The 72,089-nt window shown below is 50.1% G+C and overlaps 1 protein-coding gene across 5 annotated transcripts; it reads right to left on the reverse strand.

The window, feature by feature from the left end:
- Nucleotides 1-3,741: 3,741 nt before the first annotated feature.
- LOC132388592 (NACHT, LRR and PYD domains-containing protein 12-like) lies at nt 3,742-56,369 on the reverse strand. Of its 5 annotated transcripts, XM_059960962.1 has the most exons (11): nt 55,691-56,369; nt 51,350-51,516; nt 45,673-45,844; nt 45,499-45,564; nt 30,270-32,007; nt 6,346-6,432; nt 6,020-6,190; nt 5,694-5,864; nt 5,334-5,504; nt 5,011-5,178; nt 3,742-4,846 (listed from the first exon to the last, which is right to left on the reverse strand). In XM_059960962.1, the coding sequence occupies exons 1-11, from the start codon at nt 55,698-55,700 to the stop codon at nt 4,759-4,761; spliced, it is 3,009 nt and encodes a 1,002-aa protein (XP_059816945.1). In that variant the 5' UTR covers nt 55,701-56,369; the 3' UTR covers nt 3,742-4,758. The 5 variants fall into 5 exon arrangements, with proteins under 5 accessions (XP_059816945.1, XP_059816946.1, XP_059816948.1 ...); XM_059960963.1 differs by lacking the exon at nt 5,334-5,504 and having other exon boundaries at nt 55,691-56,368; XM_059960965.1 differs by lacking the exons at nt 5,694-5,864; nt 6,020-6,190 and having other exon boundaries at nt 55,691-56,366.
- Nucleotides 56,370-72,089: the final 15,720 nt, after the last annotated feature.

Raw genomic sequence — 72,089 nt, forward strand, 5'->3', positions numbered from 1 at the left:
GAATTTGTGGACGTCCCCAGACAGAGGGGTTGGCGTAGTTGCGGATGTCCCCTGTTTGAGTAATGGATCTTTCTGGCTGCTCATTTTTTAAGGGCGGGGGAACTTGTGATGCCCCCGTACTTAACGGGAGGGGGTGACTTTTCTGAAGCCCCCAAGGCGAAGGGTTATCAATTCTGAGTTGCCTCCATCTGGGACGTGAATGTCAGCACTCCCTGATCTGCCAGGGAAATTCGGTCGCTGCATAACTCACAGGAAATTGGGGGCACTCCCTCGCTATCAGGGTGATAACAGGACATAAATCTTTTTCAATCCCCTCACTCTTTTCACCTTCTTCCCGCTCCCCTCCACTCTTGTCCCCCCAGGCTGAAGGGAGCGCTACGGCGGGGCGACTGGTACAAGACGAAGGAGATCCTGCTGAAGGGGGCGGACTGGATCCTCGGGGAGGTGAAGACGTCCGGGCTGAGGGGTCAGGGAGGGGCCGGGTTTCCGACCGTCATGAGGTGGGGCTTCATGAACAAGCCTTCAGATGGCAGGTGAGGAGGGAGCTTCACTCTGTGTCTGAACCCGGGAGTGTGTGATCGGACGGTGTGGAGGGAGATTCACTCTGTGTCTGACCCTGGGAGTGTGTGATGGGACGGTGTGGAGGGAGATTCACTCTGTGTCTGACCCCGGGATTGTGTGATGGGACGGTGTGGAGGGAGATTCACTCTGTGTCTGACCCCGGGAGTGTGTGTTCGGACGGTGTGGAGGGAGATTCACTCTGTGTCTGACCCTGGGAGTGTGTGATGGGACGGTGTGGAGGGAGATTCACTCTGTGTCTGACCCCGGGTGTGTGTGATGGGATGGTGTGGAGGGAGATTCACTCTGTGTCTGACCCCGGGATTGTGTGATGGGACGGTGTGGAGGGAGATTCACTCTGTGTCTGACACCGGGAGTGTCTGATGGGACGGTGTGGAGGGCGATTCGCTCTGCGTCTGACCCCGGGTGTGTGTGATGGGATGGTGTGGAGGGAGATTCACTCTGTGTCTGAACCCGGGATTGTGTGATGGGACGGTGTGGAGGGAGATTCACTCTGTGTCTGACCCCGGGAGTGTGTGATGGGACGGTGTGGAGGGAGCTTCACTCTGTGTCTGACCCCGGGAGTGTGTGATCGGACGGTGTGGAGGGAGCTTCACTCTGTGTCTGACCCCGGGAGTGTGTGATGGGACGGTGTGGAGGGAGATTCACTCTGTGTCTGACACCGGGAGTGTCTGATGAGACGGTGTGTAGGGCGATTCGCTCTGCGTCTGACCCCGGGTGTGTGTGATGGGATGGTGTGGAGGGAGATTCACTCTGTGTCTGATGCTGGGAGTGTGTGATGGGACGGTGTGGAGAGAGATTCACTATGTGTCTGACCCCGAGAGTGTGTGATGGGACAGTGCGGAGGGAGAGTCACTCTGCGTCTGACCCCGGGAGTGTGCGATGGGACGGTGTGGAGGGAGATTCACTCTGTGTCTGACCCCGGGAGTGTGTGAGGGGACGGTGTGGTGGGAGATTCACTCTGTGTCTGACCCCGGGAGAGTGTGATGGGATGGTGTGGAGGGAGATTAACTCTGTGTCTGACCCCGGAAGTGAGTGATGGGATGGTGTAAAGGGAGATTCACTCAGTGTCTGACCCCGGGAGTGTGTGATGGGATGGTGTGGAGGGAGATTCACTCTGTGTCTGACCCCGGGAGTGTGTGAGGGGACGGTGTGGTGGGAGATTCACTCTGTGTCTGACCCCGGGAGAGTGTGATGGGATGGTGTGGAGGGAGATTAACTCTGTGTCTGACCCCGGAAGTGAGTGATGGGATGGTGTAAAGGGAGATTCACTCTGTGTCTGACCCCGGGAGTGTGTGATGGGATGGTGTGGAGGGAGATTCACTCTGTGTCTGACCCCGGGAGTGTGTGATGGGATGGTGTGGAGGGAGATTCACTCTGTGTCTGACCCCGGGAGTGTGTGATTGGACGGTGTAAAGGGAGTTTCACTCTGTGTCTGACCCCGAGAGAGTGTGATGGGACGGTGTGGAGGGAGATTCACTCTGTGTCTGACCCCAGGAGTGTGTGAGGGGACGGTGTGGTGGGAGATTCACTCTGTGTCTGACCCCGGGAGAGTGTGATGGGATGGTGTGGAGGGAGATTAACTCTGTGTCTGACCCCGGGAGTGTGTGATGGGATGGTGTAAAAGGAGATTCACTCTGTGTCTGACCCCGGGAGTGTGTGATGGGATGGTGTGGAGGGAGATTCACTCTGTGTCTGACCCCGGGAGTGTGTGATGGGATGGGGTGGAGGGAGATTCACTCTGTGTCTGATCCCGGGAGTGTGTGAGGGGACGGTGTGGAGTGAGTTTCCCTCTGTGTCTGACCCCGGGAGAGTGTGATGGGATGGTGTGGAGGGAGATTCACTCTGTGTCTGACCCCGGGAGTGTGTGATGGGATGGTGTGGAGGGAGATTCACTCTGTGTCTGACCCCGGGAGTGTGTGAGGGGACGGTGTGGAGTGAGATTCACTCTGTGTCTGACCCCGGGAGTGTGTGATGGGACGGTGTGGAGGGAGATTCACTCTGAGTCTGACCCCGGGAGAGTGTGATGGGACGGTGTGGAGGGAGATTCATTCTCTGTCTGACCCCGGGAGTGTGCGATGGGACGGTGCAGAGGGAGATTCACCCTGTGTCTGACCCCGGGATTGTTTGATGGAACGGTGTGGAGGGAGACTCACTCTGTGTCTGACCCCGGGAGAGTGTGATGGGACGGTGTGGAGGGAGATTCACTCTCTGTCTGACCCCGGGAGTGTGTGATTGGACGGTGCGGAGGGAGATTCACTCTGTCTGACCCCGGGAGTGTGTGATGGGACGGTGTGGAGGGAGATTCACTCTGTGTCAGACCCCGGGAGTGTGTGATGGGACGGTGTGGAGGGAGATTCACTCTGAGTCTGTCCCCGGGAGAGTGTGATGGGACGGTGTGGAGGGAGATTCACTCTCTTTCTGACCCCGGGATTGTGTGATGGGACGGTGCGGAGGGAGATTCACTCTGTGTCTGACCCCGGAATTGTTTGATGGGACGGTGTGGAGGGAGATTCACTCTGAGTCTGACCCCGGGAGAGTGTGATGGGACGGTGTGGAGGGAGATTCACTCTGAGTCTGACCCCGGGAGAGTGTGATGGGACGGTGTGGAGGGATATTCACTCTGTGTCAGACCCCGGGAGTGTGTGATGGGACGGTGAGGAGGGTGATTCACTCTGTGTCTGACCCCGGGAGTGTGTGACGGGACGGTGTGGAGGGAGATTCACTCTGAGTCTGACCCCGGGAGAGTGTGATGGGACGGTGTGGAGGGAGATTCACTCTGTGTCAGACCCCGGGAGTGTGTGATGGGACGGTGTGGAGGGAGATTCACTCTGTGTCTGACACCGGGAGTGTCTGATGGGACGGTGTGGAGGGAGATTCACTCTGTGTCTGACGCCGGTTTTCCACCCCCTTCAGTCTCTTACTCGGGACCTCAGTGGATTCACGTCGATTTTAACTGCGGGGGTCAATTTGCCAGAAATGGGCTTTGGTGGAGATGAGATCCGGGGCTCCAAGACTCTGCTTGTCCAACCTCCCTCAGCCTGGAGCTGAGACGCTACTGTGTCAGTGTGAGGAGCTCCGACCCACTGTTGCAGTGCACAGGGTGTGGAGGGCAATAGAAACTTCAAATAAAACTCGAGTCCGACAAAAGACAGGAAGATAGTGGTTTATTGATTTTTATGAGAAATATCAATGAAACAATGTGTGAGCTGCTAACGTGCGGTAATAAATAATCTGCTGACAGTCACACACAATTAACTGACCGGCGACAAGGGGTGACCGGTTGAATAATAACCAGTCCCGTTTCTCACCGTCACTCTGCATCGGGGAACTGATTATAAAATTATAAAACTGATTATAAAATCACACTTCGGGGCCGTGACCGGGATCGCTGCAGATCCAGGGTCACTGCCGAGGGATTTGTCCATTTAACATCATTATATCGGCCAGGCTGCCGAATCCTCCGTCCTCAGCAAAGGGGGCAAAAGGATTCTCTCCCGGGATCATCCCCCCCACCCCGGGACACCGGTGTCCCAGACTGAGCCCCGGACCCCGGGCTCTTCCTGTCCGGGTAATTCCCCGGGGAGTCACGTGGGGAGTCTCCTCCACGCACTTCCGGCGGATGCTGCCTCGCCGGACAGCAGGCGGAAACACGTCACTGCGGGACCGCTGCGAGCGACGCACACAGCGCGAGGCCCGAGCCGGTTCCGTTAAAACCATTGGGAATCAGTCCCGGCGCGCGGCCGTTAAAGGTAAGGGCGGGAGTTAAAGGGGAGGGCGGGGAGTCGGCCAAATGTCCCCAACCCACAGATCCACCATCAGTCCGGGTCTGGGTTCCTGTAGAGATCTCAGTTCCTTCATCCCGGTCTCACTGAACCGATTCCCCACATTCAGATGTTCACAGATCCACCATCAGTCCGGGTCTGGGTTCCTGTAGAGATCTCAGTTCCTTCATCCCGGTCTCACTGAACCGATTCCCCACATTCAGATGTTCACAGATCCACCATCAGTCCGGGTCTGGGTTCCTGTAGAGATCTCAGTTCCTTCATCCCGGTCTCACTGAACCGATTCTCCACATTCAGATGTTCACAGATCCACCATCAGTCCGGGTCTGGGTTCCTGTAGAGATCTCAGTTCCTTCTCCCGGTCTCACTGAACCGATTCCCCACATTCAGATGTTCACAGATCTACTCTCAGTCCGGGTCTGACTCCCTGTAGAGATCTCAGTTCCTTCATCCCGGTCTCACTGAACCGATTCATACCCAGCCTGAAACAGATGGGAGAATAAAGATGAAATAAACAGATCACACAACAGTGTCAGTAACAGGGGACCGGGGTTAATGTTTCAACAACACTCACAGACAAATATCACCAGAAAACCCGCGGATCCGCTGACATTTTATCACATTGAACATTAACACAAACACTCACCGGATCCGCTCCAGACTCGGGAGGGTCAGTATGAGGCGGCGGAGAGCGGGGACAGATCGGTCTGTCAGAGAGTTTGATCTCAGGTCCAGATCCGTCAGTGATGGTTTTGTACTGAGAGCGGAGACGAGATCCTCGGCACCAGAATCTGTGAGACCGACACGGTTCAACCTGGAGATGAGAGAGAGTGAGGGTGAAGGACACAGAGAGACAGGAGACGGTACAAATCCCCAGTGTTTATCAGTAACACAATTACTGATCACATTAATGTTCAGTGTCAGACACCCAGTGACTGTAAACACAATCCCCCACAGTCTGGTACTTACCCCAGTCTCTGTATTTTACACTCCGGGTTCCTCAGAGCCGCAGACACCAGTTTCACTCCTGAATCTCCCAGTTTATTACCACTTAGGTTCAGCCCCGTCAGTGATGGGTTTGTACTGAGACCGGAGACGAGATCCTCGGCACCAGAATCTGTGAGACCGACATTGTACAGCCTGGAGATGAGAGAGAGTGAGGGTGAAGGACAGAGAGAGAGAGAGAGTGAGGGTGAAGGACAGAGAGAGAGAGACAGGAGACGGTACAAATCCCCAGTGTTTATCAGTAACACCATTACTGATCACATTGATGTTCAGTGTCAGACACCCAGTGACTGTAAACACAATCTCCCACAGTCTGGTACTTACTCCAGTCTCTGTATTTTACACTCCGGGTTCCTCAGAGCCGCAGACACCAGTTTCACACCTGAATCTCCCAGTTTATTTTCACTCAGGTTCAGCCCCGTCAGTGATGGTTTTGTACTGAGAGCGGAGACGAGATCCTCGGCACCAGAATCTGTGAGACCGACTTTGTACAGCCTGGATATGAGAGAGAGTGAGGGTGAAGGACACATAGAGACAGGAGACGGTACAAATCCCCAGTGTTTATCAGTAACACAATTACTGATCACATTAATGTTCAGTGTCAGACACCCAGTGACTGTAAACACAATCTCCCACAGTCTGGTACTTACCACAGTGTCTGTATTTTACACTCAGGGTTCCTCAGAGCCGCAGACACCAGTTTCACTCCTGAATCTCCCAGTTTATTAAAACTCAGGTCCAGATCCGTCAGTGATGGTTTTGTATTGAGAACGGAGGCGAGATCCTCGACACCAGAATCTGTGAGACCGACATTCCCCAGCCTGGAGATGAGAGAGAGTGAGGGTGAAGGACACAGAGAAACAGGAGATGGTACAAATCCCCAGTGTTTATCAGTAACACAATTACTGATCACATTAATGTTCAGTGTCAGACACCCAGTGACTGTAAACACAATCTCCCACAGTCTGGTACTTACCACAGTCTCTGTATTTTACACTCCGGGTTCCTCAGAGCCGCAGACACCAGTTTCACTCCTGAATCCCCCAGTTTATTATCGTTCAGGCTAAACACAAACAGACAAATTGATGAACATTGTGATTAAAATCGTCCGTCTGAGGGCATTTCTCTCACCCGGATATTTCAGGGAACATTAAACCCTTCAGTAATTCACTGATCGTAGATCCCATCACTGTCAATGTCCCTCACTGCCCAGCTCCAATGAATTCACCGAATGTCAGTAATTTCGTCTGTCGGTGTGACCCTGTAAACTCCACATATTCTCTCTCATTCCCGAATGGTTAGAAAAGTGTTCCTGACGTGAGACAGTCGGAAAGGGCAGGTGTGAAGGGGAGAAGTCAAACAGTGAGGAAGATTTGAGAATCGGGAAATGTCGATGGGAGATGGAGGAAGAGACATCACCTAAGGTAAAGGATGGAAAGACACAGAAGGAAGCGGATGTGGAAGAAAGATCCCAGTAGAGGAGGGGGATGAGGAAGAGAAATCCCACAAGAGGAAGGGGGATGGGTCAGAGAGATCCCACACGAGGAAGGGGGATGAGGAAGAGAAATCCCACAGGAGGAAGGGGCACGGGGGAGGGAGATACCACAGGAGGAAGGGGGATAGGTCAGAGAGATCCCACAGGAGAAAGGGGGACGGGGGAGGGGGATCCCACAGGGGGAAGGGGGACGGGGCAGAGATCCCACAGGAGAAAGGGGAACGGGGTAGAGGGATCCCACAGGAGGAAGGGGGACGGGGGAGGGGGATCCCACAGGGGGAAGGGGGACGGGGCAGAGAGATCCCACAGGAGAAAGGGGAACGGGGTAGAGGGATCCCACAGGAGAAAGGGGGACGGGGGAGGGAGATACAACAGGAGGAAGGGGGACGGGGGAGGGGGATCCCACAGGAGGAAGGGGGACGGGGGAGGGAGATACCACAGGAGAAAGGGGGACGCGGGAGGTAGATCCGACGAGGAAGGGTTTCGGGGGAGGGTGATCCCACAGGAGGACGGGGGAGAGGGATCCCACAGGGTGGAAGGGGGACGGGGAGAGGGATCCCAAAGGAAAAAGGGGCACGGGGGAGGAAGTTGCCACAAGAGGAAGGGGGACGGGGGAGGGGGATCCCACAGGTGGACGGGAGACAGGGCAGAGAGATCCCACACGAGGAAGGGGGACGGGGAAGAGAGATCCCACAGGAGGAAGGGGGACTGGGAAGAGAGATCCCTAAGGAGGAAGGGGGACGGGGGAGGGTGATCCCACTGGAGGAAGGGGGGCGGGGGAGAGGGATCCCACAGGGGGGTAGGTGGACGGGGAAGGGGATCCCACACGGTGGAAGGGGGAGGCGGGAGGGAGAACCCACAGGGAGGAAGAGGGACGGGGGAGCAGGATCCCACAGGGGGAAGGGGGACTGTGGAGCGGGATTCCACAGGGGTGAAGGGGGACACGGGAGGGAGAACCCACAGGGGGGAAGGGGGACGGGGATCCCAAAATGTGGAAGGGGGAAGGGGAGGGGGATCCCACAGGGGGGAAGGTGGACGGCGGAGGGGGATCCCACACGGGGGAAGTGGGACGGGACAGAGAGATCCCACAGGAAGAAGGGGGACTGGGAAGAGAGATCCCACAGGGGGAAGGGGGACTGGGGAGAGGGATCCCACTGGGGGAAGGGGGACGGGGGAGAGGGATCCCACAGGAGGAAGTGGGACAGGGGAGGGAGATACCACAGGAGGAAGGGGGACGGGGGAGGGGGATCCCACAGGGGGAAGGGGGACGGGGCAGAGAGATCCCACAGGAGAAAGGGAAACGGGGGAGGGAGATACCACAGGAGGAAGGGGGACGGGGGAGGGGGATCCCACAGGAGGACGGGGGAGAGGGATCCCACAGGGTGGAAGGGGGAAGGGGAGAGGGATCGCAAAGGAAAAAGGGGCACGGGGGAGGAAGTTGCCACAAGAGGAAGGGGGACGGGGGAGGGGGATCCCACCGGTGGACGGGAGACAGGGCAGAGATATCCCACACGAGGAAGGGGGACGGGGAGGAGTGATCCCACAGGAGGAAGGGGGACTGGGAAGAGAGATCCCTAAGGAGAAGGGGGACGGGGGAGGGTGATCCCACTGGAGGAAGGGGGGCGGGGGAGAGGGATCCCACAGGGGGCTTGGTGGACGGGGAAGGGGATCCCACACGGTGGAAGGGGGAGGCGGGAGGGAGAACCCACAGGGAGGAAGAGGGACGGGGGAGCAGGATCCCACAGGGGGAAGGGGGACTGTGGAGAGGGATTCCACAGGGGTGAAGGGGGACACGGGAGGGAGATCCCACAGGGGGGGAAGGGGGACGGGGATCCCAAAATGTGGAAGGGGGAAGGGGAGGGGGATCCCACAGGGGGGAAGGTGGACGGGGGAGGGGGATCCCACACGGGGGAAGTGGGACGGGGCAGAGAGATCCCACAGGAGGAAGGGGGACTGGGAAGAGAGATCCCACGGGGGAGAGGGATCCCAAAGGGTGAAGGGGGACGGGGGAGAGGGATCACACAGGAGGAAGTGGGACGGGGGAGTGAGAACCCACAGGTGGACGGGGGACAGGGCAGAGAGATCCCACTGGAGGAAGGGGGACGTGGGAGGGCGATCCCACAGGTGAACAGGGGGCTCGGGGGTCAGATCCCACAGAGGGCTGGGGGACGGCGGAGAGGGATCCCAGTGGGGGGAGGGGGACACTGGGGGGAGATCCCACAGGGGGGAAGGGGGACAGGGATCCCAAAAGGGGGAAGGGGAGGGGGATCCTACATGGGGGAAGGGGGACGGGGCAGAGAGATCCCACAGGAGGTTGGGGGACGGGGACAAGAGATCCCACAGCAGGTTGGGAGACGGGGACGAGAGATCCCACGGTAGGAACGGAGACGGGGCAGAGAGATCCCACAGGAGGATGAGTGACGGGGCAGAGAGATCCCACAGGATGTTGGGGGACGGGGACGATAGATCCCACAGGAGAATGGGGGACGGGGAAGAGAGATCCCACGGTAGGAAGGGGGATGTGGCAGAGAGATATCACAGGAGGAAGGGGGACAAGGGTGTCAGATCCCAAAGGGGGAAGGTGGACGTGGCAGAGAGATCCAACAGGTGGACGGATGACGGGGCAGAGAGATCCCACAGGAAGAAGGGGGACGTGGGAGGGAGATCCCACAGGGGGAATGAGGACGGTAGAGAGGGATCCCACAGGGGGGAAGGGGACGGGGGAGAGAGATCCCACAGGGCGGAAGGGGACGGGGGAGCGAGATCCCACAAGGGTGAAGGGGGACACGGGAGGGAGATCCCACAGGGGGGAAGGTGGACGGGAGAATGAGATCCCACAGGGGGAAGGGGAGAGTGGAGAGGGATCCCACAGGGGTGAAGAGGGACGCGGGAGGGAGATTCCACTGGGGGGAAGGGGGTCCCAAAAGCGGGAAGTGAGATGGGGAAGAGTGATCCCACAGGGGTGAAGGGGGACGGGGGAGGTAGATCCGACAGGAGGAAGGGGGACGGAGCAGAGAGATCCCACAGGAAGGGGGATGGGGGAGGGATTTACCACAGGAGGAAGGGGGACGGGGGGTGAGATACCACAGGAGGAAGGGGGACGGGGGAGGGTGATCCCACAGGAGGACGGGGGAGAGGGATCCCACAGGGTGGAAGGGGGACGGGGAGAGGGATCCCAAAGGAAAAAGGGGCACGGGGGAGGAAGTTGCCACAAGAGGAAGGGGGACGGGGGAGGGGGATCCCACAGGTGGACGGGAGACAGGGCAGAGAGATCCCACACGAGGAAGGGGGACGGGGAAGAGAGATCCCACAGGAGGAAGGGGGACTGAGAAGAGAGATCCCTAAGGAGGAAGGGGGACGGGGGAGGGTGATCCCACTGGAGGAAGGGGGGCGGGGGAGAGGGATCCCACAGGGGGGTAGGTGGACGGGGAAGGGGATCCCACAGGGGTGAAGGGGGACACGGGAGGGAGAACCCACAGGGGGGAAGGGGGACGGCGGAGGGGGATCCCACACGGGGGAATTGGGACGGGGCAGAGAGATCCCACAGGAGGAAGGGGGACTGGGAAGAGAGATCCCACAGGGGGAAGGGGGACGGGGGAGAGGGATCCCACTGGGGGAAGGGGGACGGGGGAGAGGGATCCCACAGGACAAAGTGGGACAGGGGAGGGAGATACCACAGGAGGAAGGGGGACGGGGGAGGGGGATCCCACAGGGGGAAGGGGGACGGGGCAGAGAGATCCCACAGGAGAAAGGGAAACGGGGGAGGGAGATACCACAGGGAGGAAGAGGGACGGGGGAGCAGGATCCCACAGGGGGAAGGGGGACTGTGGAGAGGGATTCCACAGGGGTGAAGGGGGACACGGGAGGGAGATCCCACAGGGGGGGAAGGGGGACGGGGATCCCAAAATGTGGAAGGGGGAAGGGGAGGGGGATCCCACAGGGGGGAAGGTGGACGGGGGAGGGGGATCCCACACGGGGGAAGTGGGACGGGGCAGAGAGATCCCACAGGAGGAAGGGGGACTGGGAAGAGAGATCCCACAGGGGGGACGGGGGAGAGGGATCCCAAAGGGGGAAGGGGGACGGGGGAGAGGGATCACACAGGAGGAAGTGGGACGGGGGATTGAGAACCCACAGGTGGACGGGGGACAGGGCAGAGAGATCCCACTGGAGGAAGGGGGACGTGGGAGGGCGATCCCACAGGTGAACAGGGGGCTCGGGGGTCAGATCCCACAGAGGGCTGGGGGACGGTGGAGAGGGATCCCAGTGGGGGGAGGGGGAGGCGGGAGGTAGAACCCACAGGGGGAAGGGGGACGTTGGAGAGGGATTCCACAGGGGTGAAGGGGGACACTGGGGGGAGATCCCACAGGGGGGAAGGGGGACAGGGATCCCAAAAGGGGGAAGGGGAGGGGGATCCTACATGGGGGAAGGGGGACGGGGCAGAGAGATCCCACAGGAGGAAGGGGGACTGGGAAGAGAGATCCCACGGGGGAGAGGGATCCCAAAGGGTGAAGGGGGACGGGGGAGAGGGATCACACAGGAGGAAGTGGGACGGGGGAGTGAGAACCCACAGGTGGACGGGGGACAGGGCAGAGAGATCCCACTGGAGGAAGGGGGACGTGGGAGGGCGATCCCACAGGTGAACAGGGGGCTCGGGGGTCAGATCCCACAGAGGGCTGGGGGACGGCGGAGAGGGATCCCAGTGGGGGGAGGGGGACACTGGGGGGAGATCCCACAGGGGGGAAGGGGGACAGGGATCCCAAAAGGGGGAAGGGGAGGGGGATCCTACATGGGGGAAGGGGGACGGGGCAGAGAGATCCCACAGGAGGTTGGGGGACGGGGACAAGAGATCCCACAGCAGGTTGGGAGACGGGGACGAGAGATCCCACGGTAGGAACGGAGACGGGGCAGAGAGATCCCACAGGAGGATGAGTGACGGGGCAGAGAGATCCCACAGGATGTTGGGGGACGGGGACGATAGATCCCACAGGAGAATGGGGGACGGGGAAGAGAGATCCCACGGTAGGAAGGGGGATGTGGCAGAGAGATATCACAGGAGGAAGGGGGACAAGGGTGTCAGATCCCAAAGGGGGAAGGTGGACGTGGCAGAGAGATCCAACAGGTGGACGGATGACGGGGCAGAGAGATCCCACAGGAAGAAGGGGGACGTGGGAGGGAGATCCCACAGGGGGAATGAGGACGGTAGAGAGGGATCCCACAGGGGGGAAGGGGACGGGGGAGAGAGATCCCACAGGGCGGAAGGGGACGGGGGAGCGAGATCCCACAAGGGTGAAGGGGGACACGGGAGGGAGATCCCACAGGGGGGAAGGTGGACGGGAGAATGAGATCCCACAGGGGGAAGGGGAGAGTGGAGAGGGATCCCACAGGGGTGAAGAGGGACGCGGGAGGGAGATTCCACTGGGGGGAAGGGGGTCCCAAAAGCGGGAAGTGAGATGGGGAAGAGTGATCCCACAGGGGTGAAGGGGGACGGGGGAGGTAGATCCGACAGGAGGAAGGGGGACGGAGCAGAGAGATCCCACAGGAAGGGGGATGGGGGAGGGATTTACCACAGGAGGAAGGGGGACGGGGGGGGGTGAGATACCACAGGAGAAAGGGGGACGGGGGAGGGGGATCCCACAGGAGGAAGGGGGACGGGGGAGGGAGATACCACAGGAGGAAGGGCACGGGGGAGGAAGTTGCCACAAGAGGAAGGGGGACGGGGAAGAGAGATCCCACAGGAGGAAGGGGGACTGAGAAGAGAGATCCCTAAGGAGGAAGGGTGACGGGGGAGGGTGATCCCACTGGAGGAAGGGGGGCGGGGGAGAGGGATCCCACAGGGGGGTTGGTGGACGGGGAAGGGGATCCCACACGGTGGAAGGGGGAGGCGGGAGGGAGAACCCACAGGGAGGAAGAGGGACGGGGGAGCAGGATCCCACAGGGGGAAGGGGGACACGGGAGGGAGATCCCACAGGGGGGGAAGGGGGACGGGGATCCCAAAATGTGGAAGGGGGAAGGGGAGGGGGATCCCACAGGGGGGAAGGTGGACGGGGGAGGGGGATCCCACACGGGGGAAGTGGGACGGGGCAGAGAGATCCCACAGGAGGAAGGGGGACTGGGAAGAGAGATCCCACAGGGGGGACGGGGGAGAGGGATCCCAAAGGGTGAAGGGGGACGGGGGAGAGGGATCACACAGGAGGAAGTGGGACGGGGGAGTGAGAACCCACAGGTGGACGGGGGACAGGGCAGAGAGATCCCACTGGAGGAAGGGGGACGTGGGAGGGCGATCCCACAGGTGAACAGGGGGCTCGGGGGTCAGATCCCACAGGGGGAAGGGGGACGTTGGAGAGGGATTCCACAGGGGTGAAGGGGGACACTGGGGGGAGATCCCACAGGGGGGAAGGGGGACAGGGATCCCAAAAGGGGGAAGGGGAGGGGGATCCTACATGGGGGAAGGGGGACGGGGCAGAGAGATCCCACAGGAGGTTGGGGGACGGGGACAAGAGATCCCACAGCAGGTTGGGAGACGGGGACGAGAGATCCCACGGTAGGAACGGAGACGGGGCAGAGAGATCCCACAGGAGGATGGGTGACGGGGCAGAGAGATCCCACAGGATGTTGGGGGACGGGGACGATAGATCCCACAGGAGAATGGGGGATGGGGAAGAGAGATCCCACGGTAGGAAGGGGGATGTGGCAGAGAGATATCACAGGAGGAAGGGGGACAAGGGTGTCAGATCCCAAAAGGGGAAGGGGGACGAGGGAGAGTGATCCCACAGGAGGAAGGGGGATGGGGGAGGAAGATCTCACAGTCGGAAGGGGGACGGGGGATGGAGATCCCACAGGAGGAAGGGGGACACGGGAGTCAGATCCCACACGGGGATGGGGATGGGGGAGGAAGATCTCACAGTCGGAAGGGGGACGGGGGAGGGAGATCCCACAGGAGGAAGGGGGACATGGGAGGACGATCCCACAGGAGGAAGGGGGACACTGGAGTCAGATCCCACACGGGGATTGGGACGGGGGAGAGGGATTCCACATGGGTGAAGGGGGACACAGGAGGGAGATCCCACAGGGGGGAATGGGGAGGCGGGAGGGAGAAACCAGAGGGGGGAAGTGGGACGGGGGAGCAAGATCCCACAGGGGGAAGGGGGACAGTAGAGATGGATTCCACAGGGGTGATTGGGGACGGGGAAGACAAAACGGGAAAGGGGAAAGGGGGAGGAATATCCCACGGGGGGAAGGTGGACGGTGCAGAGAGATCCCACAGGAGGAAGGGGGACGGGGCAGAGAGATCCCACAGGAGGATGTGGGACGGGGGAGCAAGATCCCACAGGGGGAAGGGGGACAGTAGAGATGGATTCAACAGGGGTGATTGGGGACGGGGATCACAAAATGGGAAAGGGGAAAGGGGGAGGGATATCCCACGGGGGGAAGGTGGACGTGGGAGGGGGATCCCACAGGGGGGAAGGGGGACGGGGCAGAGAGATCCCACAGGAGGATTGGGGACGGGGAAGAGAGATCCCACGGTAGGAAGGGGGATGTGGCAGTGAGATATCACAGGAGGAAGGGGGACAGGAGAGGCAGATCCCACAGGGGGTAAGGTGGACGGGGCACGAAGAGCACGCAGGTGGAAAGGGGGAGAGAGATCCCACAGGAGGGAAGGGGGAAAGTGGCAGAGAGATCCCACAGGGGAATGAGGGAGGGGGATCCCACGGGAGTAAAGGGGTCGGGGGTGGGAGATCCCACAGCTGGACGGGGGACGTGGCAGAGAGTTCCCACAGGAGGAAGGGGGACGTGGGAGGGAGATCCCACAGGAGGAAGGGGGACACGGGGTTCAGATCCCACAGGGGGATGGGGGACTGTGGAGAGGGATTCCACAGGGGTGAAGGGGGACACGGGAGGGAGATCCCACAGGGGGGAAGAGGGACGGGATCCGAAAATGGGGAAGGGGGAAGGGGAGGGGGATCCCACAGTGGGGAAGGTGGACGGGGGAGGGGGATCCCACAGCGGGGAAGGGGTACGGGGCAGAGAGATCCCACAGGAAGAAGGGGGACGGTGAAGATAGATCCCACAGGAGGAAGGGAGATGGGGCAGAGAGATCCCACAGGTGGATGTGGGACGGGGATGAGAGATCCCACGGTAGGAATGGGAATGTGGGAGAGAGATCCCACAGGAGAGAAGGGGGACTTTGGTAGGGAGATCCCACAGGAGGGAAGGGGGACGGGGGAGAGGGATCCCACAGGGGGAAGAGGGATGGTGGAAGGGGATCCCACATGGGGGAAGTTGGACGGGGGAGGGGGATCCCACAGGGTGGAAGGGGGACGGGGAAGAGAGATCCCACAGGAGGAAGAGGGACAGGGGAGGGAGATCCCACAGGAGGAAGGGGGACTTTGGTAGGGATATCCCACAGGAGGGAAGGGGGAATGTGGGAGAGAGATCCCACAGGAGGGAAAGGGGTACCGGGGAGGGAGATCCCCCAGGTAGGAAGAGGGACGGGGGAGGGGGATCCCACAGGTGGGAAGGGGGACAGCCGAGGGAGATCCCACAGTTGTGAAGGGAGACGGGTTAGGAAGATCCCACTGGAGGGGTGACCGGGGAGGGAGAGCCCACAGGAGGGAATGGGTACGGGGGAGAGAGTCCCACAGGATGGGATATGGGGGAGAGTGAGCCCCCAGGAGGGAAGGGGCACAGGGGTCAGAGATCCCACAGGGGGGAAGCGGCGCGGGGAAGAGAGATGCCACAGGAGAATGGGGGACGGGGAAGAGATATCCCACGGTAGGAAGGGGGATGTGGCAGTGAGATATCACAGGAGGAAGGGGGACAGGGTAGGCAGATCCCACAGGGGGAAGGGGAACGGGGGAGAGGGATCCCACAGGGGGAAGGGGGACGGGGGAGGGAGATCTCACAGAGGGGAAGGGGGACGGGCGAGAGGGATCCCACAGGAGGAAGGGGGACGGGGGTGTGGGATCCCACAGGAGTAAGGGGGACGGGGGAGGAAGATCCCAAAGGAAAAAGGGGCACGGGGGAGGAAGATCCCACAGGAGGAAGGGCGACGGGGGAGGAAGATCCCACAGGAGGAAGGGGGACGGGGGAGGGAGATCCAACAGGTGGACGGGGGACGGAGCAGAGAGATCCCACAGGAGGAAGTAGGACGTGGGAGGGAGATCCCACAGGGGGGAAAGTGGATGGGGGAGGGGGATCCCACAGGAGGAAGGGGGACGTGGCAGAGAGATCCCACAAGAAGAAGTTGGACGTGGGAGGGAGATCCCTCAGGAGAAAGGGGGACACGGGAGAGATCCCACAGGGGAGAAGGGGGCAGGAGGGAGAACCCACAAGGGGGAAGGGGGACGGGGGAGAGAGATCCCACAGGGGGGAACGGGACGGGGGAGCGAGATCCCACAGGGGGGAAGGGGTATCCCAAAAGGGGGAAGTGAGATGGGGAAGAGTGATCTCACAGGGGGAAAGAGGGACAGGGGAGCAAGATCCCACAGGGGGAAGGGGGACGGTGGAGAGGGATTCCACAGGGGTGAAGGGGGACACGGGAGGGAGATCCCACAGGGGTGAAGGGGGACGGGATCGCAAGTGATCGCAAGGGAGGTTGGTGTACGGGGACGAGAGATTCCACAGGAGAAAGGGGGACGGGACAGAGAAATCCCACAGGAGGATGGGGGACGTGGAAGAGAGATCCCACGGTAGGAGGGGGATGTGGCAGAGAGTTCCCACAGGAGGAAGGGGGACGGGGGAGAGGGGTCCCACAGGGGGGAAGGGGGACGGGTGAGTGGGATACCTCAGGGGGGAAGGGGAACGAGGGAGGTGGGTCCCACAGGGGGAAGGGCGACGGCGCCGAGGGATCCCACAGGGTTAAGAGGGACTGAGCAGAGAGTTCCCGCAGGAGGAAGGGGGGCGGGGGACGAAGATCGCACAGTCGGAAGGGGGACGCGGGAGTCAGATCCCACACGGTGAAGGGGGACGGTGGAGAGGGATCCCACAGGGGGGAAGTGGGAGGCGGGAGGGAGTACACACAGTGGGGAAGTGGGACAGGGGAGCAAGATCCCACAGGGGGAAGGGGGACAGTAGAGAGGGATTCCACAGGGGTGAAGGGGGACGGGGATCACAAAATGGAGAAGGGGGAAGAGGGAGGGGTATCCAACGGGGGGAAGGTGGACGGGGGAGGGGGATCCCACAGGGGGGAAGGGGGACGGGACAGAGAAATCCCACAGGAGGATGGGGGACGGGGAAGTGAGATCCCACGGTAGGAAGGGGGATGTGGCAGAGAGATCCCACAGGAGGAAGGGGGACAGAGAAGAATGCTCCCACAGGGTTGAAGGTGGACGGGGGACGGAGAGCACGCAGGTGAGAAAGGGGAGAGTGATCCCACAGGAGGAAGGGGGACGAGGGAGAGGGGTCCCACAGGGGGAAGGGGGACGGGTGAGTGGGATACCTCAGGGGGGAAGGGGACGAGGGAGATGGGTCCCACAGGAGGAAGGGGGACGCGGGAGTCAGATTCCACACCGCGAAGGGGGGACGGTGGAGGAGAGATCCCACAGGGGGAAGGGGGACAGTAGAGAGGGATTCCACAGGGGTGAAGGGGGACGGGTATCCCTAAATGGGGAAGGGGGAAGGGGGAGGGGTATCCAACGGGGGAAGGTGGACGGGGGAGGGGGATCCCACAGGGGGGAAGGGGGACGGGACAGAGAAATCCCACAGGAGGATGGGGGACGGGGAAGTGAGATCCCATGGTAGGAAGGGGATGTGGCAGAGAGATCCCACAGGAGGAAGGGGGACAGGGGAGGCAGATCCCACAGGGGAAGGGGGACGGGGGACGGAGAGCACGCAGGTGGGAAGGGGGAGAGAGATCCCACTGGAGGAAGGGGGACGGGGGAGGGAGATCCCACAGGAGGAAGGGGGACAGGGGAGGCAGATCCCACAGGGGAAGGGGGACGGGGGACGGAGAGCACGCAGGTGGGAAGGGGGAGAGAGATCCCACTGGAGGAAGGGGGACGAGGGAGAGTGATCCCACAGGGGGGAAGGTGGACGGGGGAGTGGGATCACACAGGGGTGAAGGTGATCGGGGGAGGGGGATCCCACAGGTGGACGGGGGACGGGGCAGAGAGATCCCACAGGAGGAAGGGGGACGTGGGAGGGAGATCCCACAGGAGGAAGGGGGACACGGGGTTTAGATCCCACAGGGGGATGGGCGGCGGTGGGGAGGGATCCCACAGGGGCGAAGGGGGAGTCGGAGGGAGAACCCACAGGGGGAAGGTGGACGGGGGAGCAGGATCCTACGGGGGAAGGGGGACGGTGGAGAGGGGATTCCACAGGGGTGAAGGGGGACACGGAAGGGAGATCCCACAGGGGGCAAGGGGGACGGGGATCCCAAAATGGGGAAGGGGGAAGGAGGAGGGGGATCCCACAGGGGGGAATCGGTACGTGGCAGAGAGATCCCACTGGAAGAAGGGGGACGGGGAAGAGTGATCCCATAGGAGGAAGGGAGATGGGGCAGAGAGATCCCACAGGAGGATTTGGGACGGGGATGAGAGATCCCACGGTAGGAAGGGGGATGTGGCAGAGAGATCCCACAGGAGAGAAGGGGGACTTTGGTAGGGAGATCCCAGAGGAGGGAAGGGGGAATGTGGGAGAGAGATCCCACAGGAGGGAAAGGGGTACCGGGGAGGGATATACCCCCAGGTGGGAAGAGGGACGGGGGAGGGGGATCCCACAGTTGGGAAGGGGGGCGGCCGAGGGAGATCCCACAGGAAGGAAGGGGGATGGCCGAGGAAGATCCCACAGTTGGGAAGGGGGACGGGTTAGGAAGATCCCACTGGAGGGACGTGTGACCGGGGAGGGAGAGCCCACAGGAGGGAAGGGGTACGGGGGAGAGAGATCCCACAGGAAGGAAGGGATATGAGGGAGGGTGAGCCCCCAGGAGGGAAGAGACACAGGGGTGAGAGATCCCACAGGGGGGGAAGGTGGACGGGGGAGAGGGTCCCCACAGGGGGGAAGGTGGACGGGCGAGGGCGATCCCAAGGGATGAAGGGGGACTCGGGTTGGGAGATCCCACGGAGGGAAGGGGGACGGGGGAGTGTGAGCCCTCAGGAGGGTAGCCGGACGGGAAGGGAGATCCCACGGTAGGAAGGGGGATGTGGCAGAGAGATCCCACAGGAGGAAGGGAGACGGGGAAGAGAGATCCCATGGTAGGAAGGGGGATGTGCCAGAGAGATATCACAGCAGGAAGGGGGACAGGGGAGGCAGATCCCACAGGGGTGAAGGTGGACGGGGGAGAGGGATCCCACAGGGGGGAAGGGGGACGGGGGAGGGAGATCCCACAAGAAGGAAGTGGGACGGGGTGGGAGTGCCCATAGGAGTGAAGGGGGACGGTGTAGGGAGATCCCACAGGGGGAAGGGGGACGGGGGAGGGAGATCCCACAAGAAGGAAGGGGGACGATGTAGGGAGATCCCACAGGAGGGATGGGGGACGGTGTAGGAGATCCACAGGAGGACGGGGAACGGGGAGGGGGAGACCACAGGAGGGAAGAGGACAGGGGTGGGAGACCCACAGGAGGGAAGGGGGACTGGGAGGGAGAGCCCACAGGAGGGAAGGGACACGGGGGAGGGAGAGCCCACAGGAGGGACGGGGGATGGGGCAGAGACAACCCTCAGGAGGAATGAAGACGGGGAACGGAGATCCCACAGGAGGAAGACGGAAGGGGGAGCGAGATCGCGCAGGAGGAAGGGGGATGGGGGAGAGAGTTCCCGCAGGAGGAATGGAGAAGGGCGAAAGAGATAACACAGGAGGAAGGGGGATGAGGGTGCGAGATCCCACAGGAGGAAGGGGGACGGGGGAGAGGCATCCCACAGGGGGGATGGTGGACGGAGCAGAGAGATCCCACAGGAGGAAGGGAACGGGGCCGAGGGATCCCACAGGGTTAAGGGGGACGGGGCACAGAGATCCCACAGGAGGAAGAGGGACGGAGCAGAGAGATCCCACAGGAGGAAGGGGGACGGAGCAAAGAGATCCTACAGGAGGAAGGGAACGGGGCCGAGGGATCCCACAGGGTTAAGGGGGACGGGGCACAGAGATCCCACAGGAGGAAAGAGGGACGGAGCAGAGAGATCCCACAGGAGGAAGGGGGATGGTGGAGGGTGATCACACAGGAGGAAGGGGGACGGGGGAGCGGGATCCCACAGGAGGAAGGGGGATGGGGAAGAAAGGTCCCACAGGGGGGAATGGGGAAGTGAGATCCAACAGGAGGAATGGAGTTGGTGAAGTGAGATATCTCAGAATTAATGCGGATGGAAAATACAGATCCCACAGGAGGAATGGAGTTGGTGAAGTGAGATATCTCAGAATTAATGCGGATGGAAAATACAGATCCCACAGGAGGTCTGATGATGGGAACAGAGGCCCAACAGGAGGTATGTGGATGAAGAGAGATGGTACATTTTGAATGGGGCATAGGGTAGAGATCGCACGGGAGGATGTGGGAAGGGGAAGAGATATCCCACAGGAGGAAGGGGGACGGGGGAGGCAGATCCCACAGTGGGAAGGGGGATGGGGGAGGGTTACCACGGGGGGAAGGGGGACGGGGGAGGGAGATCCCACAGGAGGGAAGGTGACGGGGGAGGGAGATCCCACAGGTGGGAAGGGGAACGGGGTAGGGAGATCCCACAGGGAAGGGGGATGGGGAGTGGGATCCCACAGGTGGGAAGGGGGACACGGGTTGGAGACACACAGGTGGGAAGGTGGACCGGGGGAGGGAGAGCCCACAGGAAGGAAGGGGGACGGCCGAGGGAGATCCCACAGTTGGGAAGGGGAACGGGTTAGGAAGATCCCACAGGAGGGACGGGTGACCGGGGAGGGAGAGCCCACAGAAGGGAAGGGGTACGGGGGAGAGAGATCCCACCAGAGGGAAGGGATACGGGGGAGGGTGAGCCCCCAGGAGGGAAGTGGCACGAGGGAGAGAGATCCCACAGGGGGGAAGAGGTACGGGGGTGGGGTATCCCACAGGAGGAAGCGGGGCGGGGGAGGGGGATCCCACGGGGGGAAGGGGCGCGGGAGGTGGATCCCACATGAGGAAGGGAGAGGGGGGTGGGAGATCACACAGGAGGGAATTGGGACGGGGGAAGGAGATCCCACAGGAGGACGGGGAACGGGGGAGGGAGAGACCACAGGAAGGAAGGAGGACACGGATGGGAGACCCACAGGAGGAAAGTGGGACCGGGGAGGGAGAGTCCATAGGAGGGAAGGGGGAGGGGGGTGGGAGAGCCCATAGGAGGGACGGGGGAAGGGGCAGAGAGAACCCTCAGGAGGAATGAAGAGGGTGTACGGAAATCCCACAGGAGGAAGGGGGATGGTGGAGAGAGATTCCGCAGGGGGAAGGGGGAGCGAGGTCCCGCAGGAGGAAGAGGGATGGGGGAGAGAGATCCCACTGGAGGAAGGGGGATTGGGAACAGAGGCCCAACAGCAGGAAGCGGGATGCGGAAGAGAGATACCTCAGGATGAATGTGTATGGAAAAGACAGATCCCACAGGAGGAAGGGGGATGCGGCAGAGAGATCCCACAGGAGGAAGGGGGATGGGGGAGAGAGATTCCACAGGAGGAAGGAGCATGGGGAAGTGAGATCCGACAGGAAGAGAGGGCAAAGGAGCTGAGGACTCACAGGAGGAAGGGGTTAGGAAAGAGAGATCTCTCGGAAGGAAGGGGGATCGGGAAGAGAGATCCCACTAGAGGAAGGGGGATTGGGAACAGAGGCCCAACAGCAGGAAGCAGGATGCAGAAGAGAGATACCTCAGGATACCTCAGGAAAAGACAGATCCCAAAGGAGGAAGGGGGATGTGGAAGAGAGATCCCACGAAAGGAAGGGGGATTGGGGAGGGAGATCCCACAGGAGGAAGGGGGATGCTGAGGAGAGATCCAACAGCAGAAAGGGGGAGTGGAAAGAGAGAGCCCAGAGAATGAATGGGTGATGGGAACGTGAGATCCCACAGGTGGTTTGCTACCCGTGCCACGTGCTGGTGAGGCTAGAAATAATGCAGCTAAATACGTGGCTGAGGGGATGGTACATGATGGAGGGGTTCATGTTTCTGGACAATTGGGCTTTTTCCAGGGGAGGTGAGACCAGTTCGAATTGGGCAGTTTGCACCTGAACTGGAGGGGAACTAACATCCTTATCGGTAGGCTAGCAAGTTCTGCTCTGGGGGTTTTAAACAAGGTAGCAGGGGGACGGGGCAGAGTTTTAGAGCAGATAGTGATGTGGAGGAGGATAATGGTCATGCGAGGACTGCCTGTTTCGACAGATATCAATGGTTTGTACGTGATAGAAATGTTCTCAGGTGCATCTATTTCAATGCAAGGAGTATAGTGTGTAAGGCAGATGAGTTTAGGGCGTGGATTGGCACATGATGATCTCGACATTATTGCTATTAGTAAGACTTGGTTTGCAAGAGGGGCAGGGCTGGCAGCTTCATATTCCGAGGTTACGTTGTTTCAGACGTGATAGAGGGGGAGGGATGAAAGGGGGAGGAGTGGCATTACTAGTCAGGGGAATCTCACAGCTGTGTGCAGACGGGACAGCCCGGAGGGCTCGTCTACAGAGGCCGTATGGGTGGAGCTGAGGAACGGGAAAGCTGTGACCACACTAATAGGGTATTATTATATACGGCCCAATCGGAGGAGCAAGTCTGTTGAGAGTTAGCACACCAATGTAAGAAACAGAAATTTGTAATCGTAGGGGATTTTAACTTCCCACATATTGACCTGGACTCCCACTCTGTGAAAGGGTTAGATGGCGTGGAGTTTGTCAAATGTGTTCAGGAAAGTTTTCTAAATCAATATATTGAGGTACCAACAAGAGAGGGTGCAGTACCTGATCTATTAGGGAATCAGACAGGTCAGGTGACAGAAGTATGTGTCAGCGAACATTTTGGGTCCAGTGACCATAATGTCATTAGTTTCAAGATAATTATGGATAAGGATAGGACTGGTCTACCAGTTAAGGTTTTGAATTGGAGAAGGGTCAATTTGGTGGAAATGAGAGAGGATCTGGGAAGAGTGGATTGAGATAAGTTTTTTTCTGGCAGTGATGTATTCAGTAAGTGGAGTTACTGAACTGCGCTTACATCCTGAGTTTGCATGTTACTGCCAGGATTAAAGGCAAAGTTAACAGGGATAGGGAACCTTGTTTTTCAAGGGATATTGGCGATCTGGTTAAGTAGGTGTTTAGCAGGTACAGGCAACAAGGAACAAATGAGATACTTGAAGAGTATAGAGAATGTAAGGGAATACTAAAGAAGGAAATCAGGAAGGCAAAAAGAAGACATGAGGTTGTGTTGGCAGATAATGTGAAGGTAAACCCGAAGGGTTTCTACAAGTATATTAAGAGTAAAAGGATAGTAAAGGACAAAATTGGTCCCCTAGAAGATCAGAGTGGTTGTCTATGTGTGGAGCATCACGAGATGGGGAAGATCTTAAACAGTTTTTTGCATCAGTGTCTACTTAGAAAACTGGCATAGTGGATATGGAATTAAAGGAAACAAACAGTAGTGTCATGGAATGCGGCCAGTGAGTGAGTGGGCCAGTGAAGGAGTGGAAATATGAGGCTTTGACTTGAGAGATTCTGGCAGTTTTGGCAATTGGACTGTGCAAATCAAGACAACCAAGATTTGAATAGCTCAGACTCAGCAGAAAACAGCTGATTATCCAAGCAGTTTGAAAAGCTCGAACAAATAAATAGAGGGGTAGCTCAAGCTGAGCGGCCCGTGGAAAGTGGTCAGTGAGTGAGTGGAGATTTGAGGCTTTGACAGGTCTTTACAATGCCTCCTGAGACGGTGATGTGCCTCTCCTGTGAGATGAGGCAGTCTTGGGGGAAATCCCCTCTCCTGCAGAGTCACATCTGCCAGAAGTGCTTGCGGCTGGGCGATCTGGAAGACCGTGTGAGGAATCCGGAGCCGTAGCTGGATGACCTTCGACTCATAAGGGAGAATGAGGCTGCCATAGATGAGAGCTACAGGGGGGTTGTCACACCTAGGCTGCCGGAAGCAGGTCGTTGGGTGACAGTCCGAGGGGGGAAAGCGAAGGAGAGTAGACAGGTAGTGCAGAGCACCCGTGTAGCCATTCCCCTGAATAATAAGTTTACCGTCCTGGATGCTGTTGGTGAGGACGACCGACCAGGTGTGAGCCACGGTGGCAGGGCCTCTGGCACTGAGTCTGACCCTGTGGTGTAGAAGGGTGGGACGGAGTGGAGGAGAGCTGTCGTCATTGGAGACTCTATAGTCAGGGGAGCAGAGAGGAGATTTTGTGGACGTGAGAAGGAAACACGCATGGTTTGTTGCCTCCCGGGTACCAGGGTCCGGGTTGTCTCTGACAGGGTGCATGACATCCTGGTACGAGAGGGAAAGCAACCAGAAGTCGTGATACATGTTGGGACCAACGACATAGGCAGGAAGAGGGATGAGGTCCTGAAGTGTGAGTTTCGGGAACTAGGCAGAAGGCCGAAGAAGAGGACCTCAAGGGTGGTGTTCTCAGGATTGTTGCCAGTACTACGTGATAGTGAGGGTAAGAATTGGATGAGATGGCAGTTGAATGCGTGGCTGAGGAGTTGCTGCAGGGGACGGGGTTTTAGATTTTTGGACAACTGGGATCTCTTCTGGGGAAGGTGGGACCTGTACAGATTGGATGGGTTGCACCTGAACTCTAGGGGGAGCAATATCCTTGCTGGTAGGTTTGCTAGCATGTTTCGGGAGGGTTTAAACTAATTTGCAAGGGGGATGGGACCCAGAGCGATAGAGCAGTGAAGAAACTGCATGGAGTAAAGCCAGATCTGACACATAGAGAGGCTTTGAGGAAAGGGCAGCAGAATAAAGGGTATAAAGGCAGTAAGGTTGAAGGGCTAAAGTGCGTGTACTTCAATGCAAGAAGAATCAGGAACAAAGGTGATGAACTGAGAGCTTGGATACTTATATGGAATTATGATGTAGTGGCCATTACGGAGACTTGGCTGGCACCAGGACAGGAATGGATTCTCAATATTCCTGGATTTCAGTGCTTTCAAAGGGATAGAGAGGGGGGAAAAGGGGTGGAAGGGTGGCATTACTGGTCAGGAATACTATTACAGCTACAGAAAGGGTGGGTAATATAGCAGGATCCTCTTTTGATTCAGTATGGGTGGAAGTCAGGTACAGGAAGCAAGCAGTTACTCTACCGGGGTATTCTACAGGCCCCCAGGTTGCAGTAGAGATACCGAGGAGCAGATTGGGAGGCAGATTTTGGAAAGGGTTGTTATCATGGGTGACTTTAACTTCCCTAATATTGATTGGCACTTGATTAGTTCCAAGGGTTTAGATGGGGCAGAGTTTGTTAAGTGTGTCCTAGATGGATTCCTGTCTCAGTATGTTGACAAGCCGACGAGGGGGAATGCCATACCAGATCTAGTATTAGGTAACGAACCGGGTCAGGTCAGAGATCTGTCAGTGGGTGAGCATCTGGGGGACAGTGACCACCGCTCCCTGGCCTTTAGCATTATCATGAAAAAGGATAGAATCAGAGAGGACAGGACAATTTTGAATTGGGGAAGGGCAAATTATGAGGCTATAAGACTAGAACTTGCGGGTGTGAATTGGGATGATGTTTTTGCAGGGAAATGTACTATGAACATGTGGTCGATGTTTAAGGATCACTTGCAGGATGTTAGGGATTAATTTGTCCAGCTGAGGAAGATAACGAATGGTAGGGTGAAGAAACCATGGGTTACAAGTGAAGTGGAAAATCTAGTCAGGTTGAAGAAGGCAGCGTACACGAGGTTTAGGAAGCAAGGATCAGATGGGTCTATTGAGGAATATAGGGCAGCAAGAAAGGAGTTTAAGAAGGGGCTGATAAGAGCAAGAAGGGGGCATGAGAAGGCCTTGGTGAGTAGGGTAAAGGAAAACCCCGAGGCATTCTTCAATTATGTGAGGAACAATAGGATGACAGGAATGATGGTAGGACCGATTAGAGATAAAAGTGGGAAGATGTGCCTGGAGGCTGTGGAAGTGAGCGAGGCTCTCAATGAATACTTCGCTTTGGTATTCACCAATGAAAGGGAACGATGACGGTGAGGACAATATGAGTGAGGTTGATGTTCTGGAGCATGTTGATATTAAAGGAGAGGAGGTGCTGGAGTTGTTAAAATACATTAGGACGGATAAGTCCCCGGGGCCTGCCGGAATATTCCCCAGGCTGCTCCACGAGGCAAGGGAAGAGATTGCTGAACCTCTGGCTAGGATCTTTATGTTCTCGTTGTCCAGGGGAATGGTACGGGAGGATTGGAGGGAGGCGAATGCTGTCCCCTTGTTCAAAAAAGGTAGTATGGATAGTCCAGGTAATTATAGATCAGTGAGCCTTACATCTGTGGTGGGAAAGCTGTTGAAAAGAATTCTTAGAGATAGGATCTATGGGCATTCAGAGAATCATGGTCTGATCAGGGACAGTCAGCATGGCTTTGTGAAGGGCAGATCGTGCCTAACAAGCCTGATAGAGTTTTTTGAGGAGGTGACCAGGCTTATAGATGAGGGTAGTGCAGTGGATGTGATCTATAAGGATTTTAGTAAGCATTTGACAAGGTTCCACATGGTAGGCTTATTCAGAAAGTCAGAAGGCATGGGATCCAGGGAAGTTTGGCCAGGTTGATTCAGAATTGGCTTGCCTGCAGAAGGCAGATGGTCATGGTGGAGGTAGAACAATCAGATTGGAGGGTTGTGGCTAGTGGAGTCCTGCAAGGATCTGTTCTGGGACCTCTTCTTTTTGTGATTTTTATTAACGACATGGATGTGGGGGTAGAAGGGTGGGTTGGCAAGTTTGCAGACAACACAAAGGTTGGTGGTGTTGTAGACAGTGTAGACGATTGTTGAAGATTGCAGAGAGACATTGATAGGATGCAGAAGTGGGCTGAGAAGTGGCAGATGGAGTTCAACCCAGAGAAGTGTGAGGTGGTACAGTTCCGAAGGACAAACTCCAAGGCAAAGTACAAAGTAAATGGCAGGATAGTTGGTAGTGTGGAGGAGCAGAGAGATCAGGGGATACATGTCCACAGATCCCTGAAAGTTGCCTCACAGGTAGATCGGGTAGTTAAGAAAGTTTATGGGGTGTTAGCTTTCATAAGTCAAGGGATAGAGTTTTAGAGACGCGATGTAATGATGCAGCTCTATAAAACTCTAGTTAGGCCACACTTGGAGTACTGTGTCCAGTTCTGGTCACCTCGCCATAAGAAGGATGTGGAAGCATTGGAAAGGGTACAGAGGAGATTTCCCAGGATGCTGCCTGCTTTAGAGAGTATGGATTATGATCAGAGATTAAGGGAGCCGGGGCTTTAGTCTCTGGAGAGAAGGAGGATGAGAGGAGACATGATTGAGGTGTACAAGATATTAAGAGGAATAGACAGAGTGGACAGCCAGCGCCTCTTCTCCAGGGCACCATTGCTCAGTACAAGAGGACATGGCTTTAGGGTAAGGGGAGGGAAGTTCAAAGAGGATATTAGAGGAAGGTTTTTCACTCAGAGAGTGGTTGGTGCGTGGAATGCACTGCCTGAGTCAGTTGTGGAGGCAGATACACTAGTGAAGATTAAGAGACAACTAGACAGGCATATGGAGGAATTTAAGGTGGGCGGTTATATGGCAGGCAGGGTTTGAGGGTCGGCACAACATTGTGGGCCGAAGGGCCTGTAATGTGCAGTACTATTCTATGTTTTATGGAACATATAGAGATTAAAGAGGAGGAGGTGCTTACAGCCTTACAGCAAATAAGGGTAAATAAATCCTCCAGGCCCGACATGATATTTTCTTGGACCTTGAGAGAGACGAATGTAGAAATTGCAGGGGTCCTGGCAGAAATATTTAAAATGTCCTTCGCCACAAGTGCGGTGCCGGAGGATTGGAGGGTAGCTCATGTTGTTCCGTTGTTTGAAAAAGTCTCCAAAAGTGCACCAGGTAATTACAGGCCAGTGAGCCTAACATCGGTGTTAGGTAAATTATTGGAAGGTGTTCTGAGAGATCGGATTTACAAGGAGTTGGATAACCAAGGGCTGATTAAGGATAGTCAGCATGGCTTTGTTCATGGCAGATCGTGTTTAATGAATCCTGTAGAGTTTTTCGAGGAGGTTACCAAGAATGCACATGAAGGAATGGCTGTGGATGTTGTCTACATGAACTTTAATAAGGCTTTTGACAAGGTCCCACATGGGAGGTTAGTTCAGAAGTTTCGGACAGTAGGTATCCATGGATAGGTTGTAGATTGGATTCCAAATTGGCTGTGTGGGAGAAGACAGAGAGTCTTAGTGGATCATTGCTTCTGAGACTGGAGGCCTGTGACTAGTGGTGTGTCTCAGGGATCTGTGCTGGGACCATTGTTGTTTGTTGTCTATATCAATGTACGAGATGATAGTGTGATAAGTTGGATCAGCAAGTTTGCTGATGACACTAAGATTGGAGGCGTTGCGGACAGCGAGGAAGGCTTTCAAAGCTTGCAGAGGGATCTGCACCAACTGGCAACATAGGCCAGAAAATGGCAGATGGAAATGAATGCAGACAAGTGTGAGGTGTTCCATTTTGTAAGGACAAATCAAGGTAGGACATAGACAGTAAAGGGTAGGGCACTGAGGAATGCGCTGGAAGAAAGGGATCTGGGAGTTCAGATACATAATTCCCTGAAAGTGGCATCACTGGGAGACAGGGTTGTAAAGAAGGCTTTTGGCATCCGGGCATTCATAAATCAAAGTTGAGTATAGGAGTTGGAAAGTTATGGTGAGGTTGTACAAGACATTGGTGAAGCCAAATTTGGAGTATTGTGTGCAGTTCTGGTCACTGAACTATAGGACCGATATCGGTAAGACTGAAAGTGTGCAGAAAAGATCTGCGAGGATGTTGCCGGCTCTTCAGGAGTTGAGTTACAAGGAAGGATTGAACAGGTTAAGACTTTATTCCTTGGAGCGCAGAAGAATGAGGGGAGATTTGATAGAAGTTTACACAATTACGAGGGGAATAGACAGGGTAGATGCGAATGGGCTCTTTCCACACAGATTAGGAGAGATAAATTACAAAAGGACTTTGCTTCAGGGTGAAAGGGGAAAGGTTTAGGGGGAACGTCCTCACTCAGAGAGTTGTGAGAGTGTGGAACGAGCTGCCATCTGATGTGGAAAATGCGGACACACTGTTAGGTTTTAAGAATAAATCTGATAGATGCATGGATGGGAGAGGTCTGGAGGGCGATGGACTGGGTGCAGGTCAATGGGACTAGCGGAATAAAGTTTTGGCACAGAGCAGAAGGGCCGAATGGCTTGTTTTCTATGCTGTAGTGTTCTATGATTTTACGATTCTATGAAGGAATATGGGGAGGTCAGTTGCCACAGGAAGAAGGGGGATGGGAAGAGAGATCCCACAGGAGGAAGGGGGATGGGGGAGAGAGATCCCACAGGAGGAAGGGGGATGGAGAAGTGAGATCCCACAAGGGGAAGGCGGATGTGGAAGTGAGATCCCACAGGAGGAAGGGGGATGGGGTAGAGAGATCCGACAGGAGGTAAGGGGATGGGAAAGATAGATCCAGGAGGAAAGCGGAATGGGAAGGGATACCACTGGAGGGAAGGGAATGGGGAAGACAGAACCTTCAGGGGGAAGGGGGATGGGGAAGAGAGATCTGACAGGAGGAAGGGGGATGTGGAAGATAGATCCCACAGGATGAAATGGGAATGGGAAGGGATACCACTGGAGGGAAGGGGATGGGGAAGAGAGAACCCATAGGAGGATGGGGGATGGGGAAAAGAGATCTGAGAGGAGGAAGGGGGATGAGGCAGAGAGATCCCACAGGAGGAAGGGGGATTGGAAGAGAGATCCGAAAGGAGGAAGGGGAATTTTTGTACGCGTGTGTTGGGTCTGAACAGAGACCCAGAGGAGATGCGGCCTCGCTCTCTGTGTATCTGGTAGTGAGCAAAGTCACAAACAGGAAAGGGCAGGGGAGGGCATTCTCACAATGGTATTTCTTTCCTTCTCACTGGGACAGTCTGCAGACGGCCTCTTGTCCCTCACCGGGAAGGGGGTGTGAATCTTTGACCCATCTGCTGCAGTCAGTGTTGGTCTGGGTGTCAGTAACAGTGAGAAGGAACATTGTCAATGGACGTGTCACAGGCTGCAGGAAACACGGCCATTCCTGTGATTTACTACCATTAAACCAATGGTCGTTGTTCACTGATCTGATTAAGTCTCCAACATCCCTTCACAAGGAACCACAGAACCCTCCTGTCCTTGGGGAATTGCTGACCGATCCCCTGGGCATTTGTCACAATTCTTCACAATCTGATTTATCACAGTTTAACCCAAATCTCTTTACATTGAAATGACACAATAGAACAGTTTCACAGTTCCGAGTGAGAGATAAATCAAGTTACCTCAACGCCTGGCACTTGTGCAGCCCGGGTCCCAGCCGCTGGATTCCTTCACACTGAATGCGGCAGTTCCCCAGGTCGAGGTGTTTTATTGTATCACAGAATCCGATGACATGAGACAGGACCGCGCAGTCAATCGGGGTCAGTGTCATTCCACGGAATGAAAGTGTTTCCACAGATCCCAGTGTTTCCTGAGCCAGTCCACGATTCTGAGACTCAAACAGGTAGTGCAATGTGTTCAGGAGGCTCCTTTTACCAGCTTCACTCCCTGTGTTTCCAATCTGACGTTTAACCTCCTCCTTCACCCAGTCAATCACCCGGCAGGTTGTTTCATGAGGAAATGGACCCAGAAACTCCACCAGGCCCCGAGCTGTCATTGGAGAGGAGAGACCAGCAACAAAACGGAGAAATACCTCAAATCGCCCATCTGCCGTGTTGTGGGCTTTAGTGAGGAATTTCAGGATATCCCCGGGATGTGGATTCAGGAATTGTGCGACTGCAGCTACAAACTCTTGGATGGTGAGGTGTGGGAATGTGTACACCACGCTTTGGGCAGAATCCTCTCTCTCCAAAAGCTCCATCAGGAACCCGGACAGGAACTGGGAAGGCTGCAGACTGTAGTTGACCAAATCTCCATCTGTAAACACAATCTTCTTCTCGGACACTCCTCTGAAGGCCATCTGACCAACCCTGAGTAACACATCACGGGGTCTCTCAATCTCACGGCTGTGGTTTTTCAGGATGTTGTAAATATAGTAGGAGTACAGTTGGGTGATGGTCTTGGGAACTCGCTGTGGGTCCCTGACTCTTTGTGTGAAGAAGGGGCCCAGTGCCAGAGCGAGGATCCAGCAGTAGGAGGGGTTGTAGCTCATGGTGTACAGGATCTCGTTCTCCTTCACATGTTTGAAAACAGCTTCCGCCACCGTCTGATCTTCAAAATGTCTGATGAAATATTCCTTCCGTTCCTCATCAACAAATCCCAGGATTTCAGCCCAGACACTGATCTCAGCCTTTTCCAATAAATGTAACGCAGTGGGGCGAGTGGTCACCAGCACTGAACACCCTGGGAGCAGCTTGCCCTGGATTAAACTGTACACAATGTCAGACACTTCACACCTCCACTCGGGATCTGGGCACTGGTGCTTTGGTTCTGTATCCCTCCGACTGTCCGCAAAATCGATTTTGTGTTTGAATTTATCTAAACCATCGAATATAAACAGTAATCCTGCTGGATTCTTCCAGACTTCTCTCAGGATATTCCCAAAGTAAGGATACTGATCCAGAATCAGCTCCCTCAGGTTTATTCTACAATTAATGGTGTTCAAATCTCGGAATTTGAAACTGAAGACAAACTGGAACTGTTGGTATATTTTCCCCGTGGCCCAGTCATAAACAATCTTTTGTACCATTGTTGTTTTCCCGATCCCCGGGACTCCGGCCACTGCTGCTGAACTCCCAGAATTGGATTTACTCAGGGAAAAGCTGCTCTGGAATAACTGATCAGTACGGATTTTTTCCAGCTGACTGCGGAGTTGTTTCTCTCTATAATGCTCATGGTCTCTGCCTCTTGCCAGCAGCTCATGTTCCACCAGTGTCCGATCTCGAACAGTAGAAATGACCGTGAGCTCAGCGTATCGATCAGCCAGCTGGAAAACCTTCACCTTCTCCGTCATCAGGATCGTGTTCACTCTCAGTGTTTCAGTTCGTGTCCGCAGAGTCTCCTTGTGTTTCTGTTGAACATCTTCCATGGGAACAGAGAACATATTCAAAACGTTAAATGGCACATCTGACAAAGAACTTTATAACGGTATTTCAGCATTCAGTGTTTGAGATTACATGAATAAATTCAATGCTTCCATGGATATTAGGACAGAAAGTAAAATTCTGTTCACAGACACGGAATTGACAGCAATGGATGTCCCTGAAAATGTCCAATCCTCATGTTCTGGTTCTAGTTATTTGTGAAGGTGAACATTCCCCTGATTGCACTTTCTGAGGAAGTTTAAACAAGCATCACACCCCACTAACATCTTAACGACATTCTACAGAGCCGTGGTTGAGAGTGTGCTGACCTTTTGCATCACAACCTGGGACTCCAGCTGCAGTGCTGCCGACAAAAAAGCCTTGCAGGGGGTGGTTAGGGGATCAGAGAAGGTTATTGGGGTCTCCCTACCTTCTTCTAAGACCTCTTTCAACGTCGAAAGACACGGTACATAATTAAAAACCCCTCACACCCTCTCCATGAACTGTTCGTTCTTCTGCCATCAGGCAAACATTACAGGAGCATCAAACCGAAAACCACAAGGCTACTAAACAGCTTCCTCCCACAGGCAGTCAGACTGCTAAATAGCTGCTCTATCTGACTCTGCTTTGGACACTTTATAACTTGCACCGGACACTTATAACTTGATTTAAAGCGACATGTGGCTGTTGTGTTTTATTTTTTATTGTTGTGTTTATTATTTAGTGTTGCGTTTGTTATGTTATGATTGCACTGCTCCTGGAAACCGCTGTCTCATTCTACCCTGCAGAGCTGATGTACGGTTGGAACGACAATAAAGTTTTTGAATCTTGAATATCCTATTGCAATCCTGACTGCACCTCCCGTTACAACAACATTTCACTATATTTAAAGCATTGTTTGACTCATTAACAGACGATGTTAATGTTGATCTGGTGTGGAACTATGGAGAGCAGGTCACTGTGCATTTTGGCAAGGCTGCACACTGGGGAGTCACAGGTGTCCACTGCTCGCATCAAAACAGGAGCAGAATACGCGGGAAATACTCAAGTCGGGCAGAGTCTGGGGAAGAATCACAGTGAAGTTGTGGATCAATAACCCATCGGAATGACAGAGATGAAAATGGGTAGTTTTCAATCGCAGTGATGGAGGATTGGTGGAAAGATGGAATCTCTGTTAATGGAAGAAGCCACAAGGGTCTGTCTCAGTGATGTACATCGTGTCTGTCGGAGAGGGTGGTGAAGTGTTGGCAACTGCTACTCATCAGTCTTGCTGTGGGGGTATGGGGCTCTGTCTAATGAGGCCTCCGTCTGTCAGAGTCGACCATGGATGTCCTGCCCCTGCAAGCCGGGACACTCCGATATGGAGAGGAAGCTTCTGCCGAAGCAGCAAGCTCCCTCTCTCCATGCATCTGATGTGCACAAAGGAACGACATAGACTGACACAGCTTGGCACCAGAGGTGTCGCAGGAGATGCCAGTCTGCGTTGAACACCATTTAACACTGACTCAGGGACTCCAGCTCCAGGCTTTTCCCACTGGGTTTACTCCCAAACTCTTCCCCATGAGGGGTTACAGTTGCAAGGCAGTGGAGTTTTGAGATCAGAGTTTTCTTGTTCCTGGGTGAGCTGTCAATCACAGCCAACAAGCCCCATCTGCCCAAAGTGACTGGTTGTAAGGCACCAGTAACCCACCTCTGCCTCTTCTCCTGTCAGAAGAAACGCTTCCACCGGGATTAGTGGCTAAACCGCACGTGAAGGCCAAGAGCTGGACAGAGGCTACTCGCCACTGGGAGCATTTAATAGGTCGAGGCAGCTCATCCGCACTGTCACCCCCTCCCCCCCCCCCGGTTATAACAATCTTAAGCAACCGAGGGGCGATGTATTATTGACAATGAATCAGTAAATTGGTTTATTATTGTGACATGCACCACTGTAAAATGGAAAACTTTTCTGCATGCGATCCAAATAGATCATTACATCACATCGGTGCAATGAGGTTGTACAAGGAATAATGGAACAGAATAGTTCAGGGAAACAGTGTTTCAGTTGCCGATAAAATGCAGTGCAGGCAGACAATAAGGTAGAAGGCCAAAGGATCATTGGGAGGTCAGCATTGAGTTTTTTTGGGACTATGTTCCTAAACTGTAGAATTCAACAGCTTAAACTACAGTACTGTGCAGAAGTCTGAGGTGTATATTAGGGCTGACACATTCTGTCTTTTGTTTTCTAGTTTGCACTTTATCCCGTTGTGATGCGGTTTGAACGGCATCGTCTGGATGAAAGGTGCTTTATAAATAAGTCATTATTATTATTATTATTATTATTATTATTATTATTATTATTATTATTATTATTATTATTATTATTATTATTATTATTATTATCTTATCCTAAACTGGTAAAACTTGAGGTACAGGCATAGCCAAGCACACACATGTCTCAATTGATAAGAGATTTCAGACTATTCTCGTGGTGTATAGTGCTATGGGTTTGCGAAGATTTACACAAGTATCGCCGTGTGGGCCTAATTTATTAATACTATTCTGTAAAGCCTTTAGGATGATACCAGTTATCGATATTACGATTGGGATAAATAATACCCTGTTCGTGTTCCATAGTCTTTCATTTTGCCCTTTCAATTCAATATATTTCTGGTATATTTTTTTTTTACTAATTCATTTCTGTAAGTTATGTGTGTTTGGAATGGCTATATATATTTAAAAGGTTGCTTTTGCTTGTTTATCCTATCTGAAATAATGTTCGGATGCAGTATGATATGAAGGACTCTAACTCCAAAAGTGGAAGAGGCTTGTATATTTAGTAAATTATGGGGTTTTTCATCAGTTGTAGTTTAAGCAATGTTTTTGTGAATGTTGTTCGCCATTTTATTTTGCTTGTGCAAGTGATGAGATTCAGTTGAACTGCAGGATCTTTTAAAGTAGGATTGTTTGTAGTTTCTCTTATAATTTTCAGCATATACGGTCTTGGACCTATTGGTCGTTTATTCTGTATTATTGATAACTACGTGTGTCAACAACCTTGTCCTGTATTGCTACAATGATCCCTTCTATTTCTGGGAAGAAGTCTCCAACTGTGAGACAGGAGCTCGACACTTCCTTGTCGACATCTATGTCAATAGAGCTAATTGTGGATTTCAGAAAAGGCAAGATGAGGGAGCACGACACACCAGTCCTCACAGAGGGATCTGGTGTGGAAAGAGTGAGCAATTCCAAATTCCTGGCTGTCAATATCTCCGACTATCTAACCTGGACCCAATATATCGATGCAGCTACAGAGAAGGCACAACAGTGGCAATATTTCATCAGGAGTTCTCAACATCACTTGAAGATTTCTACAGGGGTAACTTGCAGAGCATTGTAACTGTCTGCATCACCGTCTGGTTCACGATGAACGGAGTAAGGTGCACACTCAACGATTCAGGAGCAACTTCTCCTCTACCATGCAGCTTCCGAATGGACATTGAACCCATCGATACTGCCTCACTAATCTCTTTTTAAATTTCTATTTCTGCACTACTTATTTAGTTTAATATTTCATATAATCACACAGACATGCACAGCTATATATGTTCCTTCCAGGCCCTGAAGCCACTTCACTGCTCAGCCAGATCCACCGTCTGACAGGCCACATGTCTCGCATGGACAACTCCAGGTTACCGAAAGCAGTACACTACGGAGAACTCTCTCAGGGCAAGAGAGATCGTGGTGCCCCGCGCAGGAGGTACAAGGGCCAAATTAAGCAGAGGCTCTCTCAGGCAAATATGGAGGTCAACGAGTGGCAGCCGCTGATCCACGGAAAAGCCAAGAATTTTGAGGAACCCCGAAGAGCGAGTGCTGAAAAGAAGAGGGGATACAAGAAGATTCCAACTACCCAAGCGCCTGCATCCCAGCTGTCCCTCTGTCCCTCTGGCCCAACTGCTCCCGAGTCCACAGATTCGGAATTGGCCCCTACCGGCATCAACAATCGTGTCGTCATCCAGTACCACCAACCCCCACTCACAGACACACACACACACACACACACACACACACACACACACACACACACACACACACACACACACACACACACACACACACACACACACACACACACGCACACACACACACACACACACCTATTTGGGAAGAGAACAGGATTTCGGGTATGTTTCATGATCATTAATGCTTGGTGGAACCCCGGAATGTCCATGCCCTCAAACCCTTTTGTTCCCCGGATCTGGAGTACCTGGTGCTGCTGTGTAAACCTTTCCGGCTGCCAAGGGAGTTCCCGGCTGTTATTATCACAGCTGTGTAATAACAACATCCCCCGGTTGTGTGTTATTGTCACAAAGGGGAGATGATTTCCTTCAGGAATCGGTCAGGACTTCCCAAACCACAAAATTTGTAACAACAGTTCCGTGTGAACAGCACTTGCCGTGTGACCGACTGCTTACATTGCCGGTGATCAGCAGGAGCTCAAGAAATTCAGCTCCGATCTGTGCAAAGTCATCCAGGCAGCGAAACGACAATACAGAGATCGTATTCAGGCACAGCTCTCCACCAACAACACACACAGCTTATGGCAAGCTCTGCACCCCAATGCAGACTTCAGAGCTAAGTGCAGTGGTGCTGCCAACATCGCTGCCTGTCTCCCAGAGGATCTAAGTCTCTTTACGCTCGGTTCGATATCGCCAACACTGAGACCCCGGGGAGAGCCGACAAAGCGACCTGCACATTGGTCATCTCTGAGGCTGAAGTTCGCAGGTGTTTCCAACGAGTGGACAGTCGCAAGCCTGTGGGACCGGACGGCGTCCCATTACGGGTACTCAGGATGCGCGCGGCACAACTGGCAGGTGTATTTACGGATATTTTTAATCTCACCCTCTCCGAGAGTAGAGTTCCCTCCTGCTTCAAATCATCCACCATTGCTCCTGTACCTAAAACAACTAAGGCAACATGTCTGAACGTCTGGCGTCCTGTCGCACTCACCTCAATAATAAGCAAATGCTTTGAGAGACTGGTCAAGGACTGCATCTGCAGCTTGTTACCACCCACACTGGACCCCCTACAATTCCCCTACCGACACAACCGATCAACAGATGACACAACAGCCACTGCTCTGCACACCTCCTTAAACATCTGGAGAAGAGGGATGCTTGTGTGAGAATGATGTTATTAGACTACAGTTCAGCATTCAATACCATCATTCCCTCCAGGCTTGACAAGAAGCTCAGAGACCTCGGCCTTCACCCTGCCGTGTGCAGCTGGGTCCTAGACTTCCTGTCAGATCACCAGCAAGTGGTAAGTGTGGGCTCCCTCACCTCTGCCCCTCTGACCCTCAACACAGGAGCCCCTCAGGGCTGTGTCCTAAGCTCCCTCCTTTACTCTCTGTATGCGCATGACTGTGTCGCTACCCACAGCTCCAATCTGCTAATTAAATTTGCTGAGGATACTATATTTATTGGCCAAATCTCAAATAATAACGAGGCAGCCTACACAGAAGAAGTCATCACCCTGACACAGTGTTGACAAGAAAACAACTTCTCCCTCAATGTCGCAAAAACAAAGGAGCTGGATGCAATGTTGCAAAGACAAGAGGAATGGAGACGGGCTAACCCCTATTGACATCAATGGATCTGGGGTTGAGAGAGTGAACAGCTTCAAGTTCCTCGGCATTCACATCACTGAGGACCTCATGTGGTCTGTACACATCAACTGTGTGGTGAAAAAAGGCACAACAGCACCTCTTTCACCTCAGACAGAACCATAGAACATTACAGCACAGAAACAGGCCTTTCGGCCCTTCTTGGCTGTGCCGAACCATTTTTCTGCTTAGTCCTACTGACCTGCACCTGGCCCATATCCCTCCATACACCTCACATTCATATACCTGTCCAGGTTTTTCTTAAATGTCAAAAGTGAGACCGCATACACAACTTCATCTGGCAGCTCGTTCCACACTCCCACCAATCTCGGTGTGAAGAAGCACCTTCCCCAATGTTCCCTTTAAACTTTTCCCCCTTCACCCTTAACCCATGACCTCTGTTTTTTTTTTCTCCCCTAGCCTCAGTGTTAAAAGCCTGCTCGTATTCCCTCTATCTATACCCATCATAGTTTTATACACCTCTCTCAAATCACCTCTCATTCTTCTACATGCCAGGGAATAAAGTACTAACCTATTCAAACTTTCCCTGTAACTCAGTTTCTCAAGTCCTGGCAACATCTTTGTAAACCTTCTCTGCACTCTTTCAACCTTATTAATATCATTCCTGTAATTAGGTGACCAAAACTGCATACAATACTCCAAATTCGGTCTCACCAATGTCTTATACAACCTCACCATTACAGTCCAACTCTTATACTCAGTACTTTGATTTATAAAGGCCAATTTACCAAAAGCTGTCATTACGACCCTATCTACTAATGACGCCACTTTTAGGGAATTATGTATCTATACTCCCAGATCCCTCTGTTCTACTGCCCTCATCAGAGTCCTACCATTTACCTTGTATGTTCTAACTTCCGAAGTGCAATACCTTCCGAAGTGCAATACCTCACACTTGTCCGCATTAAACTCCATCTGCCGTTTTTCAGCCCATTCCTCCAACTGGTCCAAATCCCTCTGCAAGCTTTGAAAACTTTCCTCACTGTCCACTACACTTCCAATCTTTGTATCATCAGTGAATTTGCTGATCCAATTTGCCAGATTCTCATCCAGATCATTGAGATAGATGACAAATAACAATGGATCCAGCACTGATCCCCGTGACACATCACTAGTCACGGGCCTCCACTCAGAGTAGCAATCCTCCACTACCATTCTCTGGCTTCTTCCATTGAGCCAATGTCTAATCCAATCTACTACCTCTCCATGTATACCTAGCGACTGAATCTTCCTAACTAACCTCCCATGCAGGACCTTGCCAAAGGCCTTACTGAAGTCCATGTATACAACATCCACTGCTTTCCTTTCATCCACTTTCCTGGTAACTTCCTCGATAAATTCTAATAGATTGGTTAAACATGATCCATCACGCACAAAGCCATACAGACATTTTTTTTTAATAAGTCCCTGTCTATCCAAATACCTGGAGATCCTATCTCTTAGTCCAATAATTTACCTACTATGGATGTCAAACTTACTGGCCTATTATTTCACGGCTTACTTTTTGAGCCTTTTTTAAACAACAGAGCTACTTGAGCTATCCTCCAATCCTCTGGCACCCGATCCGTGGATATCGACATTTTAAATATTTTTGCCAGGGCCCCTGCAATTTCAACATTAGTCTCCTTCAAGGTCCGATGGAATACCCTATCAGCTCCTGGGGATTTATCTACTCTGATTTGCCTGAAGACAGCAAGCACCTCCTCCTCTTTAATCTGTATAAGTTCCATGATCTCCCGACTTGTTTGCCTTGTTTCCATAGACTCCTTTCTAGTTTCCTTAGTAAATACAGATGCAAAATACCTATTTAATATCTCTCCCATTTCTTTTGGTTCCATACATAGCCGACCACTTTGATCTTCAAGAGGATCAATTTTATCCCTTATTCTCCTTTTGCTCTTAACATACCTGTAGAAGTTATTAAAATTATCTTTTACCCTGAGCAAGCTCATGTCCTCTTTTAGCCCTCCTGATTTATTTCTTAAGTATTTTCTTACTCTTTTTATACTCCTCAAGCATCTTATTTCCTCCGTGTTGCCTATACATGTTATACATCTCTCTTCTTCTTTATCACAGTTCCAATATCCCTCGATAGCCAAGGCTCCTTATTCTTATTCATTTTGCCTTTAACCCTGACAGGAACATACAAACTCTGCACTCTCAAAATTTCTCCTTTGAAGGTCTCCCACTTACCAATCACATCCTTGCCAGAGAACAACCTGTCCCAATCTACGATTTTTAGATCCCTTCTCATTTCTTCAAATTTGGCCCTTTTCAGGTTTAGAACGTCAACCCGAGGACCAGATCTGTCTTTATCCATGATCAAGTTGAAACTAATGACGTTATGATCACTGGAACCAAAGTGTTCCCCAACACAGACTTCCGTCACCTGCCCTAACTCATTTCAAAATAGAAGATCTAATATTGCATCCTCCCTAACTGGTACATTTATATATTGATTTAGAAAACTTTTCTGAACACATTTTACAAACTCTAACCCATCAAGACGTTTAACAGTATGGGTGTCCCAATCAATGTGTGGAAAATTAAAATCCTCTACAATCACATATTTCTGTCTCCTGCAGATGTCTGTTATCTCTTTGCAGATTTGCTCCTCCAATTCTCCCTGACTATTGGGTAGTCCATAATACAACCCTATTAATGTGGTCATACCATCCTGTTTCTCAGCTTCACCCATATGGCCTCAGTAGACAAGCCATCTAATCTGTCCTGCCGAAACACTGCTTTAATATATTCCCTGACTAGCAAAGCCATCACCCACCCTTCATCCCTCTGTCTCTATCACGTCTGAAACTTTGGAACCCTGGAACACTGAGCTGCCAGTCCTGCCCCTCCTGTAGCCAAGTTTCAGTAATGGCTATGATGTCATAATTCCATGTGTCAATCCAGGCCCTCAGCTCGTCTGCCTTTCCCACAACACTCCACGCTTTGAAATATACACACCTCAGAAGATTATTACCGGCACACACAACCTTGCTATTTGTGACTTTGCATGAACTACCAGCATCATTTATTTTTACCCCCGTTCCACTACCTACTCTGGCACTCTGGTTCCCATCTAGTTTAAACCCTCCCCAATAAAACTAGCAAACCTCCCTGCAAGTATATTGGTCCCTTGTAGTGCAGGTGTAACCCGTCTCTCTTGTACACGTCCCACCTGTCCCTGAAGAGGTCCCGATGATCTAGAAATCTGAAACCATGCCCCCTACATCAGTTTCTCAGCCACGTGTTCATCTGCCAGAGCATCGCACTCTTACCCTCACTGGCACGTGATCCAGGCAGCAATCCGGAGATTACTACCCTCTATGTCCTGTTTTTCAAGCTCTCTGTACTCACGCTTCAGGACATCCTGAATCTTTCTACCTATGTCATTGGTATCGATCTGGCTGATCACCCTCCCACCTCAGAATGCTGTGCAGACGATCAGAGACATCCCTGACCATGGCACCCGGGAGGCAACATACCATCCGGGAGTCTCTGTCACAACCACAGTATCTCCAGTCTGAACCCCTGACTATGGAGTCCCCTATCACTGCCGCTCTCCTCTTCCTCCTCCCTCCGTTCTGCACTGCAGAGCCAGACTCAGTGCAAGAGATCCGGCTGCCACAGCTTGTCCTAGGTAAGCCATCCTCCCCCCGCCCCCCAACAGTATCCAAATTGGTTTACCTATTTTGGAGGGGAATGGCCACAGAAGATCTCTGCATTAACTGCCCTTTCTCCTTCACTCGCCTGACGGTAACACAATTACCTGTGCCCTGTTCCTTAGGTGTAACTACCTCCTGGAAGCTACTATCTATAATCTGCTCAGTCTCCCGAATGATCCGGAGGTCATCCTGCTCCTGCTCCAGTTCCCTAACGCAATCTGTTAGGAGCTGCAGCTGGATGCGCTTCTTGCAGGTATCGTTGTCAGGGACACTGGAGGCCTCCCTGACTTCCCACATCCTGCAAGAGGAGCATTCCAACATCCTGCCTGGCATATTCTCTAGTCTGAACAAAAAAAACGGAAAACAGAAAAACAGATGGTTGAGGACGTTTGGGATGGGCTCCTAAATGCTAACGATTTTCTATATGAGCACAATTTGTGCATCCTGACTGGCTGCATCACTGCCTTGCATAGGAACTGTACTTCTCTCAATCGTAGGACTCTGCAGAGAGTGGTGCGGACAGCCCAGTGCACCTGTAGGTGTGAACTTCCTACTATTCAGGTAGTTTCAGTGACGGGGTAAAAAGTGCCCGAAGGATCATTCTGGACTGAAGGCACACCAAGCACAAACTGTTCCAGCTGCTGCCATCCGGGAAATGGTACCGCAGCGGAAAAGCCAGGACCAACAGGCTCCGGAACAGCTTCTTCCACCAGGCCATCAGACTGATTAATTCACGCTGATACAATTCTATTTCCACAATTGTATACATAAATACAGACTCACTGCCCGCACTTTATCGTAATCGTGCTGCTGGAGCAGAAAAACAATTTTCACGACGTGTCCATGATATTAACCCTGATCCTGAAATTTTTTATCTGGCTGTTGTCACATTTTTTTTTAGATCTGTTATTCATCATCCTCATACTGTCCTCGTTCATATCAATCCAAGTGCGCTCCAGTGCACATGGTGTTTTCCAGTAATTGTTATTTAAGTACTTATTTTTTTGCATATTTTCCAGATCTGTTTCAGACCAGGAGATTTTATCAAAATTATACATCAATATGGGCACAGTGAGTGTTTACTACCTTCGTTATATTTTTACTTTTCAGCTCTGTTTTGCAGATTTTCTTGATCCTTGATGTAAATTCAAAGTTTGTTCAGCCTAGCAGTAAATGCAGATTTTCTTCAGCCTTGAAGTAAATTTTGTTGGAAAGTTTTCCTTTATCACACGATGATCTATCTTCTTTGCTTATTGATATCCTAAATATCCGTTTCATATTCTGTTGCATTGCATCCTGATGCTCTGTTTGATATTCTACCGGTTCTATTGTACCTTTCTTTATGTTTAATCATGTTCTGTACTTTTCTAGTCAAAAGTTCATGCTTGTATATATGGAAATTAGTTCCATTATTTGAATTGTTTATTTCAGCTTTACTGATGCGAGCAAATAATTTCAAATCATCAATGTATAGATGTGTCAAGGTATAATTCGTATTTTTTTTCTGATTAGATACCTGATTTTTGTCTGTTTCAGTAAATTATGAGTGGGCTTAAAGCGAGACAAAACCATAGTGGGCTCAGTGAGTCGCTGTGGAAAATCCCTCCATTTATTTTGATAGTGGTCGTTGTTCCTCTCTGGTTGTTACTAGGACGATTATTTTAAGCGAATGCTTCATCATTTCTAGAAATTTCACAAGCATTGTATGAATTTTCTATATATTTGGAACTTCTCTTAAACACACGAGGAACAGAATCAGATGTGATTTTTTTTCTGATTGACAATATAACAGTGAAAGTTTTCTGCTTTCCACTGGGATAATGGGGTAGAGAGGAATTGAAGAGCAAATTCACTGAGCCGAATGGCTTAATTCTGCTACTAGGTCTTATGGTTTTAGGGAGCATCTGGAGTATTGTGTTCTCTTCTGATTGTCCAGCTCTTGGAAGGATTGGAGAGGGTGCAGAATGGGTTCATCAGGATGTTGCCTGGATTCGGTGGCATGTGCTACAAGTAGAGGATTGATAAACTTGGTTTGTTTATTCTGGAGTTAGAATAGAGATCTGACTGAGGTGTACAAGTTTGAGAGATATAAGTCTGGGTCGATAGCCTGTATTTTGCTTGTTGTTTTTGTTTTCATATGACTGGTGTCTAATACCAGAGGGCATTTGGTTAAGGTGAGATGGGGTAAATTTACAGCAATTGTGGGTAGTTTTTTAACAGAGTTGTGGATGCCTGGAATTTACTGTCTGGGTCAACAGGGCTTTGTGAAGCGAACATCGTGCCTCACGAGGCTAATTGAGTTTTTTGACGAGGTAACAAATAGCAATTGATGAAGGTACGGTGTAATATGTGCTCTAGATGGATTTTAGCAAGGCATTTAACAAGGTCCCTTACGAGAGACTCATCCAGAAAATCATGAGGCACTGGATAAGTGGAACCTTGGCTGTTTGGATAAATAATAAATAATTGGATGAAAGCAGAGAGTCGTAGTGGAAGGAAAGTATTCTGCCTGGAGGTCGGTGACTAGTGGAGTGCTGCAGGGATCTGTCCTGGGACCCCTGCTATTTGTGATTTTTTTATAAATGACCTGGATGTAGAGGTGGAAGAATGGGTGAGTGAATTTGTGGATGACATGAAGATTGGAGGAGTTGTGGATGGAGCTGGTTGTTGAAGGTTACAAGAGGATATAGACAGGGTGCAGATTTGGGCGGAAAAGTGGCAGATGGGGTTCAATCCGGATAAGTGTGAGGTGATGCATTTTGGAAGGACAAACCAGAATGCTGAGTACAAGTTTAATCGTTGGTTACTTAAGAGTGTGAATGAACAGAGGGACATTGGGGTTCAAATCCATACATCCCTTAAGGTCGCTGCACGGGTTGATAGGATAGTTAAAAACTCCTGTGGGATGCTAGGCTTCATTAATAAGGGGATTGAGTTCAAGAGTAGAGAGGCCAAGTTACAAATCTACAAATCTCTGGTGAGACCACACTTAGAGTATTGTGTTCAATTCCAGTCACGTCATTATAGGAAGGATGTGGAAGCTATGGAGAGGGTGCAGAGGAGATTTACCAGGATGTTGCCTGGTTTGGAGAACAAGTCATGTGAAGCAAGGTTAGCAGAGCTGGGACTTTTCTCTTTGGAGCGTAGAAGGATGAGAGGGCACTTGATAGAGGTCTAAAGAATTATGAGATGCAGAGATAGGGTGGATTGCTGGAACCTGTTTCCCAGGGCACCAACAGCAAACACTAGAGGGCATATGTGCAAAGTTAAGGGAGGGAAGCTTAGGGGAGACATCAAGGGTTAGTTTTTTTACAAAGGGTTATAGGTGCCTGGAACAACTTGCCAGGGATGGTGGTGGAGGCTAAAACATTAAGGGTATTTAAGAACCTCTTGGACAGACTCATGGATGAAAGAAAAATAGATGGTCACGGTGTATTGTGGGTTTAGTACTCTTTTTAAAGGAATACATGGGTCAGCACAACATCCAGGGCGGAAGAGCCTGTACTTTGCTGTAGTATTCTAGTGTCTAGAGTGTAGTGACTAGGGTCATGTCGGAGGCAACTATGTTATAGATGCTCCTAGTTATACATGAATGTGCAGAAAATGCAAGGAAATGGTCAATAATATAAGAAAGGATACCAAAGTATTTTTCCTTTCTTTCCCGGATATATAAAGAGTGGAAAAAGGGAGAGGGTCGATATCGGACCACTAGAAACTGCTGTTGTAGTTGCAGTAACGGGTGAAAAGGAAACGCCAGACAAATTCTGTGCAAGTCACTGGCAGAATTCCAAAAGGTAAAGAACATCAGCGAACAGAATTGCGTGTAGTGCTATTACAAAGGAAAAGGGGCTTGGAAGATGAAAGGTCTGAAGATAGAAAAGTCACCTGGACTGGGTCATACAGTGTATCAGGAGCCTGCCTGGGGTGTGTTGGGATTCCCAGAGCTTGAGGACCTGGAGTGAAGGCTTCAGCAGAAACAACAGCTGGATTAATAGAAAAGTATATTGTAGAATATTCAGGCTGCAAAGAGACACTCGTTGAACTGTTACTAAAATCCAGAGATCAGCGAATGATTAATGGCGAACTTTGATTCCCAGGCTTTGCCAAGACACAGACTAACACTTGAGCTGTGGTTTGAACTGTGCATTTGATCACTCACCTATCAGCTGAGTGGGTAATTCAGATAAACCTTGGCCGATGTTGAAGTATTCTTGTGGATCAGGACCTGTTTAAATATGAAAAGAAAATCCATGGAAACAGAGCTAAAATAATTAAAATAACTAAAATGTTTATCTCAATGTGCCTTTGTGTTCGGAGCGTGGTTTTAACATACCGAGTTCCTGTATTTCCCTCAGTATTCTGTCCAACTTCGGTAACTCAGTCCTCCACATCAGGAAGGATTCCCACATCGCCCTCCGGGCCCATGAGCCTTTGCCATTCACCAGACTGAGGAAGAGTCTGGAACTCTCTGCCCGGTTTCCCTTCTCTATCAGCTCAGTGACTTTCTACAAATGGAAACAATGGACTTATTGTGGAGCAGACAGACAGACATGGAGAATGTGCAGGAAAGTATCTGTTCATGGCCCCAGTAGCTTCAGAACAGATGCAGTCACTGGGCTGCTGCCTCATCCTCTCTGGGTTCAGTCATTAACAGAGAAACAGTAACTGAAGGAAATTCTAAATCAATATTGTGTAAGAATAAGGATTTACTGGCACCCTGCAGTAGATGCAATGTGATTAATTTCCTCGATCTGTCAATGTGCAGCATTACATCAACAAGATGTGACAACAAGAACGGGAGAGAGGGGAGAGAGAGAGAGAGCAAAAACAAATGGATGGCGGGCATCACTGAATCGTGGCTGACAAAAGTTTATAGTTGGGTGCTTAAATCCAAGGATAAATATTGAATCGAAAGGATACGCAGGTAGGTGAAAGTGTTGGGTTGAAGCTGCTGTCATTAAAAATGAAAAGTCCTGAGAAAGAGGTGATGTCGGATTAGACGATGTGGATGTTAAGAAACTGCGTAGGTAAAATGACCCTGATGGAAATTATATACAGGCATGTTAACAGTAGCCAGGATATGGGCTACAAATTACAACGGGGGAGAGAAGAGCATGGAAAATGGTCAATGCTAAAATTTTCACAGGGAATTTCAATATTCAGGTAGATTTTGGAAAATCAGGTCGGTGCTGAATCCCAAGTGTGGAAATTTATAGAATGCCTATGAGATGGCTTTTGAGAGAAGCCTATGATTGAGCCCACTACAGGAAAGGCGGATCTGGATTCTGTGTTGTGAATTGAACCAGATTTGATCAGGGAGCTTCAGCTGAATAAACCCTTCAGAGGCAGTGATCATAAAATAGCAAAACTCAGCCAGCAGGTTGAAAGGGAGAAGATGAAGTTAGAGATATCAGTGCTATAGTAGAATAAAGGAAATACTTCGGCATGAGAGAGGAGCTGGGCAATAATAAATTTGAAAATGACACTAATGGGGACAATGGCAGAGCAGGAATGGCTGAGGTTTCTCGGAGCAATTCAGAAGCTGCAGGACAAATGATCACAAAAATGAAGAATTATTCTAAAGGGAGGATGATCAACCGTGGCTGACGAGGTAGTCAAAGCAGCACAAAAGCAAAGGTGAGGGCACAGAGTATTACAAAATATAGCAGAAAGCTGGAGGACTGGGATGGTTTTACAAATCAACAGAAGGCAATTCAAAAACTGTAAGTAGAGAAAATATGAAATAGGAAGGCAGGCTAGAGAATGATGTAAAATAGCTTACCAAAATGTACGTCTGATATATGAAGATTGAAAGAGAGGATAGTGGATATTTGACCACTGGAAAAATTGGACCACTGTCAGGGGACAAGGAAATGCCGGAAGATATTGGTCGACATTTTGCATTAGTCCTCACTGTAAAAACACTAGAACGTGCCAGATATTTGAGAATGTCAGCTGGCAGAAGTGAGTGTATTTGCAATTATTGCGGAGAAGGCGTTTGGTAAGCTGAAAGTTCTGAAGATAGATGAGTCCAGATCAACTCACCCGATTGCTTCTGAAAGAGGTGGCTGAAGAGATTGTGGAGACATTAGTAATGATCGCTGAAATATCACTAGATTTTGGAATGGTTCCGGAGGACTGATCATTTTAAACTATAGGTCAGTTAGTCTGATCAGCATTTGGGAAGATGTCAGCAGTCGATAATTGAGGATAAGGTTTCGGGGTATTTGGATGCACATGATAAGAAAAAGGCCAACATCCATGGAAGGGAATCCTGCCTGACAGAACTGTTGGAATTTTTTGAGAGAACAGCATGCTGAGTCGACAACAGAGAGTCAGTGCAAGTTGTTTACTTGGACTTCCCGAGGACCTTTGACCAGGTGTCCCACATGGCGCCGTTTAACAATGGCCGACAGTAGGACAAGAAAGACACTGGCATGGATAGAGGATCCAAGATTTTCTCCAGACAGATTTGTCTGACTGCCAGGAAGCACAGAATGGGAACACATAGGGCTTTTTCTGGTCGAATGTTGGTGACCAGAGGTGTTCTGCAGTGGTTGGTTTTGGGACAGTTTCTTTTTCCGTTATGTCAATGATTTGTAGGCTTTATGGCCATTATTGTAGGTGTTACGAAGATCAGAGAGGGAGGGGATGTGTTGAGGAAGCAGGGATTTCGCGGGAGGACATGGACCTATGAAGAAATGGACACATCAGTGGCAATTGGAATGTAGTATAGTGAGGTACGTGGCCATATACTTTAGCAGAAATAATGAAGACGTAGACTATTTTTGAATCTGGGAGAAAATTCAGAAAGCGGAGTTGTAAAGAATCTCTGGAGACCCGGTGCAGGATTCCGTGCAGTTTGAGTCTGTGTTAGGAAAGGCAAATACAAAGCTAGCATTCATTTCGAGAGGATCAGAATATAAGAACAAGCACTGGCCAGACCGCAGTCGCATATTTTGATCCCCTGATCAGAGAAAATATGTGATGGCATTGTGAAACATCCAGAGAGGAATCTAAACAAACAGAACCAGTGATATTAAACCAGATTTTGATGGGAATTGATCCTGGATGCACCTGTAATAGCTGGAGGGTGGGAGGATGAGGGGGAATCTAATTGTAACCTGCGGAATATCGAAAGACATTGAGAGGACGTTTCTAAGTGTGGGAGTCTAGAACCAGACGGAACAGCCTCAGATTAGAAGGACGTCCATTTGGAACAGAAAAGAGGATATTATTTAACCTAGGAGTAGTGAATCTGCAGAATCCATTGGAACTGACAGCTGTGGAGACCAGGTCATTGGGTATATTTAAAACAGAGGTTGGTATCTTCTTGACTCGTCTGGTCAGCAAAGTTCACTGGGAGAAGGCAGGAGAATGGGGTTGAGAGGGATAGTAAATCATCCATGATGTAATGGCGGAGCAGAATCGATGGGCCTAATGGCCAATTGTGCTCTGATGCCTTATGGTCTCATGATGTGTAAAGACAAAAGAAGATTAATAAATGTCAGTGCGGCTATCTTATAATGGAGATGGTTACTGCCTGGCACTAGTACCGTGAAATGGTAATGACTTCCTGAATGCCGGCATGGGCTTCCTGATTAACTGAGGAATTATGAGTTAAACATTGAATAGTCTTCAAGCAACATACATCTATGATGGAATTAAGGTAACTGAATATGGATGGGCTGAGGACCTTGCTCTGAGAAATAAGAGAGGCTGCGTTTAAGGGTGAGCACAACATTGTGGGCCGAAGGGCCTGTACTGTGCTGTACTGAAATAAATCAGCATAATTCCCTGATGGCCCACTGCACTGTAAAATAATTCTTCAGTTTCACTGCTACCAGGTTTGAGGAGTTACAGTTGTGAAAGAAATTTAACCAGTAAATCAGACGTCTCCAGATGATAAATTTATCGATCAGCATCATATTTACAGATTTCCTCTTGCCTTTGGATAATGCCTGTGTGATTGATTACAGACAGCGCCAATGAATCCCAAAAAGAACAGAGTTACTCACGGGTGTAACACAGTTGGTTTTCTAATACCACTCATGGCTGAATAGGTCAGATCTCGGACAAGACAATCACTGTTTGTGAGCTCCAAGGAGAGTGACCTGAAATGGTGTGTCCCTGTCTCTCATTAGTCAGATATTCAGCAAGTTAGCAGATTTATTTTTGTTTGCCCTTTCCCTTTCAGGAAATCCTATTGATCTTCTTCCCTTTCAGGAGAACCTGTTGATCTTTTGGGATCATGGGATATCAGCAAGTCACCAGATTTATTTTATGTTTTGTGCTTTCTTCTGTCCTTTTAGGTCAAACTATTGATGTTTGTGGTCATAAGATATCAGCTTTGTGCGTGATCTTTCACATCCAATCAATCTCGGAGTATTTCGAGGAAGTTACCAGGAACGTTGATGAAGGCAAGGTTGTGGATATTGTCTACATGGACTTCAGCACGGTATTTGACAAGGTCCCGTATAGGAGGTTGGTCTAGAAGATTCAGTTGCTTAGCATTCAAGGTAAAGTTAGACACTAACTTTTTGGAAAGAATCCGGAGTGTCACTATAGACTGTTGCATTTCTGTTCGGTGCCTGTATCTCGTGCAGTGTCACGGGGATCGGTGCTGTTCCTGTTGTTGTTTGTCATCTATATCAATGATCTGATGAAATTACGGTTAAGAGCATCAGCAAATTTGCTGATGACTCCAACATTGGGAAGGCACAGTGGACAAAGAGGAAGAGTACAAAAGCTTGCAGTGAGATCTGGACCAACCGGAGAATGGGTTTAAAAAGGGCCGATGCAATTTAATACAGACAGGTGCAAGATGTTGCACTTTGGATGGACCAATCAGGGTAGATCTTACTGAGCGACCGGTAGAACAAGGTGATCTGGGAATACAGGTACATAAGCCATTGAAAGTGGCAGCAAATGTTGATAGGCTCTAAAAGAAAGTTTCTTAGCGGATTAACCCTGGTAAATGAAAATATCGTGTCCGATATGATGTTGTATAAGACGTAGGAGAGGCCTAATTTGGATATTATGTGCAGTTCTGCACACCTACCTGCAGGAGAGATGGAAATAAGTTTGAAAGAGTACAGAAAAAACATTACAAGGATGTAACCTGGACTGGAAGACCTAAGTTATAAGAAAAGAGTGAACTGATTAGGACTTTATTCGTTGGAACATGAAAGGTTGAGCGGAGATTTGATACAAGTGTACACAATTACATTGGGATATAGGTGGGATAAATGCAAGCAGGCATTTTGTACTGAGGTAAAGAGGTACTACAACAAGAGGTTATCACCAAAGGGTGAAAGGTGAGAAGTTCAAAGGGTACAAAGGTGAAACCTGTTTACTCAGAGGGTGGTGAGAGTGCAAAACTAGCTAGCAGGGCAAGTAGTGCAAGTGGTGAAGAGAATTCTGAATAGATGCTTGCGTAATGAGTGTATAGAGCGCCATGGCCCGGTGCAGGTCAAAGGGAATAAGTAGATTATGTAGTCTGGCATGGAATAGATGGGCCAAAAGGCCTGTTTCTGTACTGTACTTTGCTGCGACTATGACAAGTCAGCCACACATTGTTTGGGATCTCACGGAGCCAAGACAAGCTGTGGTTAGCTGGTTTCCCTCACTCAGGTACCGCAGTGAAGCCGGTTGGCCCAATTGACAGTTTAATACTCATTCTGGATTAATGAGATGAGGTGAAGCTACCCGACGGTTCAGCCAAGATTTGAAATTAGTTTCAGACCGAATGCCTTTTGGAAGTCCAGATATGCAGCCACTGCTCTTACTTCACACTGATAAATACAGCAGGTGATACAGGAAAAGGTGATGCTAAACCTGCAGTTCCCAGTGCTCCCCACCTTAAAAACTGAAACCAGATCTGCGAGAGGCAAGTCAGAGATCAAAGTCTGCATTCCCAAGTCAATCTCCTAAAACGTGCAGGAGATAAATGTTGATCACTATTCCCTCTGATACCAGCAGATCAGTGACAATACACGAACTGCACTCACCTCATTTTCTTCTCTACTGAAATGTCCCTCCTTTGTCAACATCAAACCGAGTCTCTCAACCTTTTCTTCAATTGCTTGTTTGAGTCTGTCCCTGTAGAACTTTGTCAGCTGGTACAGTCGATATTCCTCCCCCTCTGCCAGGAGGTCGGAGATTGTAAACTCTGGCTCTGTGAATATAAAAAGGAAAATGTAGGCTTGAACTCAGATATCCCTCGTCTCCACTGCTCTCACCCAACTCAACAAAAAAACCGTGTCTTGAACCTGCCTCCAGATACAAAATAGGATTAATTCTCCATCTCCAACACCATCACACTGAGCACGGAGTCCCCCTACGGCTGTGTGCACAGACCACTGCTGTTCACTCTGCTGACCCACGACTGTGCTGCAACACACAGCAAGAACGACGAGTCAGCTTACAGAGAGGAGGTGCAGCAGCTAACGGACTGGTGCAGAGCCAGCGGCCTGTCTCTGACTGTGAACAAAACAAATTTCTTGGTGTTCATCTAGCGGAGAATCTCACCTGGTCCCTCAACACCAGCTCCATAGCAAAGAAAGCCCAGCAGCGTCTCCACTTTCTGCGAAGGCTGAGGAAAGTCCATCTCCCACATCCCATCCTCATCACATTCTACAGGGGTTGTATTGAGAGCATCCTGAGCAGCTGCACCACTGCCTGGTTCAGAAATTGCACCATCTCAGATCGCAAGACTCTGCAGCGTATAGTGAGGTCAGCTGAGATGATCATCGGGGTCTCTCTTCCCGCCATCACGGACATTTACACCACACGCTGCATCCGTAAAGCCAGCAGCATTATAAAGGATCCATGCACCCCTCAAACAATCTCTTGTCCCTCCTGCCGTCTGGGAAAAGGCTCCGAAGCATTCGGGATCTCACCGACAGACTATGAGACAGTTTCTTCCCCCAAGCTATCCGACTCCTCAATACCCAGAGTCTGGCATGCACCTTACTGCCCGATTGTCACGTATATTATTTATTGTAATGTCTGCACTGTTTTGTGCACTTTATGCCGTCCTAGATTGGTGTGTAGTTTAGTGTAGTTGTTGTGTGTTTTTTTTTCTTTTCCTCTGTTTTCTTACATAGATCAGTCTAGTTTTTGTAATGTGTCATGTAACACCATGGTCCTGAAAAGCAACTCATTTTTACTATGTACTGTGTCAGCAGTTACGGTCGAAATGGCAATAAAAGGCTTGACTTGACTTGAATGTAACTTAACACTTGCCTTAAAGCCTACCCAACAGTGTTCTAGGCATTACATAATAGAAGGACAATATTTAATATAAACCAGTCCATCCCCCATCCAACCCATTCACCTATTTCAATTTGGATGGGCATAAATGTTGGGACTGTTGGTAATATTCGCTTCCCAGAGATACTCTCTCCATCCTGGCGAATACATTTCCCCTGATTCACATCCCGGAAACACTCTCCTCATCTGGACAGCTGCATTTCCTCCAATTCACATCCTGAAAATCCTCAGAGCAGGTAGTACATTTCCTGTCGTGGGGTAACGGCTGCCCAGTGCACCACATGTACCACACCCACACATTTTCCCTCTCCTCTGACCAACCCTCCAACAAGGTCACACCTTTACCCTCCACCCTGCCGCATTCTGTGAGCACATCACACTCATATTTCACTCACCCGCTCCTTCTTGGGGACTTGACAGTTCTGTGTTCAATGAGCTTCCGAGCTGACAGACAGTCGCCTCACTTGTGCCGGTTCCAGGGTCCTGATCTGTGTCTCTGACGTCACTGTCTCTGGGCTGACAGGCCGTCGCCTCACTTGTGCCGGTTCCAGGGTCTTGCTCAGTGTGTCTGACGTCACTGTCTCTGGGCTGACAGATAGTTGCCTCCCTTGTGCCGGTTCCAGGGTCCTGATCAGTGTCTCTGACGTCACTGTCTCTGGGCTGACAGACAGTCACCTCACTTGTGCCGGTTCCAGGGTCTGGATCGGTGTCTCTGACGTCACTGTCTCTGGGCTGACAGGTAGTCGCCTCACTTGTGCCGGTTCCAGGGTCCTGATTGGTGTCTCTGACGCCACTCTCTCTGGGCTGAATTTGCTCCTCCTCCTCTGCGGCCAGACCGCATTCCATTGGGACATCGCTCTCAATCTGACCCTGCTTTGGTACCTTGCTTCCCGTGTTCAGATCATCTTCCCTCGATGATCTGCCTGGTAAAATCCTCTTCAGTCTTTTCGCTGCTCGTTTCAATTTCCCACCTGAAATTGGTGATGAATTGCAGGTTATACAAGTGTGATTTAAATCTGAGCAAAACTGATTCAGATTGCAAAGGAGCCGAGACTCTGGCTGACCAGATTTGGAGTGGAACTGAGCTGGTTAATGTGAACCGAACATCCTGTCAGGTGACCATCCCGATAAGCCGGTGACCGGACACATTTACTCCCAGTAAAATAGCACAATCGGCACAGTAATACTAATCACAGCAGTTGAACGCCCGGATGACCACGGGATCATAATGCACCCGTGTCCGGTGATACTGGGAAATATCACTGTGATCATCTTCCACAAGCTAAAATCTCCCTCGGTCACTAACTGTGCAGGAGTCTGTGTCACGCAAAGACCAGCAACGGGATTACACATGGTCCAGTCTGCTGGATCACACATTCTCCACTTGCTTTGTCACACGAGGGGCTGGAGACTGGACAAGGGGACTGGAGTTGCTTTCTCCAGTCCCTTTGGTCACAGACTGACCATTCCCTTGAGACGCACGTCCTCCGGTCCCCTGGGTCGCAGGCTGATCATTTCCTTGCGATCTATGCTGTCCTCTCCCCTGGTTCCCATCTTGTTCCCCACCCGCAGATCATCATGTAACAACTATGCATGTCATTGGCAAAGTCTTGGTTCTAGAGCTTTGTGTGTAGTTGCAGTTGCTAATCTATAGGATGGAGGTGATGAAGCTGGAAAGTGTGAAGTGAAGAATGAACACTACGGTACTGGGCTAGGGTGTTGTTTTTAGTGTTATATGGTTGGGCTGGGACAGCTTGCCCAGGAGCTCAGGAGCTTGAAGGGTGATCTTACACACACACACACACACACACACACACACACACACACACACACACACGCGCGCACACACACACACACACACACACACACACACACATACAGACACACACACACACACACACACACACACACACACACACACACACACACATACAGTAATCAGGGGTGCAGATAGGGTAGATGGTCACAGTCTTTTTGCCCGGGTAAGGGAGTCTGAGACTCGAGGACAGAGATTTAAAAGGGACCAAAGGGGCATTTTTCCACGTGGTGGCTGATGGGTATAAAGTACATGCATCCGGAGGAGGCCGCAAACACAAATAAAATTACAAAATTGAGAGCATCTGGGCAGGAAAAAGGGGAGAGGAAGTTTACGAGGGAAGTTTGGGAAAACTGCAGGAAAGTGGGGCATTTAGATCAGCATGAATTATATGGGCCGAAGGACCCGTTTCCAGGCTGGAGCATTGTTTTTATTCCAACTGGAATCTCAGATTTGAGCACAATCACAATGTCTACAGGTGACATAGACATTTGGTCATTGGTTATGCCGGGTTTTCCAGCCAAGATCCTGGGAATTTAAATTCAGGTAGAACGTCATATCAGGAGGGAAATATTTAGAAACTCAGGTTCACCATTTCTCCACAGCCCAGACATTCATTGGGGTGTTAAAACTGCGAAGCAGTTCACAAATGTATCTACAATGAGCTGCCTTCTGATCCTCAGCCATTCCCAGCACCGGCAATGATCTCCGCTCCGCTACAGAAAACAGATTTCGGTGACACCCCTCCTCCTTTGCGTAGCAGGCAAGAAAAACCAGGGTGAGTTGGTAGCTTTCCCTCCAAAACCTGAAATGCTGTGTTATCATAGAATCTCGGTAATCCCTGAAATGCTCCTATCATCTGCTTTTGAATTTTATAAGTGAAAGTTGAAGATGTCTTACACGTCAGGGCCTGTCTGGAGGTGAAACGGACCCTGACCCTGAACATTCACATAAACCACAAGATCACTGTCACATTCCTGTCTGTGTTTCACTCACGACCACCTGATTCAGGAGTCCCTGCTCCCTTCACTCAGCTGAAGGTTTGTGCGGTGAGCGGAGTGATTCGATCATTACTGGTGTCAGGTCCCTGCGCTGGAACTGTTAGGTTGATCAGTTACTCAAGGCCGCTTTACCAGTGGGATAAATGACACTGCTGGATGAAACTCTTCTATGCACTGTTAACACCTCTGTCAGTTCTTTCATCTGAACTATTCTGTACAAACGCGATAAAAGTTTAATTCAAAGACCCCTGTGATCATACCTTTGTCCATTCTGATTCTGACTGACGATTGTTGATTGTCGTCGTCTTGTTCACACTTTGGTCGCTCTGCAGGACAGCTCCACCTGGTGGTGAGGCTCTAAATTTCACAACAAGCAGACAGTGAGTCAGAGAGTACGACTGCTTTGCAAATATGACAGTATTTCCATCCCCTGTAGCATTTGGCATGGGGACCAAACATTCCCTGTTAGTAACCACTTCCACACCATATCTGTCCACTGATACCTGGCGCATCTACTGACAGAGTCACAGAGCAAGAAAATGCAAATTCAGAGCGTTCAGCCCAACGACACAATGCCAACCACAGTGCCCACTGAGATGGTCAGAATTTCCTGTGATAGGGCCATCTCCCTTCTGGCCTCTTCACTCCATCTACACACCCCAACTGCTTTTTGATTTATGGAACTGCACCTGCCTCATCCACTTCCTCTGGCTGTTTCCTCCACATGATCCCCAACATCTGCATGAATCCGCTGCTGATCAGATTGGGTTTGCAATCTCTTTACCAGACCCTGTCCATTTAGATCCCCTAGATGCTACGATAATCTTCTCTGTGAACAACAAATACTAACGTTGTGCATTCTGCGAACTTACCAGTCAAGTAATCCTTGTGCAACCGCATCCAAATCATTGCTATAAAATAACGAATATCAAAGGTCCCAACTTGTAGCCCCACGGCACACTGCTAATTACACCCCTCCATTGCGAGGAGAAATCTTCAACCAGCACTCTTTGCTTGCTACCTTGAAGCTAATTTTGAATACATCCAATTTGCTCTCTCCGGACAGCGTGGAACCTGATCATCGAGACCAAGCTGCCATGTGGCACCTTGTCAAATGCTTTGCTGAAGGCCCTTGCACAACATCCATGGGAGCATAACTTTGAATTTCCACCTCTGCTTAATGTCACGTTCACAGGTTCTGACAATGTAATTAGCAGAAAAGTACTTGATGAGGCCAAGGTCTGTCAAGCTAAATTATGGGTTGCCATGTGCTAGTTTGGACTGAATAAAATGCAGTGTTGGGATATTTTCCTTTATAAATGGTCTGTTCTCTGCAGAAGCCGACGCGACGATATATTCGAGGGTAAGTATATCACTGCAGATTGCAACAGCCAATGGGATCAAGGGCATGTTGCTGCAGTTCATGGTAATTCCACATTTCTACAATCACTACAACATGACACACTTATTAATTTTTCTTGTGTTGTTCATTACTATTTCCTGGATACCAGAGAGGCTCCCGGTGAAACTGTTTTGTCCACTCTATTGACTTATAACATCTCCTCTATAACAGGAAGCACGATAATGTACCATATTCAATCGTGATTAATATGCATAGAATGTAATGTGGGTCGGTCTCCAATGTTCCATCTAATGACTATGTTTGCAGCTGCGTGGATCAGCCATTGCTCTGAGATGGAACTTTTCACACGGACTGAGAAAAGCACAACACCATAGATGCGTCCTCTTTTGTAAAATGCATCCATGAATATTTTAGGATTAAGACAGACAAGAGAAAAAAAACATGCTATTGATTTTAATTACTAATTAAAGGATAGGATAAAAATGTAGTACAACAAAGAAAAACTCAGGTTTCATAAACGTTTATACGACAGTGTTTAATTCCATCTGCGCTGCAGCAAAGGCTCCGTTCGTGGGAGCATTGTGGTTACGCAGACGCGCAGTTTAGAGGGAACAGTGACGGGTCTCTCTCTCCAGATATTCCCCACCTTATAACACTGCCTTGCCAGCGACAACCTGTTGTTACAAACATGCAGATCATCAACAATCAGGCCCAGATCTCATCCGTGTGCATATTCGAGATGGGTGAGGGTTTGCTTAAATGGGAAATGTTTTAAATGGCCTCTTTGTTAGGTACAACTCTATTCCAGCTCATTAATACGAATCTGTTAATCATCTGCTTGCAACTCAAAGCACAAGCACATGCAGATATGGTCAACGGGTTCAGTTGTTATTCAGGCCAAACATCTGAATAGGAAATAAATGTGAGGTAAGTGACGTTGACCGTGGAATGATCGTTGGTGCCAGACCGGGTGGTATGAGGGTTACGGAAACTGATCAGCAGCTTGGATTCTCAAGTATAAATCTCTCGGTTTACTGAGAATGGTCCGGAATCAAACCAAAGGAAAATCCAGTGAACAGCGGTTCTAAAGGCCCCGTTAATGAGAGAACTCAGTGAGATTGGGCAGACTGATTAAATCCGACAGGAAAGCGGCAAGAACTCAAATAACCACGCACTCCAACAGCGGAGAGCAAGAGAGCGTCACTGAGCACCGAACATAGAGACCCAACACTGTCTCCTCCCGTACTTCAAAATACCCTATACTCCGTGCAGATGGACTTTAAACACCCTCCACATGTCAGATGTGGACTTGCCAGTGTTACGAAGGATGAACAGCTCTGATGGGCAGAAGGGTGCAGAGTTGCCCATCTCCCCCCCCCCCCCCGCCTTTTGGAGAATCACAAACCGTTACTGTTGCTATGCTGTTAATGAGAGAGAGAGATGTAAGAGAAAACATGCTGGAATTGGAACATCTGCTACAGATAAGAGACAGAGATAAAGCAGGGGAGTGAGACTTGTTGATCCACCATATTCTGACTTCTGAAAGTCGTATGGCTTCTGAGAGGGTTGTTCACCTTGTACCATTCTGTTCATTAAAATTCCTCAGTGGACAGCTGGAGTGGGCTGGTTTGATGGACACAGTCATTCAAAATTGATGTACAACTGAAACCCCCTGAGAAGGGATAAAAGTGAGGTCTGGGGAGACTCCCTTCAGACACACCAGGAACACACTATTGAGCACTGCTTGAATGTTGGAACCCACGTGAAGGTTTGGGGCATCGGAGACCGAACAAATGATCGGTCAGTTTAACTCACAGTGTTATAGCAGGGCCGGTGGGGGCTTGTGTGTGTGCCCACTCATGACAGAGTGACGAGTCCACCACAGAAGGACAGAGGGGTCATACCTGAATGGCCACAACACATCGACGGATCAAGAACGTAAAGGAAGGTTTGCCTGCCTGTAGCTGTTACATCTCTCTCTCTCTCTCTCTCTCTCTCTCTCTCTCTCTCTCTCTCCAACAATTACAACACAACGACCAACATCTACCTCAGCAAGTATGAACTGAACTGTATGTTATATTCACATATGACAATTCATTATCCACTAGACATTGATAGAGCTTGTTTATTATTGCTTATTATTATACCCACACTTTTCGGTTTAGTATTGCTAACGTGTATTATCTATATATTTGCATTATTGATATTGAGTTGTGTATTTTACTAATAAACACTGTTTGAAAATAGTACCACCAGACTCCAATGGATACTTCTTTCTCTGCTGGTTAGACACCCAGTTACGGGGTACATAACCAAATTGGGGGCTCGTCCGGGATTTGATTCCGAAATTGGGGGTGGGGGGCAGAGAAATCGGCTATGTCCGTTATCTGATCTGTTTGCGTGAGTAACCAGACGGGAACCAGCAGAGATGGGAATAGACAAATTTATAAAGAACCCGACTTTGGGGGCATTGGAGAATGCCAGGAAGGTGGATTTGGTGAGTGTTGCAAGACGATTAAGTCTCTCCGCGGTGAAATCGTCGATGAGAAAGTGGGAGATACAGAGAGCCATAGCCCAGCATAATATATCCAAGGCTGTGTTCGCGCTTGATACATTGAACCTGTTTCCTAAGAAGAAACCAGTCGATCGGGCGGCTCAGTTAGAGATAGAAAAAATAAGGTTGGGGATGGAGAAGAGGAAAATGGAGTATGAGATCCTGCTAAAGGAGTTGGAGGCGAAAAGGGAGAAAGGAAGAGCTGAGTTGGTTGAGAAGGAGAAGCAGAGGCAGAATGAACTTCAGATGAGGCAGCTGGAAGGAGGAAAGAGGAATCTGAAAGGAGGATGGAGGAGGAAGAGAAACAACGGCAGTTCGAGAGGGAGAGATGGCAACATATGGGTAGCGGGGCAGATCGAGCGGATAAGTTTAATGTAAGTAGGGAGTTTAGTTTAGTACCTCCGTTCGAGAGACGGACGTTGATAGTTACTTCTTGCATTTTGAAAAGGTGGCCGTGAATCAGAAGTGGCCCAGAGATCAGTGGGTGGCGTTGTTACAAAGTGTATTAAAAGGAAAGACTCAACAGGCATATGTGGCATTGTCCATGGACGAGTCTGAGGATTATGAGGAAGTAAAGCAGGCTATCCTTCGGGACTATGAGTTTGTACCTGAAGCGTATAGACAAAAGTTCAGTGATTTAAAGAAACAGTGGAATCAGACGTATACAGAGTTTGCCTATGAGAAGGGTGTGCTCTTGGATCGTTGGTGCGCTGCAGAAAGGGTGGAGGAGGATTTCTATCGTTTAAGAGAGTTAATTCTGATTGAAGAATTTAAAGGTTGTGTTTCGGATAATATCCGGATGTATCTGAACGAGAAGTCGAATAAGTCTATAACGGAATTTGCCAGGTTAGCAGATGAATATGCCCTAAACCACAAGACAAAGTTTCCCCCAAATAAGAGTTACCAGAAAGGCAGTAGAGACGGTAGAGAAAGTCCACGGGCTAAGGTAGAGAATAAGCAGGGAGCTAGTGGTAAAGGTAAGGAGGAGGACAAGCAAGCTGGCAGGAAGGTTCCTGGCTTGACCTGTTATAATTGTGGAAAGGTTGGTCATATTGCATCTAAGTGCTTTGCTCCGAAGAAGGAGACGGGAAAAGGGAAAACAGCAATCCCTACAGGATGCATTGAGTCGGTCAGCAGATCAACGAGGAAGGCAAAGGTAGATAAGAGTCCGAAAGGGCCGTCAGAAATTTATTTCGGAAGGGACGGTGTCTGTGAAAGAAGGAGAAACCCCAGTTCCAGTGAGGATCTGGAGGGATACTGGGGCTGACCAGTCATTGATCCTAAGTAAGGTGCTGGATTTCGGTCCAGAAACTGGAGAGGTGGTATTAAGAGGCATAGGAAAAGGGACAGAAGCTGTACCTTTGCACAGGATCATTTTACAATGTGACCTGGTATCTGGACCAGTCGAAGTAGGGGTGCGTTGAGAATTACCGAGAGACGGCGTGGACGTCCTTCTTGTAATGATTTAACAGGTGGTGACGTGTGTTCAGCAGTGAAGCTGACAAGCAAGCCTGTGAGTGCTGAGGACCCGGCCCTAAATTCTAAGATCTATCCCGCATGCGCAATCACTCGCAGCATGTCGAGAAAGGCGGCTGAGAAAGAAGACAGTTTAAATGAGTCCACTGTTGATTTGGCTGAGACGTTTTTACCGACCCTGTATCTAGAGGGGTTAGGGGATGGTAAATCGGAGAATAGGGAGGTGAAAGAAGGTAAAGGAGAGGAGGTAGATTTAACCTTTGCCAAGAGGGAATTTATAGAGGCACAGAGTAAGGATGAGAAACAGTTGAGGCAGTTAGAAGGTCCAGGGTTGGACACCGATGATCTGTCTGGCTTGGCAGAACTGTTTGAAGAAGTTGAAAAATTTAAATGTGTTCCCGATAATGATATAAGGGCAGTCCTAGATGAAAAGGATGCCATTACCTTGAAGGAGTCTGCTGGGTTAGCAGATGGAGTTGTTTTAACCCGCAGGGTTGAGTTTACTCCGGATGGGAATTGCCCAGAAAGTAACTGGGAGGATCAGGGGAACTTAGAATTTGAAAAGGGGACTGGTATTGGAAGCCTAGATGTCCCGTTTGCTTGTGTTCAGGTTGTTGAAGTACCTGTGGAGTCACAGGATACTGAACCTAGTGTTGAAGCTCAGAAAAAGTCTGAGGTATCTGATTCAGTTGAAAAGGAATGCAGTCCTTCTGGGTCAGATGGACTAGGTTTAGTGAAGAAAGGGTTAAACTTGGTACCAGTGGAAAGTGAGAATTCTCTGTTGTTTGTATTAGAAGATGTGTTAAAAGTTAGTGAGGAGATGAAAGCTGGTGATGTGAATATTGTTGAAGGAGAAGGGAAAGGTGTTGTTCCTAAATTGAATAAAGAAAATTTAATGTCTGGATTGGTTTGAGAAGCAGTAACCAGGCTGAAGGAAAAATCGCTTGTTAACAAGGTGCCTGTGAATCTATTACAGTTTGTTTTGGAATTTGAAGGTGAACAACTGCCTGATGTTATTCAAGGAGGTGATTTGGAGAGACTGAACCAAAAGTGTTGGTTGGACAAAGGGGGATCGCTTGCAGATGTTAAAATGAAAACTAATAGAATGAAGGTCCTGAAGATAGAATTAATGACTTGCTCAGAAATAAAGAAGTGTGTGGAAGTTCAGAGAATGGGCTAAGTTTGGAAAACATTGGTGATAAGATAAATCCTATGAAAGGAGTATGTGAAGGCCTATTCCACACTGGTGAGCAAGCTAACCATGTGAGAGTTCAGTGGAAAAGGGGCAAAGGTTGACCATGTCTCTGGACCTGATGAAATTTCAGTGGCAATGATACAAGCCCCGGAAGATCTGGGCATGGATATTCATTTTGAAGAGTTTAATGGCATATATGAGTCTGGATAATTGCCCGACGATCTCTTGAAATCAGTATTTACAATTCTGCCTAAAATTCCTGGAACTATTGACTGCGAAAATTATAGAACAATCAGTCTTATGAGTCACATAATAAAGATTTTGTTGATAATTGTTCTGAGTCGAATTAAAAACAAGTTAAGGCCAGAAACTTCTGAACTGCAATATGGGCTGATGGAGGATAGAGGAACAAGGAACACAATTTTCATACTACAAATGCTTTCAGAAAGGGCAATTGAGTGTCAAATTGATGTCTTTTCATTTTTTATTGATTTCACTAAAGGATTCGGCAAAGTGTAACATGAAAAACTTTTTCAAATTCTCATTTAACTAAACATTGACGGAAGGGACCAGTAACTTATTCAAAATTTATATTGGAATCAAACAGTGGCTGTAAAAATTGATGGTAATATAAGCAGTTAGACTAAAATTCAAAGGGGAGTTAGAGATGCGTTGCCTCACCGGAATTATTTAATATTTATACTGAAAAGATTCTCAGAGAAATAGAAGACATAGATGGGATAAAAATTGGAGGTGTTTGCATCAACAATATAAGATATGCAGACGATATCCCCCTAATAGCAAGTGCTGCAGAAGGCTTACAAATCCTCCCAGACAAATTAGTACAAACAAGTGCAGATTTTGGTCTAACCATCAACGGTAAAATAAAACACATATATGGAAATATAAAAAGGGCAGGATACTCCCAACTGCCAATTGTCCATCGGTAACCAAGCGATTGAACAAAAGATCGGCTTTAATTACCTTGGTAGCTTTATATCACAAGATGCTAGAAGTAAAGTAGAAATAAAAAGAAGAATTGCCATTGCCAAAACCAACGTCCAAAAATGAATAAAATCACAAAATGCTGGCAGAACTCAGCAGGCCAGACAGCATCTATGGGTGGAGGTAGTGATGACGTTTCGGGCCGAAACCCTTCATCATTCTACCTCCTCCCATAGATGCTGTCTGGTCTGCTGAGTTCTGCCAGCATTTTGTGTTTTTATTTATTTCCAGCATCTGCAGATTCACTCGTGTTTCCAAAAAAATGAAACCCATTTTTACCAACAGACACATTTCTATGAAAACAAGGCTTAGGCTACTAAAGTGTTACATCTGGTCAATCTTTCTGTATGTTTCCGAAACATGGACTGTAACACCTGAACTCCAAAAAAACTTAGAAGCAACAGAAATGTGTTTTTATTTAGAAGAATGCTGAAAATATCATACAGAGATAGGGTAACTAATGAGGCGGTACTCCAACGTGCACATGCAAAAAGATCTTTAATGAGAACATTAAATGAGAGGAGACTGAAATTCCTGGACCATGTCATCAGAAAGGGCGAAATAGAATGCCTTACATTGCAAGGCCCTATGCCTGGGAAACGCGGAAGAGGAAGACAAAGAAGAAAATATATGGACACTGTGAAAGAACTAACAGATCTAAGTGTGCAAGATATCATTGACGCTGTGAGGAGTCATCGGATGTGGAGACCCATGATCGCCCAAGCGTGTAACGCGCAAGACACATGCAGAAGAATTATCAATGTCAGCCTCATATGTCCAGACACTTCTGTGATTAACGTCACTTTATGGACAGACAATCAATCGTTTTAAACTATCATACTTGATGTATTGTGTTTTGTTTATTATTGTGGTCTCTATCATTATTTATTTTCTGTCTTGCTTTGGATCCAGAGTATGAATTATTTTGTTCTCTTTTACTCTTCATTACTAGAATGACATCAATCATTTTTGAATCTTGAATCCTGGGGAAAATGCTACGACCAACCTCATTATTTATATTCCATCTTGATTTCATGAACTCCTACAATGTCACCCTCATTCTCATCTGAACTAAAGATCCAGCTCAGCCAAATGCTTCCTGTGACTCGGCCCTGTAGTCCAGGCAACATCTTCAGCAATCTCTCCTGCACCCTCTCCAGCTTGATAATATATTTACTACAGTAGGGTGAACACAACGGTACATAATACTCTGTGTAGCCATGTACATTCATATACAAATCAATGGCATGAATAGTAAATTACAGAGATCTCAGCACTGACACTCACATCCCACTCGTCACAGACCTCCATTCGTTAGAACCATCTACATTCATCCCCCTCTCCTTCTTGTTCTCTAGCCCGGTGTGAATCCACCTCGCCAGCCCCCTGTGAATCCCACGTGACCGAACCTCCCCGATCAGCTGCCATGCAGGATCTTGTTACAGACTTTACCAAAGTTCAGATGAACAATATCACTGCCCAACTTCACCTAACGCCCTCGTTCATTCTTAAATAATCTCCAAAATACTTGACAGATATAATATCCTATTGGACAGTATTGACGGTGATTTCCCCATAACCAACGCCCAACCGCCCGGGATTTCAGCTTCACTGCAGACTGAGAAAATTCCGATCCCTGCTGCAGAATTACCAACCTGGACTGTAGCCCGTATACTGCCAATTCCATATCATCAGAGTCACCAGCCCAATATTATCACCCATACAAAGACGCCTTGGTGCCGGCAATTCGCCGTGGAGTTCCTGCCATTTCCGATTCACAATCTAAGGTGGAATTAGAACCTAATGACCCTCTGCCGGGGCCGGTGCTCAGGCTGGTTCCCCGGTCTGTATAGAGGATACGGATATACTTCAGCCTGACCCCAGCAGCTAAACCGGGCACATTTGATCTCTTTGTCATCGCTGTGTGGGATCTTGCCCAGCAGAGCGGGCTGCCATGTTTCCTGCAGTGCAGCAGGAACAAAATGTAAAATTATAAAGTAGAAAATGCTGGGAGCTCAGTACATCAGACTACGTCTCTGAAAGGACAAATGGTGAAAGACCCAGTTCCAGAACTGAGACTGTCCAAGATGCTGCCGATCTGCTGAGCGTCTCCAGTATTTTCCCTTCCTTACTTTAAATTTCCTGCAACTGTAGTATTTTCTCCCTCTTCATTTTAATGCACTGATAGTAACTGATTGCCACCCTGAACTGTAAATGCCACTCCACCCCAAACAATTTGTCAGTTCTGAGTTCATTCTGACGCTGGTGTAACATATCCCACACAGTCAATGCTCACAGCATCCTTTCCTCCCTCTATCACTCTGTTACATTTGCTCCCGAGGCCACTGTCTCTACGCTGAGAGGCGGTGACCACAGAGCGATAAAAAGTGCAACACTTGCTGCAGCCCTGACGGGCCGTTACCCTGGAAACAGAGGAAGTGGCTCAACTAAAATAACCGAAAAAGGAAATAACAAAGTCAACATCAGATGCTATGAGTTCCATTATGACAAAGATTAACACTGCAGCCATTTTGTAACGGTGAATCTAAAATTGAAATGGTTGCTTTTACCCTGCCACGTGTTGTGTCCAACTAAACCTCTGGTATTCCTAGCGAACAACAACTAACTAACTAAATAAATAAATACATACATAAATAAATAAATAAACATCAGACAGGCACACAAATAAATAAATAAATAAATAGAAGGGTGCAATACTAAACTTCACAATGAAGACAAAGTTTAGAAGAGAGATTGTTGAAATATACAATTGCGGTATTGGGATACAGGCTGGACAGAGGTTGAACAAGATGGTTGATATATATCATTGAGCTGGTGGGATACAGGCTGGACAGAGGTTGAACAAGATGGTTGATATATATCATTGAGGTGGTGGGATACAGGCTGGACAGAGGTTGAACAAGATGGTTGATATATATTATTGAGGTGGTGGGATACAGGCTGGACAGAGATTGAACAAGATGTTGATATATATCATTGAGGTAGTGGCACACAGACTGGACAGAGGTTGAACAAGATGGTTGATATATATCATTGAGGTGGTGGGATACAGGCTGGACAGAGGTTGAACAAGATGGTTGATATATATTATTGAGGTAGTAGGATACAGACTGGACAGAGGTTGAACTAGAAGGTTGATTTATATCATTGAGGTGGTGGGATACAGACTGGACAGAGGTTGAACAAGATGGTTGATATATATCATTGAGGTGGTGGGATACAGACTGGACAGAGGTTGAACTAGAAGGTTGATTTATATCATTGAGGTGGTGGGATACAGACTGGACAGAGGTTGAACTAGAAGGTTGATTTATATCATTGAGGTGGTGGGATACAGACTGGACAGAGATTGAACAAGAAGGTTGATTTATATCATTGAGGTGGTGGGATACAGGCTGGACAGAGGTTGAACAAGATGGTTGATATATATCATTGATGTTACATACCATGTTGATATATCCATCGGTGCGAAGATAAAATAGAACAGACACATGCCATCGGGCTCAAGGACGGTGTCCATTCTGCTGTTAGAAGCGAACAGCGTGATGAGTGGACTCCTGACCTCACAGTCTAATCGATGTGACCTTGCACCACGTATCTACCTGCACTGCACTTTCTCTGTACCTAGAATGATTTGTTTTACCTCAATGTACTGCTGCAATGTATTGATCTGTGTGGACAATACCGGAGACACGATTTTCACTTTACCTCTGTACAAAATAAAGATTCTCCATTTCAATCGTGTGGAAATATTAGACAGCCTGGGTTGCTCCTTTGGAAATTCTGGAGGGAGTGTACACATTTCCGGGAAACCCAGATAAATGAACAAACCTTAATTCTCGCGTTAATGGGGCCAGATATCGGGAAACACTGTCAGCATTTCGGCAAGTTGTAGCAATGGACTGAAGATGGAAATAAACTTCCCAATCCCCCGTGAGGACGTGAGAGATCTGGATGTCACTGTCCTGTCTGAACGGGGAAAGATGAAACTTCTCATACACGTGGAGCAGTGTCCCGAGGGTGCGATTGCTTAATTTAACCCTCTGCCTGCAAGAATACAACAGGCCGAACGGCCGCTTCCAGTGTGCTGGAAATATGTAAAACAATTATCGTCTCCAAGTGTCGATCCAGGTGGAGTTTGGATCCGATAGCGGGCCGGGTGATGGAGGTAAAGTTCACCAGGTACATCTTAATGGATGGGTTCAGTCTCGGCATCACCACCTCATCCCGGACCTGGGACCAGAACACCAGGGGCTGAGCGGCGGCTCATCTCAGGCGGTTCGGTGTGAAGGTCCCATAACCCGGACCGACCACGACAGGTTGTATCCAGGAAGCTGGACGAGGCCGCCAGTTCGAGGAAGTGAACGGGACTCTCTGCCCGACATGAGGTTCCCCGCCCCCGGGATCGACTTCAGTACTCACCGATGGGAAATTGTCGGTTGCGTTCAACCCCAGTGACCGGCCTCAAAACTGACCGATGAGAAGTTCATCAATTTGTCCGGAGAGCAGCGAGATCCGTCCACCGGCTCCCCACAGACGATCAGCTTCAACAGAGAACGGAAAGAAAACCCCCGCCCATCCGGAGACTGTGAGAGCGGGGGCGGGGCCTCGGAAGCGAAAACCTGAGATGCTGCAGATCTGCGTTTGAAATGGGAGCGAGAAACCGGTGACTCTGCTCCTCGCCCCTCACACACTGTCCGACCTACCTGCCGCATTCCCCACATTATTCCATATTTACACCAGCTACGTTTTTAGTGTTTTCCTCTGGATATTTCCCGTCCCCATGGCACCATCTTCCGGTTCTCAGAGTTAAGGGTTCGATTCCCATCCCGGTACGACATACAATTCCCACCCGGAAAGGAATTGTGCAGGTTTCATTGAAATCACTTCTATGTTTATAAACAGTTTTTTTTTCTATTCACATTCCTCCGGAGCCTCACTGGACAGGAACACTGAAACATCAAGTGACAAACAGCAGGAGGAGGCCATTCAGCCCCTCTAACCATCAACAAGATGGCGGCTGCTCTCCCATCTCAGCCACATGTTGCTGTCCGATCCACATTTCCTCCATCCCTTCCGTCTCCACACATCTGCCGGCCTTTTTTTTGTGAAAACGATCACTAAGGTGTTGCTCCTCCACCCTGAGGGCGGTCTGATCGAAACGTCGGATTGGGAATCAGAATTAAAACGTTTGGCCACTGCAAAGTCCCCCTTGTGGCAGATGATACAGAGATGCTAAAAAATAACGGTCTCCCAGTTTATGGCGGGTCTCACCAGTGTGAAGGAGGCCGCATTGGGAGCACGGGACACAATAGATGACCCCAGCAATAGATTCGCAGATGAAGCGTTGCCTCATCCGGAAGGACTGCTTTGTGTTTCTGAATGGAGGTGAGGGAGGAGGAGTACGGCAGGTGTAGCACTTAGGCTTATGCAGGGATAGGAATCTGGAAGAAGATTAGTGAGGAGGGATGAATGAACAAGGGAATTGTGGAGGGAGTGATCCCTGTTGAATCCTGTTTGTGACTTCCTAAACAGATTTGCATGGATGCAATCCCCACATTCATTAGTTATCTCTTTACTGCGATAGAAACGTTATATATTCCATACAGTGAATGCTCAAGGCAACCGGGCACCCACACCGGCTCCTGAGGTCACTGAGGGGCGGTGACCAGAGAGCGATAAATATGTTCAACACTCTGGAGCTCTGCTGGGCTTTTGGAGGTGATGGAGGAACGGGCTCAGCAGAGCTAACTGAAAATAGGAAGTAAGGAATTCAACTTCACATGCCCTGTTTCATGAATTTATGAACATTTGGAGAGGCATAACATGATCAGGAATAGTCAGCTTGGCTTTGTCAAGGGCAGCTCGTGCCTTACCGGCCTGATTGAATTTTCTGAGGATGTGACTAAACACATTTATGGAGGTAGAGCAGTTGATGTCGTGAATATGGATTTCAGCAAGGCACTTGATAAGGTACCCCATGCAAGGCTTATTAAGAAAGTAAGGAGGCATGGGATCCAAGCGGACTTTGCTTTGTGGATTCAGAAATGGCTTTTCCCACAGAACACAAAATTGTTGGTAGATGGGTCATATTCTGCCTGGACGTCGCTGACTAGTGCTGTTCCTCTGAGATCTGTTTTGGCACCACTTTTCTTCGTCAGTTTTATAAAGGACCTGGATGAGGAAGTGAAGGGATAGGTCAGTACATTTACTGATGAGCCAAAGGTCAGAGGTATTGTGGATAGTGTGGAGGGCTGTCGAGGTTATAGCAGGACCCCGATTGGAAGCGAAACTGGGCTGAGAAGTGGAAGATGGAGTCTGATCCAGACAAGTGTGAGGTGGTTCACTTTAGAAGGTAAATACGATGGCAGAATATAGTATGAATTGTAAGACTCTTGGCAGTGTGGAGGATCAGAGGAATCTTGGGGTCTGATTTCATTTGCGCAGACTGACTGTGTGGTTCAGAAGGCACACGGTGTATTGGCCTTCATCAACCTAGTGATTCAGTTCAAGTGCCAAGAGGTAATGTTACTGCTATATAGGACCCTGGTTAGACCCCACTTGGAGTACTGTGCTGTTCGCCTCACTACAGGAAGGGTGTGGAAGCTATAGAAAAGGTGCAGAGGAGATTTACAAGGATTTCTCTGGATTGCGGAGCATGCCTTATGAGAACAGGATGAGTGAACTTGGCCTTTTCTTCTTGGACAGATGGAGGATGAGAGGTGACCTAATAGAGGTGTATAAGATGATGAGAGGCATAGATCGTGTGGATAGTCAGAGGCTTTTTCTCAGGGCTGAAATGGCGAACACGAGAGGGCACAGTTTTAAGATGCTTGGGGAGAAGTTACAGAGGCAATGTCAGGGGTAAGTTCTTTAGGCAGAGAGTGGTGAGTGCGTGGATTGGGCTGCCGGCGACGGTGGTGGAGGCGGATACATCAGGGCCTTTGAAGACACTTTTGGATAGGTACATGGAGATAAAAAGAAGAGGCTGGTGGTTAACCCTAGGAGATCTCTAACGTATGTTCATGTTTGGGAGAGCACTGTTGGACGAAGGGCCTGTGTATTATGCTATGGGTTCTCTATGTTTCTCTGATTCTATGTTCTCAGTTCATTCCAAACAGCCAATGCTCACAGCATCCTTTCCTCCCACTATCACTCTGTTACATTTGCTCCCGAGGCCACTGTCTCTAAGCTGAGAGGCGGTGACCACAGAGCGATAAAAACATTGTGCAACTCTTCTTGCAGCTCTGGTGGGCCGTTACCCTGGAAACGGAGGAAGTGGCTCACCGAAAATAACCGAAAAGGGAAATAACAAACTCAACATCGTATGCTGCGAGTATAATTTTGAAGAAGGTTAACACTGCAGCCATTTTGAAATGAAGAATCTAAAATTGTAAAGTCTGCTTTTAACATGCTGTATTCAATAATCCTCTGATAGTTCTGCCTAACAAAAAATGACAATAGTTAGCGATCAATAATATATTAACCTCTGCCGGAAATATATCCAGTGACAGCCCCAATCACCATCTGTTGCAACAAATTCCACAGATCGAGCACTCTTTGGCTGGAGAAGTTTCTCTCAGTTTTAAAGGGAAGCTTGATTATTCCGAGGCTGTCCTCTCAGACCCCAGACTCTCCGTCTGATGGAAACATCCTCCACGTGTCCGCTGTCTCCAGGCTGTTCAGTATTCTGTGGGTTTAAATAAGATCCCGTCCACCTCTGTACTTCTGAACTCAATAGAGTACAGGCTCAGAGTCATCAAATGCTTGTCATACGAGCGGTGGTTGATATGTTCGTGGCCCAAGGTAGAAGGAGTCCATTTTAGAAAACCCAGCACGTTCATTTTTCGACATAGTCCCCGCCTACATTTACACGCTCAGTCCAGCGGTCGTGGAGCAAACGGATCCCTTCTTTGCAGAATTCGACAACTTGGACCTCCGGAGTTGGTCGACAGTAAGAGCGATTGATATGTTCATGGCCTAAGGTAGAAGGAGACGAGTTATACAGCTCTCGTTACATGCACATTCAGATCAACTCTTTGAGTGATCATACATAAAGTCATCTCCATCCACCACAGGCCACAGACTTATCAATCACCCCTCGTACAGGAACCCTCTCGTTCCTGAGATTACTCTTGTGAACCACGTGAGCCACAGTTGTACTGAACACATCTGCTTCATTTCCAACGATTGGCAGACAGGAGACAATGAGGGGCGATTTCCAAACACAGTTTGAACACCAAACTCACGGGTCTATTTCTACTGTTGTAAACACGGTACAGCCCGTTTACTCACAGCCTCTCACTGTGAGGGACGGGGTGCTAACTCATCCTCTCCTCGGTATGGCAGTCATTTCTTCCACAGAAACTCCCGAAACAAACATCTGAGCCCAGAACAGAAATACTGGCTCAACACCTCATAAACCCGGGCAGCTTGAACCCCGGGGCCATTGTACTTGGATCTAAAACGGTGATATCCCAGGACCTAACCTCACAGGGTCACACAGCTGAATCTGCCACTCACCGACCCCCGAATCCTCACACATCGTCCCCGCATCTCACACTGGGTGGTGTAATCAGAAATTTCCCCATAGCCAATGCCCGGCACCCCGAGGCTTTTGATTCTTTGTGAAAGGAGGAACATCCAGCCCCCATCTGTGGAAGTATTGACCTGGGTCAAATCCCCGATACTGACAGCTACATGGGCCCAATGTCTCCCAGGGTTACAGCTCAAGCAGCAACTCGCCCAGGACTCCTTGTTGCCAGTAATATGCTGCAGTGTCTCGGCCATTCAGACTGCAAACACCAACACTCCGACATCAGCCTGTGTCAGAACGGGGACCTGATGAACCTCTGACCGGGCCAGAGATCGGGCTGGAAAACCTGGGCGCGGGGCAACAGCAGGCGGGTATAATGTCTCCACCAGATAAACTGAGCACATTTTATCATTATGCTATTGTTAAATGTGATCTTGCCCAGCACAGTTGCCCGTCACACTTCCTGCAGGCTAATAGGAATAAAACATTTTAAATGTAAAATTGAAAGT

The sequence above is a fragment of the Hypanus sabinus genome, unplaced genomic scaffold (genome assembly GCF_030144855.1).
Source record: "Hypanus sabinus isolate sHypSab1 unplaced genomic scaffold, sHypSab1.hap1 scaffold_358, whole genome shotgun sequence".
Taxonomy (NCBI): Eukaryota; Metazoa; Chordata; class Chondrichthyes; order Myliobatiformes; family Dasyatidae; genus Hypanus; species Hypanus sabinus.

Bases quoted from the DNA above. Each gene is read 5' to 3' on its own strand.
- LOC132388592 (XM_059960962.1), bottom strand. The intron at 5,865-6,019 runs GTAAGTACCAGA...TCTCATATCCAG, and splicing joins TGTAAAATACAGACACTGTG to GCTGTACAAAGTCGGTCTCA. The intron at 5,505-5,693 runs GTAAGTACCAGA...TCTCATCTCCAG, and splicing joins TGTAAAATACAGAGACTGGA to GCTGTACAATGTCGGTCTCA.